At 41.2% G+C, this 72089-nt stretch overlaps 1 protein-coding gene across 2 annotated transcripts; it reads right to left on the bottom strand.

The window, feature by feature from the left end:
* Window positions 1-41851: 41851 nt before the first annotated feature.
* inhbaa (inhibin subunit beta Aa) lies at window positions 41852-69720 on the bottom strand. 2 transcript variants are annotated; one of them, XM_074693969.1, is made up of 3 exons: window positions 69594-69720; window positions 68413-69179; window positions 41852-46353 (listed from the first exon to the last, which is right to left on the bottom strand). In XM_074693969.1, the coding sequence occupies exons 2-3, from the start codon at window positions 68948-68950 to the stop codon at window positions 45533-45535; spliced, it is 1359 nt and encodes a 452-aa protein (XP_074550070.1). In that variant the 5' UTR covers window positions 68951-69179; window positions 69594-69720; the 3' UTR covers window positions 41852-45532. The 2 variants fall into 2 exon arrangements, with proteins under 2 accessions (XP_074550070.1, XP_074550069.1); XM_074693968.1 differs by lacking the exon at window positions 69594-69720 and having other exon boundaries at window positions 68413-69252.
* Between the last annotated feature and the right edge of the window lie 2369 nt (window positions 69721-72089).

Here is a 72089-nt window from a genome sequence, read left to right as displayed (position 1 = left end):
CCCCCGGGCCGTAGTTTGCCTATGCTTAGTCTAGACCTGTGAATGTTTTTGTAAAGTGTGTTGAGATAACGTTTGTTATGATTTGGCGCTATACAAATAAAGATTGATTGATTGATTGATTGATTGATTGATTGATTGATTGATTGATTGATTGATTGATTAGACCCCCTAAACAAGGAATCTTATGAGAGGCCAAAGCTATGCTAACAGATCTGAGGTCAACACTGTAAAGGTGCTTTTCCACTGCATGAACTTTCCCTGGAACCAAGGACTTATTGAGGAACTGTTTGTTTTCATTTTCATTGACCTAAGAAACCAGGGTGTAAAATTTGTCCCATAAAAGTTCCTGTGAAGGGTGGTTGTACTTATAAAAGGTTCAGGGACCTATAAGCTGAACTTTTCTGATTGGTAGAGTATCAGGTTGACCGCAGTGTTACACAACAATGTGGCCTGTGGGTGTCATCTTTCCTAAATGAATCTGTTGTTGTCTTGCTGCCCCTGGTGGTTTGGTAGTGTATTGCAACTACTTTTATGTTTTCCTCCATACGTCACTTTCCATAATCTTTACAGGACTCCAGGCCTTTGTGGAAGATACTTGGAAGAGTACTTCCAGGAACTTTTGTTTGAAAAGCACCTAAAAGCTCAGGATGAGGATGCTAACCCACATTGAAGGAGTCTTGGCGTTTTCGCCTGAGGGTTTCTATGGCGCCCAAAGATGATGTCACCATATTCGACTGTGGGTTTATAATGTTTCTGCAGCATCCTTGTTTTTCCCTCTTTGTTGCAAAATTCAATTTCCAATCTGCTCTTTTGGCTGAGTGTGTGAACAAAAACATCAGGTTTCTTCGCATATTTTTGTATCTGGTTGGTGGAGACACAAAACCACAGGGCGGAGGTTCAGCTTTCGAAATGAACCAACACTTAAAGATTTGTTTTGGCTAGCTTTTGTTATTTAAACAACCAGAAATCATAAAATAATCCCTCATTAGCCGAACAGGTGTCAGTGCAGCGAAGGGCCAGTGTCTGTCGTTTTGTTTTTCAGGGTGGAGTTGCACTGTGGAGAGTAATTACTTCAAATTTTTATGCCTTACAGACAGAAAGCCTCAGAAACAAACAGACTTCAGTGCAGTTTGGGCTGATTTCTCCCACAGAAAAACAAAACCCACCTCTGTGTTTAGTCTCCTGCCCTGTCTTTTCTTTTCCAGCCAGGACAAAGGGATTCAGGGATTTAACTAAACTGAGTCGATCTGGAAATTCCTGCACTGGATTGTTTTTAAGCTGCAACCAGAGATGAGTCACGGTGGGTAAGGACTGCACGCTCACACACTGACACACACTCACACAGTTCAGGCAGATGGGCAAAATATTGCATGCAAACATCTGTACACAACTCTAAATATGTACACACGATTTGGAGTCAGATGTATGGATAACAGACTCGTATTTAGAGACAGTAAACACATGTATGCATGCATCTGGATCGAGGATGCTTTTATTGTGGAGGAGAAACTGGTGGTTTGAAAACAGCAGCGTGAAAACAAGACATAGTACAAATCACAGAGCAGAAAGTTTTCAAACACTCATCAGATTCAGGCCAGGGGACCAGAACTTCGCCAGCATAGAAATCCTGACAAGGCATCAGTTTGGCTCAATGGGATAAGCTTGGTGATCAAAATTTGGGGGACTTGGGACTTACCTTGTACTTGAGATCTGGAGACAAGACGAAAGAGACCCAAAGACACATACTTGAACTTGGGACCAAATTACCTAAGACTTGAGTCAGATTTATGGCAAAAGACTTGGAGATGACTTGGACTTGATTTGGACTTCTGACCCAAGCACTTGAAAGTTGACTTGGATTTGTGTCCAAAAGACCTGGCTAGCTTGGTGCTAACTTTAGCAGCGGTTAGCTTGTTGTTTTAGCCTGTAATGTTACAGTAAACAAGCTTCGCTGTTTTCTAAACATTGTACACTCAGAGCTTGTGGCGCCGCTCTCAGTGACGTGGAAGAGCGGGGCGGTATCAGCGGCGGCTCATTTACATATGAAGGTCACGCCCACTAAATCAGAGCGTTCTGAACAGAGGGGCTATGAGAGCCTGGAAACAATGCTGCTGTGCTTGATTTATTGTCTTTTTGGACCAAAACATGTTACTACCATTTCATGAAGACAGCAATGATCCATATTAAACTGCAGAAAAGGAGCAGAATATGGGACCTTTAAGGTTGTTTTGGTCAGATTCTGTGTGTTGTTGCCGGACTAAACTGTCCCCTAGTGGTCAAAAGTCATTGCTCCAGCTTTGATATCTAAGTTAAAGTGTTGCTGTGTATAAGTGTTTTGATTCTAATAAAATAACAGAGGTGTGGCCTGATGTAGTATGACAACTACAATCACAGATATATACACACACACCCTGTCTGACTGCCACAGGTAACAGCACGCCTCAGATTCAGAGCATCTTTATTTTAGTAACCACCCACACATTACCTCTCCCACTGTGTGTGTGTGTGTGTGTGTGTGTGTGTGTGTGTGTGTGTGTGTGTGTGTGTGTGTGTGTGTGTGTGTGTGTGTGTTACATAGCTAAGATTCCCCCCAGGACCTAAATCCTGCAGCTTCACCAGCCTGGGCGTGATACAATAACACACACATGACGAGCAACAGAAGTCTGGAGGTGTGTCTAGACCATGATGCATCTGCTGCTTCATCAGACTGCGGTGACCCTCTGTGTCATCTCAGACGACCTGAACTCTGAGGTCAGAGGTAAGGTTATAGAATAAACTGAGAATGAGATCGAATAAATTTAAGAATGTGATTACAGAAACAGGATTAGGTCAATGCAGCAGAGAAGGGTTGAAGGAATACAACATTATTAGATAGATAGAATGAGGTCAAAGAAATAAAATAAGGTCAAAGTAATAGGATGGGAACAATGCAATAATAAAACAACCATGGCATGACAACGTGATCAAATTATATCAAAAGAATGTGATTTAAAAAGAAAATAAATTAGGTCAACGCAATACATTGTTATCACAGGTGATAGAATGAGATCAAAGAAATATAATGAGGTCAGAGACTATAAATAGAAATCAAAGAAAAATAATGCAACCATGGAAATAGAATATGACCAAAGCATTTGTTGTCATCAAGGTCCCAGAATGAGATAAAAGATGTAGAATAGACAGTGCAGTAGAATATCAAATAAACCAAATGAGGTCAAAGCTACAAAAGGAGGTCAAAGTGATTTTATTCAACCAGGGCAATAGAATGTGATTAAAGTAATGTAATGTGATCCAAGCAATTTAATGCTATCAGAGCAATAAAATGAGGTCAAAGGAGGAAAATGAGGTCAGAGTGATTTAAATGAGGTAGAATGAGGTCAAAGAAATAGAATTTGGTCACTGCAATTGGATGGGTTTAAAGAAACAGAATGAGGTCAAAGTAAAAGAAAGAGATCATTGCAATACATTATTATTGCAGATAAAAGAATGAGGTCAAAGAAATATAATGAGGTCAAAAAGTATAAAAGGAGATCAAAGAAATATAATGCAACCATGGAAATAGAATATAACAAAAGTATTAGATTGTTATGAAGGTCCCAAAATAAGATAAGAGAAATATAATTAGGGCAGTGCAGTAGAATATCAAATAAACAGAATGAGGTCAAAGCTACAAAAAAAGGTCAATGGGATTTAATTCAAGCATGGCAGTGCAATAAACTCAAAGCAATTGAAAGTTATCAGAGCAATAAAATGAGGTCAAAGGGGGAAAATGAGGTCAGAGTTATTCAAATGAGGTTGTAGAAGTAAAATGAGGTCAAAGAAATAGAGTATGGTAAGTGCAATTGGATGAGTTTTATGACCAATATGAGGTCACAGTTAAAAAAAAAGAGATCATAGCAATACATTGTTATCACAGGTGATAGAATGAGGTCAAAGAAATATAATGAGGTCAAAAAGTATAAAAGGAAATCAAAGAAAAATAATGCAACCATGGAAATAGAATATGAACAGAGTATTAGAATGTTATCAAAGTCCCAGAATGAGATAAAGAAATAGAATTAGGTCCGTGCTGTGGAATAACACATAAATTGAATGAGGTCAAAGCTATGAAAGGAGGTCAAAGTGTTGTAAATCAATCATGGCAATAGAATGAGATCAAAGTAATGTAATGTAATAAGATCAAAGCAATTGAATGTTATCAGAGCAATACAATGAGGTCAGAGTGATTCAAATGAGGTTGTAGAAGTAGAATGAGGTCAAAGGAATAGAATATGGTTAGTGCAATTGCATGGGTTTAAAGAAACAGAATGGGGTCAAAGTAAAAGAATGAGCAATAAAGTGCAATTTTTGCAATAAAATGAAAGTATAGAAATATAATGAGATTAAATAGAATAATAAGGTTGAAGCAATAAAGTGATGTCAAAGTAATAGAATGTGGTTGTTTGGGCTTCTACACAATCAGACTGATTACTATGCAAAATGGAGTTGCCCTCAAATAGACAGTAAAAATACATTTAAAGTCAACTACTGTTCCTTTTCACTTTTTCCAACTACTGTTCCTTTTCACTTTTCCCATGGTTGTTTTCCTTCTAAATACTTCTTTAAATTGCCAACTTGCAGAGTTGCAGAGAACATCTTAAGTTGTTGAGAGGTCTCACTCAGCACTGAATTGCTGGAATGTGAAATAGAGTAAAGAGGCTTTCACGAAACAGAAATCTGCTTTGCTGAGGCTCTGAACAATGATTTAACAAGTTTGGTCTGCTTCAACTTAGAACACTGAGTTAGAATCATCTCTCTCTAACACACACACACACACACACACACACACACAGATACAGAGAGAGCAGGCACACTTACTTTCTCTGACTTTCTCAGCGTGATTCAGACAATTACTCATGGCTCACACGTGTGAGTGTGTGTGTATGTGTGTGTGTGTGTGTATGTGTATGTGTGTGTTCCCAGGTCATACTGTTTGTCTGGCCGTCTGTGCGTTTGTGTGTGATGATGTAGTGAGTGGGCGGCCCGACATTGGTGTGTGTGTGTCAGTGTGGGCTGTACCCGAGGTAAAGGCGGGCATCTCTCAGAAGAGTCTGTCTGACAGTGTGTGTGTGTATGTGTGTGTGAGAGAAGGAGAGAGAGAGGTCACTCTGAGTTTTTTAGTAGACTCAGACAGAGAGGGAGCCAGAGCAGCACCTATAGATGATCCTTTACCCCGACAGAGAGTGACCAAGTCTGACTCTTAGATCATCAAACCCCGAACACACACGTCTAGACAGACCATCTGACCAATGCCCATGTATACTGTACACACACACACAGACACACACACAGATGGCCAGACAGAGAATGTGGCAAAAACACCTAAAAATATTGAAGCTTACATGAAAACTATCAGCAGAGAAAGTTTCAAACAAGGTGGTGGAAGAAGTCTGCTGAAGATTTCACATCAGCTGTTCACCGGTGCATTCTGGATGTTATGGCTCTACTTTATGCTGGGGCAGCTGTGGTTCAGAGGTAGAGTCTCTAAACCAGGAGGTAGGGGTCAAACCTCAGCTCCCATGCTGATGTGTCCTTTGGCAGATACTGGTCCCAAATGGCTCCCTCTGTTGGTCAGAGGCATGTGAGTGTGTATGAATGAGTTAGCTAAAAATGATGGTCTCTTCCTGTAGCAGCATCTGCCATCAGTGTGTGAATTGTTGAATGTGACTAGCAGAGTAGATGAGCTTTGAGTGGTTAGAAAGACTTTTAAAGCAGGGAAGCTAGCATTTGTAGTTCTGAAAACAAACAAACAAGAAGCAACAACATGACTACCTCCTTTTCTGAAAACAACGAGCTAATAAGTTGACTGATTGAGCCCATGCAGTCCAGTTTCACATACAAGCAATAGGAGCTTAATTAGCCAACAATGGCTGGTACGCAACTTGAATAATGTGGTTATACGCCTCTATAGCAAGTTCCAATGTCAGGTGAGTTTTAACAATCCTCTCATTGAGAGTTTAGCAGGTAAGCTAGCAATTGTGGTTTTGATAACGAACCAACTCTCTAAACCAGACTCGTCTGTTGGTTCTTTCAAATGGGCTTAATTTACGATGTTCATGAAACGCGGCGTAATGCTGCTTTTTGCTGTACGATGTGAGTGGAATTTTCAATAGCTTAGAGTTAACGAGCTGTGATGTATGGTGTCGTTTTTGAAGGCACTGGGAGCCCATGTAATCCAGATTCACATAAATACATAAGATTATTATGTAATTCTCAGGGTCTGTAGCCAGAAGAACTCAGTTAGCTAACATTAGCGTGCAGCTTGAGTAAAAAAGTTCCAGTGTCAAGTGGTTATTAACATTGTTCTTATCAAGAACTGAACAGGTAAACTAGTATTTGTAGTTCTTACAACAAACTAATTCTCTCAACCAGACTAGTCTGTTAGTGCCCACAAATGGTGTTGTGTTTACTAAGTTTAAAAGGAAAAGCTGTATGGATGCCCTCTTATACTGTAATCCTGTCATCCTAAGTCAAATTTCCAAAAGTCTTGAGTTAACAAGTTTTTAAGTGTTTGATGATGAAGTTTTATGGATTGGTGTAGCCCATTTCCAGCTTCCCATACATTTTTAACTCAGTAACTGGGAGTCTGGCTAGAAGCGCTAAGTTGGCTGACATTAGCGGGCACTTAGTTTGTGTGACAAGTTCCAGTGTCACATATGTATTGATAATTTTCTCTTTTTTCTAATGTAAGCTAGCATTAGCAGTCCCCCAAAAAACTAACTCTCTTAACCAGACTAGTCTTGTGGTGCCTTTTAATGGGGTCATGTTTGTGGGTGGTATTGTGAAATGACAAAATGAATGCCCCTGTACCTTTTTCTAATACCAAATTTATTTATTAAGTTTTGTGACATGGGCTGCAAGGTGGCGCAACAGTTAGCGCTGCAGCCTCACAGCAAGAAGGTCAACGGTTCGATTCCCAGCTTGGCTGGTGGGCCTTTCTGTGTGGAGTTTGCATGTTCTACCTATGTGAGGGTTCTCCCCGGGTCCTCCGGCGTCCTCCCACAGTCCAAAAACATGCTCACTAGGTTAATTAGTCACTTTAAATTGAGTGTGTGTGTGACTGGTTGTCTGTCTCTGTGTCAGCCCTGTGATTGACTGGCGACCAGTCCAGGCTGTACTCCGCCTCTCGCCCAATGACAGTTGGAATAGGCTCCAGCCACCCGCGACCCTGAACAGGATAAGCGGTTCAAAAAATAGATTAATAAATGAATGAGTTTTTAAATGTCTGAGGATGTTCTGAGAAAAGAGGTATCCCATGAAATCCACTTTCACATAAATACAATATGTTTTTACAAATCTAACAAGGTCTGTAGTCAGAGAAGCTAACATGACCTAACATTAGCCATTGCACACTCCAACTTCAGGTGGGTATCTACAATCTTCTCGTCAGGATCTGAGGGGGTAAGCTAGCATTGAAAGTCCTGAAAACAAGCTAACTCTCTAGACCAATCATTCCCAGAGTCTGGGTCCTGACCCAAAGGTGGGTTGCCAGAGATCTCTTATGGGTTTTCAAAATGTTTACACAAAATTCATGCTTTCTTTAACCAGAAGTAGTCTCTCCTTGCCAATTTGTTTGCTAATGATTGGCTCCTCACACTCTGGAAACATATAGTTGTTTTTCAAAAGTCTGAAGTCATGAGCTGGCACTACTCAAACAATCAAAGCCAAGCCACCGTATGTTTCCTACCGTTTTACAGCACTCAGAGGAAAATGCTGTCACTGTGTCACCATCACACGTATGAAAGAGCTGACTCACTAATTACTTTGATCGTTAGTTTCCAAAAGAACGATCTGAAGTCAGATTCGAAACCCCTTTGAGTTTGAAAGTCCAAAGTCACTGTCGGATCTTGGATGGGCACCAGCTGCAGAAACGGGGCTGTCAGACTGAAAAAGAGGCATGGACGGATGCTGTTACCTTCATTCTAGATGAACATCGCATCTTAATATCTTGTCCTGAATATCACATGACTGGGATAAAACTCTGAAAAGCAAGCGGGCTAACCTGTGTAGTAAAAATGTGTGTGAGCCTAACAAAGCTGAAATGCATTTGTCAAACATGTTAGGCCTGATAGCTGGTACAAAAGATGTAAAATGATTAAAAAACCTTTTTTATCCTATCTGTTGATTTACAGATGACGTATTTTAGATTGGGTCGCCGTGGCTTGTTCCCCCCAAAAAATTGGGTCACCTGAAAAAAAGTTTGGGAAACACTTTTCTTATCAGTGTGGTTTGATTAATGTTAGCCACATATAAGAGCAAGAGGAACTCTGGCAAGTCATGAGTCAGATCTTTAACTTCTTTTTCTACATACTTTTGTTCCTTAACATTTATATCCACCCCTAATGAAAAATAATAACTTTCACATTTCCACATAAATTTTTTTAGGCACGACTGAACTTTTGGCGTCCATGCTGCCTTTGCAACGCAACAGTTTTCCGATCCAGTAACCCCTCGAATACCAGGCCATTGACTTCACCGCACGACTTTATGAGCTCTATTTGAAGGCAGCATGTGACTTACCTTTGAACCTGAACCCCTACAAAATAAAAGCCCTAGACCTACTTTTTCCATCCCTCTGAGTAAAAACATGAGCTTCAACCTGCAGAGCATTAAACTCTTCTCCGTCACATTCCTGTCGGTCTGTACATTCCTCTGCAGGTTAACAGATCCCAGACCAGCCTGGACATGTGGGAGCTGCAGAGCTGATTTATTACATTTACTATCTGACATTTACAGCAGAGACACAGAGACAGGAAGAACAGTTTTCTGATGGCTCCAGTGTTTATTCTAACGTTGACTGTGAAGAGTAACTGAAAAATCCTTCCTCTTGTTTTTCATTCACAAGACTTTCTCCACCACAGCTTGCAAAAGTTTGACGTTAATGTGTTTTGTCTTGTCATTTTGAAACCCAAAATAATGTTTTGAAGACATAAATTGTTGTACAGCTGAAAAGTAACAGGACAGGATATGAACACATCATGCTGTAACAGCTGGGAGTCATAAAAAAGGAGTATATAAAAGGACGATTTTTGATGTTTCCTCCTTGTAAACGTCTCGTAGAATGATATTTTTAGCTGTTTACAACATGTCTGTGTTTTGATCAAGGCTGGGATTTCAGTATGAAAGCAGGAGATCTGCTAAATGTTGCATGAGAGGAGGACGAATGCAGAGGCAGAAAAACACCAAAACAAGCATGACTGATCGTTTTTAGACTCAAAAATGAGAAGAAATGATTTTTAAGTAAAGTTAGCTGACGCAGAGTTCATGTTTACATCAGATTTAACCAAAAGCTCCATGTTTGAGTCACCTCTTGATATTTTTCACAGTGACGCTGAAACTTATTATCTCAGTCTCTCTTCTTCACCTTCCTCTCTTCTTCTATCAGCGCTTCCTGTCTGTCTGGGTCCGCTGCGGGCCACACAGCCTCATGGGAAACCCAATGTTAGCTCTCGGCCAATCGGACTGATCATATCTGACATCTCCTGCCTGAGAACGCTGAGTTCCTCTGTGCGTGTGTGTGTGAGTGTGTGTGTGTGTGTGTGGACGTCTGACCACTGCTGAGTTCCTCAAAAGGGGGCGACAGTTTTACGCAATAAATGTTTAATCTGTGTGTCAGACCTCGAGGCAACGAGGAAACGTTTAAAATCCAAGACAGCTTTTTGTCTCTCGGTAGAGTTAACAAGACACTGAGTGAGCAGGATTCAATCACTGCTTAACGTGTGTGTGTGTGTGTGTGTGTGTGTGTGTGTGTGTGTGTGTCTGTGTGTGTGTGTGTCTGTTTAAGTCATCACAGCACTCAGAGGTGATGTGTTAACGGGCAGGAAGCAGGAAGTGTCATTAACTGTCAGAGACACACACACCTGTCTTAAACGAAAACACACACACGGACTGACCTGTCTTGTTTTTTTGTTGAAACTTTATTTAAATCAGTCTTCAGACGCTGAGGACGGATGCAGGTCTCTGATTTATGATGGGGTCAAAGGTCAAAGAGCTAAAGCCTTCTGACCTGCGTCATGTTTCTGCAGCTGTGAGGATACCCAGGTGAGTGCTTTGAGATCGCCATGGTAACCATGTGAGGTGAGTTCAAAACAAAGAAACATCTCCCTTCCTCTCTTTCTTTTCCTTTATCTCCTGATTTCTCACCCTCGTCATCTTGTCTTCTCTTCCATCTTTTTCTGTTTCTTCTTTCCATCTCTCCTTATTTCTCTTTCTGTCTCCTTTCTTTCCTATCACCTCCCCCCTCTGTTTTTCTCTCCATCCCTTTTCCTCCTTCTCTAATCCTTCCATCCCTTTTCCTCTTCTTCGTTGTTTTCAAGTCTTTTTGCCTCTCCCTCCTTCTCTCTTTCTTTCACCTCCTTGTTATTCTTTATCTTTTCTTCTTCTTTCTCTCTTTCTTCTTTTCCTTTCCTCTTCTTCCTCTTCTTCCTCTTCTTTATCTCTCTTCCTTTCTTCTTTGTTTGTCTTCTTTGTTGTCTTTTCCTCCCTTTCCCTCCTGCCACCTTCCTTCTCTCCTTCCCTCTTTCTTTTCCCTCCTTTCCTTCTTTCTCTCCTTCTCTTTTTTCTTCCTCCTTTCCTTCCTCTTCTCCTCCCCCTTTCGTCCTCCTTTCCTTCCTCTTCTCCTTCCCCTTTCTTTTTCCTCCATTCCTTCCTTCTCTTATTTCCTTTCCCTCCTCCTTTTTTCTCTCTTCTCATCATCCCCTTTCTTCTCATTCTTCCTCTCCCTTTCCCTTCCTGCCCCCTTCCTTCTCTCCCTCCCCCTTTCTCTTCCTCTTTTTCTTCCTTCTTGACTTCATTTTTTTCCTCCTTCCCTTCCTTCTCTCCTTCCCTTTTTTCTTCCTCCCTTCCTTTCCTTCTCTCCTTCCCCTTTCTTTTTCCTCCTTTCTTTCCTTCTCTCATTTCCTTTCCCTCCTCCTTTTCCTTCTCTCCTTCCCTTTTTTCTTCCTTCTTTCCTTCCTTCTCATCCTTCCTCTTCCTATTTTTACCTATCCTTCCTTTCCTTATTTACTGTCATCTTTCTTTTTTCTTTCCTCCTCATTTCCCTTCTTCTAATTCATCTTCCTCACCTTTTACGTCCTCTCCTTCCTCTTTTTCTCCTTCCTCATCCTTTCCCTATTTATCTTCCTCCTCCACCTCTTCTGATTTCACTTCATCTTTTTGTCTACCCCTCTGTTACGTCGTCAATAAAACGCTTTGCTTCCAGTGTGATCATGCAGACTGCCTCTGGTGGACACAGGTGGTACTGCTGCTCATTCTGACTTCACTCCTTCATTATTTTTCCGCTCAGGAGCTCTGTGCTCTCTGACAGCGAGGGTCCGCGGGCCTGCAGCTGTAACCTGTTAAGGAAGACTTTAACACATCGGCTCTCCAGTTTCTCCTCAGGTCCGTCTCCTCTCTGCGGTTTTGCTGAGGAGCGGCGTTTTTCGAGACGTCTGCGATTTTGATTTACGGTGGGAACGTTCCCCTCCTCTCCTCCTACTCCTCTTCCTCCCTTGTTCCTCATCCATCCGTCCTGTGGAGACATTTCTCAGTGTCTTTCTCCTTTTAAATGTCAGTGTGCAGAGCCATAAAACATCTGCCCAAACACACACACACACACACACTCACACACGCGGGCTGCAGCAGGGTAATCCTTATATAAGGCTCAGGAGCTTTGTGGGGTCAAGGTTTTTCTGTGTGTTTTTGAAGGAAATTCAGGTGAAATTTACAATCTCTCTGGCTCTCAGACTCAAACTGCTCTACTGCAGTGTGTGTGTGTGTGTGTGTGTGTGTGTGTGTGTGTGTGTGTGTGTGTGTGTGTGTGTGTGTGTTTACTTTTTAACAGAATGGAAAAGAAATGATCCGAAACAGAATCAGGAGAACAAACTGGCGTGGCTCTAACTTCAGGTTTCCTTAAAAATGTCTCCTCCTTCCAGACATTAGTCAGATTCAGTGACTGTGACCTTTGACCTCTGGATCAGGTTGTAATTGGAGTCGTCAACAGCTTTATAGTTTCAGGTTTGTGGATGGACTTATATCATGAAAATAAACTGACCACGACCCCTTGAAATCAGACTCATAGTGATGCAAAAATACAAGGTTTCAAATGAAACGAACAAAACTGTTGAAAACCATGCCAACGTTTTCACATCATTTTTAAACAGGTTTGTCAATAACATCATCCAATAGGGATGCATGCTTTCATAGTTCTTATTGGATCCTGGTAAGCTCCACCCCTTTTTTGAGGAACCTACTCAAGAACCTGAACAGCTGAAACATCGTTACCTGCTGAAGACGTCAGCTCTACCACGACATTTGGATCATTTTATGAAAGTCCAACTTAAACACTCAACTTAGCCTCCATATCAGCACAATTAGCCGATGTGCACCTCCTCTTCTATCCGTCCCACAACGGAAGAACTTGTCCTGTACACCTGCCGAGGAAGGTGAAATCCTTCCAATGTGGGGTTCTGGTGGTGGCTAGCTTGTCCTCTTACTGAAGATTGATGGAGGACAGGTTGCCATTGTCTTTTCTTTACTTGCACTACAGTAAAAGCATGTCGGCCTCAGCTCAAGGGGAACATCTGGCCTAGCACCTGTAGCATCAACATGCTATGGGCTGCTGATAGCTGATCTAGTGTGTAAATAATGCAACCTTGGTTACAGGTAGGATCTGGATGCGCACCGGGACTCATTCATTCATTTTCTGAACCTCTTATCCTGTTCAGGGTCGCGGGTGGCTGGAGCCTATCTCAGCTGTCATTGGGCGAGAGGCAGAGTACACCCAGGACTGGTCTCCAGCCAATCACAGGGCTGACACAGAGACAGACAACCATTCAATCACACCAACGGACAATTTAGAGTGAGCAATTAACCTGATGAGCATGTTTTTGGACTGTGGGAGGAAGCTGGGGGACCCGGAGAGAACCCACACATGGGGAGAACATGAAAACTCCACACAGAATGGAACCGGTGACCTTCTTGCTGTGAGGCTGCAGCGCTAACCGTTGTGCCACCATGCAGCCCCCCACGCTGGGAATAAAAGAGTAAAAACACTACTGTAAAAGTAACCAGTTCTGTGTCAATGGCCAACAAATAAGCCATAAAAAGTAGCCAAAGCCTCCAAAAACAAAGATAACTTCAAATATAAGTGGGAAAAAGGACAAGGATGTGGGAGCTACTGCAACAAACGGCCACTGGGGTTGCGCAATAGCAAAAAAAATGATCAGCTCTAATTTGGATTTATATACTCCAAATGGTTGTGAAACAGCAGGTAGAAACGACTGAAAAGTGGCAATCAGATGATCTTACAAGCAACACTGCCCTTGTGTGTTAAAAGGGGAGTACTGCAAAGCGGTGCGGACACATTGGCGCCAAAGTAAACACAACTGCTATGATTTAGGGTCAACAAAGGAATATAAACACACCTGGGACACAATCTCTGAGAAGATGTTGTTCACTTTGTCTTTATAACTCTGTTGTTTGCTCAGTGTGTGGTCATTGCTGCTTCGTTCAAGTCTGCAGCGTGTGTGGAAAAGCAGATCGAGGCTCACGGGCTGCTACATGGACGAACAATCAGTGATGAAATCAGCAAAGGAGCTCGAAGGAGGGTTAAAAGAGAACATTGAGAAATGACATAAAAGAAATGACCAAGTTGAGAGAAGAAGACATCATTAAAAAATGAATGAGCACAGAGTGAATGAAAGGACCGACCAATCAGTGATGATTGAACTCGTGTTTGACGTCAGTGTATGCACCCACACGTGAAACACACACTCACCTACACACTCCTGGTTCTCTCAGGATCTGTCAATCAAGCCAACACATCCTGACTTCCTGCCTCATCACGGCAGTAATAACACTTCTCTCAGTACAACGCAATGAAAAAATTATTCCCATTATCGTTTTTTTCTCCTTCAGTCAGTGATTGGTCCTCAGGTGAGACCTTCACTAAGGAAATAAAGGAATGAGGAGATGATCTGATGAAACTTAATGTCCTCCCTGAACTCAGAGCCCCGAGCCTTTAACTGGTATCATCTGGAAGGTGACTGAGTTCACACGGCTGCACAACCTGAAGTGGGAAGACACCTTGAGACTTCTCACGGTGGCATGGTTGGAATTTTTTGTTTCACAATTTTTTACCTTCCACAAATCCAAGGTACTTAAAAGACCAATTGACTGATTTTCATGACATCACAATAAAATGAACTCAGGGTAATTCCCTCACAAAAAGACTGAAAGTCTGAAATTACGACAAATCTACTTTCAGACTTCACAGACCTACTCCAAACATCCGTCAATAAGCTTTGAGTTTCAAGTGCCAAAACCAAAATCTGACTAGCCGATGAGGTGAGATGAACACAGAAACGTGATCCGCAAATGGACACAAAAGTTGAATTTCGTCATTGGATTCAAAACTATTCATTGGACTTTCTGTTAGGGATCCATAGTGTTGCAAATCGTGCCCTTGTGCTTGTTTGCTGTGACATAAAAGATGGGATAAATATATCAAGGTTCCTCCTCCAAATCGGACCATAATGACACCTGAATTAGATAATGTTTTACTATAAACATTAAGCTTGGTTTAAACTTCTGCAATTAATCAACATTGTTCTCTAAACTTTTTCAAGAACCATAGATCATAGGCCTGAAATTGACTAAATATGGGCTGGCTGTCGGTCAAACATAAGCTAATCATGGGTAGAACATAGGCAGAACATAGATTAATCCTGGGTTGAAGATAAGTTAATCATCAGTCACACATTGGACGATCATAGGTTAAACATGAGCTAATCATCAATCACATATATGACGATCGTTGGTCCAACATTGGCCGATCAGTGGCCCAACATAGGCTGAGTACAAACAGATCGTCAGCCAAACATGGCCCAATCATTGGTTGAACAGGCTGATCCTCAGTCAGACATAGGCCAGCATAAGCCAATCATCAGATGAACGTCATCAAACATAGGCTGAATATGGGCAGATCAATTGGTCAAACATAGTCCCAACCTTAGTTGACCATAGGCGGAACATTGGTCGATCATCAGTTGGACATAGGCCAATTGTTGGTCTAACATAGGCCAAACATGGGCCAATTATGGGTTGAACATGAGCCGATTGTCGGTCAAAGATAGTCCAATTGTCTGTTGAAAATGGGTTGATGGTCAGACAAACATAGGCCAAATGTAGGCTGATCGTCAGCAGAACATAGGTAGAACGGTAGGCTGATGGTGGGTTGAACACAAGATGATCATGGTTGAAACATTTAATCTCCTCTGACGTCTCCTCTCAATCTTCTTGCCATTGTTACTGTAAGATATATGACAGCATGCATCAGCTCAGGGTAACATCATACCAAGCGGCAACCTCCGATCTAAGAATATGAGACGATGCGGAAGTGCTAAAATCTGCTGTTTCTCGAGTGTCCCCTCGAGGCTGGCTCCGGAAGTACCAGAAGTCACATACACACCAAGCCAAAAAAAAGCCAGCACATATTGCGCAGGGGGTGAATTTTTTCTAACTTGGCAGTTCAGAGGATATTAAGATCACAAGCTCGCCCAATCAGAGGTACAGCTCAGGTCAAGTGACCGGCAGTCGCCCTATAGCAGTACGCCAAGCCCTTGCCAATACCAATATGCCCACGTTAGCCAATGCGCTTCATTTTCCGCTTTAGAAACAGACGGGTGACGTTGGGGAGACTGTTTAATACAGTCTATGTATAATATGCTTAAAATTGGAGTAAAAAGGCAGAAAGTGTGACTGGACCAGGAACTGGCGATCCAATGATAATTTAGATCACACTGCCCTCATGTGTTTCGGAGGAGTATTGCAAAGCAACGCTTTGGCCACGTCAACATAGGGTCAACAGAGAAGTATAATCATGGATTTAGGCTTTCAAGACATCAGTTCAAACCACTCAACTCCAATTTTAAGACCATCGAACAGACCAGTGTGCTGAAAACTTCGAGAATGAGGCTGTTGTACGGAGTGGAGGTGTACACAGGGTGGGGGATCAATCTGAGCTACTGTAGAGCTTCCAGGAGACAAATAGGATAATCACTTTGATGTTTGCATCCAGTTTGAACCAAAAAGTGTACAGTCCAAACAATCACCACATGATTCACATCATCAATCTTTGATGGGAACAAAAGGAGTATGATGGAGGATTCATCAGATTAATACGTTCAGAGGAAACGCTCACGCTGCAGTGCGTCAGAGTCCTGATGAATGCCTTTGATAACCTTCATTAGAAGTCAATCATGCCATTATTACAGCTTTCATGTCCTATTCCTGTGGTCCTACACACACACACACACTCACACACACACACTCACACTGTAAGGTTAAAAGTTCCCTCTGTTCAGTCGGAGTGTGTCAGGTAATGTCAGCAGGATGTTGACGTCAGAGAAGGAGCTTTTTTAGGAACCATTTTTGTTAAAGTTCAGTAATGACCCGTCATTGAGGAGCTCGTTTACCTGCAGCTCATTCTCTGCTGTTCCTGAACATCCGTCACTATTAGTCCAAATTATGCTAACATGCCTCCAAGTCAGCTTCCCTTCATTCTTCAGCACTTTATTCTGTCTTCCTTCTTTCCTTTCCTTCATCTCCTAACTTTAAGGTCTTCTTCTCTCCCCGCTCGCAGTCAAACTTTGAGATTCTGTTCGTGTTTAGTTTAATAAAAAGTGAAATAATAAAGACATTCAGAAACTGCAGTCACCCTGAAATCTTCAAACTTATGTTTTTTTTGTAAGTAAGAACAGTTGCGGCGCTCACACCCCTTGTTATCTCAGGATCTGTCAATCAAGCCGACACTTTCTGACTTCCTACCTCATTACAGAGGTAATAACTCCTCTCTCAGTACAACGTGATGAAAAAAAATCACTCCCATCATCTTCTTCTTCTCCTTCAGTCATCGTGATCGTAGGCACTCTGACTCATCATCACCTCCAGCAGCGTGTCACACTCAGGGAAGAGCTCTGATTGGTCCACAGGTGACACCTTCACTGAGGGAATAAGGGAACGAGGAGATCCTTGACTATTTTTAAAACACACAGATTAAGGTTCATTCAGCCGCAGAGCTGACACACTCACTTTACCTGACAATGAAACTCAGAGTCTTTCTCATTCTGGGTTTTATGCTGCTCTCCACAGTCAGGTCTGAATGACTAAATGTGTGAAATTTAAGTTGCACATTTCATTTTGCTCGAACCAAACTTTATCTGGTTTAAAATGTCTAACTGTTCTGTAGATGAAAAAGGCACATGTAAAGGAGAAAAAGAAAAAAGGATAGGATCTCAAAAGTAACATGAATTTCTAGGATCAGAGTTGTTTATTTGTTGAAAAAAGTTTGCAAGTCTTAAAGAAGAAATGCATCAACAATAATGACACTTTTATGAGAATAAAGCCACAAGAGAAAACGGTCTAAACTTTGGAACAAATGGCAAGTCAAACATATATCAAAATAAATGTACTTTTCAATACAAAACACATTAAGAAGAATTTCCAAGAATGTGTGCGATCACATGCTGGACATTTGAGAAAAACAAAAAATGATATCTCCATAAAAATTTGAAAACAATGCCATGAGAACAAAAATCACATTCGTAGGACCCAAACTTGTAAATTTTACATGCTTAAAGGTGTAAAGTTTACATTTTATTTTACAAAAGTGTGTTAACAAAATTAACCCGTCCATTCACAAAGCCGTAAAATTGTTATGACCAAAGAACTAAGTCATGCAACGAAATGGGTCAGTTTTAAAATGTTAGTCCTTTACACATATTTAGATGTAAAGATTTAGATTTATAACATCAAAGTAGTTTTGTAGTAAGAGTAAAGTTGTTATATTAGAATAAATCAAACATTTTCTTGCATATAGTTATAAAAAGTGATACACTTTTACATGAACAGTCACTATTTGACAAAATCAAAGTTATAAGTTCACAAGAGAATAGTCTTTCACTAAAACGTCCCACGTTTATAAAAATGAAGCATGTTTCGTAAAATCTATAACCATTCACTCCTCTTGGGCGAAAAAACATGACTTAGTAGCTTGTTTCAAGTGAGCAGATTTCTTTTGGTAAAGTTACACTACTTCTGCTAGCTTTTTGCATTAGTCACATGGTGTATTTGTATGTTTGTATTTGTATTTGGCTTCTATTGTCATGTAAAATGAAGTTTTAAGAGTAAAACATTTTAACGCTAATCTTGTAAATTAATAAAAGCTAGGTTGTACACATAGTTCTTAACTAATTATCAGACCAACACCCCAAATGCTCAGACAGAAATGGGGAAAAGGGCCTTTGGGTACTCTGCACCCTCATTTGGAAAACAGTTGCAGAACGACTTAAAGCTCAGGGAGTTGGTGTCTTAAATGCTTTTAAATCTGAAATGAGAGACATGGAGGCAGTTTTTAGATTAGTTGTTTGAACAGTTGTTTCCCAGAATGTCATTTTAATCCATTATCTTGTTTTTTATTGACTGTGTTTTGTATCGTTTGCGCTTCCTGTCTGTAACTTTGTGGCTTTGCTGCTGCCTGTCTTGGCCAGGTCTACCTTGAAACAGAGTTGCTGTTTTTTAATCTCAATGAGACCAACCTGGTTAAATATATATATATATATATATATATATATATATATATATATATATATATATATATATATATATATATATATATATATATATATAATATATAAATATAAAATCTAAAAATATGTTTCTCTAATGGTTAAATCACCAGAATGTGCAAGCTCTTCAATCAAAATCATCAATTCAAAACTACACTATATTCATTTTTGTTATCCATGAACTCTCAAATGTACTTTCTTACAACAACAGTAAAGCACATTGTTATTTTTTGATTGACAAATTACAGTTATTTACATGTGTTCCTGAAAATAAAATTGTGCTTTGGTGCTCGTTTTTTTATTTTTTGATACATTTTTTACTAATAAAATTCTAGTTTTGGCTTAAATTCGGGGAACAAAAACATAAAATGGTTAGCGCTGCAGCCTCACAGCAAGAAGGTCGCCAGTTTGATTCCCACCTCAACCAGTGGGCCTTTCTGTGTGGAGTTTGCATGTTCTTCCCCTGCATGGGTTCTCTCCGGGTCCTCTGGCTTCCTCCCACAGTCCAAAAACATGCTCACCAGGTTAATTAAACACTCTACATTGTCCGTAGGTGTGAGTGTGTGAGTGAGTGGTTGTCTGTCTCTGTGTCAGCCCTGTGATTGGCTGGCGACCAGTCCAGGGTGCACCCTGCCTCTCGCCCAATGACAGCTGGGATAGGCTCCAGCCAACCGTGACCCTGAACAGGATAAGCAGTTAGGAAAACAAATGAATGAATGAAAAACATAAAATTAGTTTGAAACTTCTTACTCCTGTTCAAAATGGTGAAACTGAGGACAATCTTTGAAAAACAAAGAGTCAGAGTTAAAGCTGTTTTTTTTTTTTTTCATCATGACAGGTGGTCTAATTTATTCACTAAGCACTGTGTTTATCAGAAATAAGTATTTATGTGAAAATTAAGTTGTTGGTTAAAAATCAAACATTTACATTTTATAAGAAAAATATACTGATATCGCAGAAGATGTTAAACCTCAACGTATCTATGGTCTAATGTTGGATAATATTACATATTAGATGTGTGTGTGTGTGTGTGTGTGTGTGTGTGTGTGTGTGTGTGTGTGTGTGTGTGTGTGTGTGTGTGTGTGTGTGTGTGTGTGTGTGTGTGAACTGGAAGAGGTGATACAGGTTATGTAATCTTTCAGGTGTTTATTAATCCTTTGGAAACTGAAAACCTGAACAGATGATCACACAGAGGACTCCTGAGGTGTTACACTGCTCTGTGTGTGTGTGTCACTCTGTGTGTATGTGTGTGAATGTGTGTGTGTGTGTGTGTGTTTTGCCCTGTGGAGTCATTTCCACATGGTGGGAATCATCCTTTATTAAACGCTCTAATCCTATTTTGACGACTCTGCAGAGTAAAACGATAGCAGGCCAGGAAATTAAACCGTGTGTGTGTGTGTGTGTGTGTGTGTGTGTGTGTGTGTGTGTGTGTGTGTGTGTGTGTGTGTGTGCAGGAATGTGTTGGCTGCTCTTTCAGCAGCAGGATGATGAATGAGATGAATGAACAGAGTCTGTTTCACAGGCGTCTCCGTCTCTGATGTTTTTCAGATTCCTGATTTTCTGACCTGATGTATCGATGTTTCAATCATCTCTGATATAAATCCTCCTTAAAGAACGACTTTAATAACCAGAGAGTCCACTCTTTGTGTGCTGAAACATACATCCTTCCCTTCCCACAGTGGGGGTCAGATGTAATTAAAGAAGGGGTATTTTTCTTCTTCTTCTTCTTCTTCTTCTTCTTCTTCTTCTTCTTCTTCTTTTTAATCTTTGTTCTGTCCTTCTGGTGCCCCTGTAGTAGCTTTACATGATTTACCGCAAAAAAACATCTTTTGTTTTATTTTGTTTTTCTCACACTGGTGTTTTAGTAAACTATTATTTTACACCTTTGTTTCAGCTGCCATCTCTTTGAGACCTTATACACACATACCTGGGCATTTTCAGAAACAAATATCCTCCTCATTTGTTTAAAAAAAAAAAATTTGTCCACACACAGCGGGCAAATCTGCTGGTAAGTGCGGCTCTAGGCATTCAAACCCATATTTGGCTGTGTTTTCCTGCCATGAAACCCATGTCAGCCAATCAGAATGAATCCTTGTCATTCAGCTGTTGTGTCTACCTGTTACAGCATCTCTCGTCCTTGTCCGTTTCTTGTAATCTCTTTCGTCTCTTTTTCATCATCTTTGTATTTGAGGTGGATCATTACTTTGTATGGTTCATTTCTTGGTCATGGACACCAAACTGGTTTTGTCTTCAGTGATATTTTTACTATTTTTACTCCTGTGTTTGTCTGGAGATCCTACACGTAACCATGGCTGCATTTTTTACATGTGAACTCAGCTGTTAACAGCCTGTAGCTTGTCAATGTTAACTGGTGCATGGCCGGATGTTTTCCCACAAAGTGAGGAGAAGGAGGTGAGGACGACGTGCTGGTTCTCAGGTGTGAGCAAAGAAGTGACGACATGGACCTGTCTTTCCATCCATCGTTATTGGGAACGTAAGATCTATCTCCAACAAGATAGACGAGCTAGCTGTGCTAACCCAGCAACAGAGGGAATACCAGAAGGCAGAGTAGCACAGACATGGCTAACGGAGCTAACATCAGACACCAACGCCATGTTTGAAGAGCTTCACCTGCTGTGAGCAGACAGGATCCAGGAGACAGAGACTGAACAGACTGCTGAAGAGGCTCAGCCCTGGACCCTGAGGAGATGGAGACTGGCTGAACTGTACCTTTGTGCACTTTCTTACTTTTGTTTTCTTGATTGTTGCTGTGACTCCTCCTGAATTCCCTTTAGGGACAAATAAAGTGATCTCTATTCTAAAATATATTTCCCAGATAACCAGCCACATGTGGACATGGACTAAGACTCCTCACTCCACAAAACCCCTCCGCTCTGATTGGCTCACTTTAAGCAGACCTTGGTGTTTGAGGCCCCCACCTCCAACATGTCAGGTGTAAGGAGATCCTTATGTGATGATGTCAGTCTTTCAGCAAGTTTTATGAAGTTTTACAAGATATCAATATGTAGTATTAAAAAAAAGCAGATTTAGTCTGAATGTCTAGCATTTTTACTTTAAATCTAAAGTAATGAAAGTCAAATACCCCCTCTTTAAAGAGAGGCTGGAAAAAAACACACACCATCATCGGCATAGGCACATTTGTCTGACTCCACAATGTATTACAAAGGCTCCACGTGAGATATCAAACTGGAAACCCTCATGCTTTACTTGATCGTGATCTATGTTAAAGTTTCTAAGTCTAAAACAAACAGAAGGGGGCCAATAATACGCGTTTATCTACAACTAATTCCTCCCCATTATCTTTATCTAAAGGCTTCAAATTACATGATAAACACGGAGTCAAAACAGCTGTGAGCGCTGATGTTTATAAAAGCCACAACACACAGAGGTTCATTAGAAACTAACAATAAATCTAACAGAATAACCAAGAGGCAGCCTTGAACACACACAGCCTGTATCAGCAACAGTGATATCCTCTGTTCTGTCCTCCACAGCGAGACTCAACAGGACTGATAACTCTCAGTCTGACCCTGGCCTCGGCATGTGTGTGTGTGTGTCTGTGTGTGTGTGTCCACTCAGCAGCTTTGCATCTCAGACCTTGGCTGCGGTAAATCTTATGCGTCACTTTCAAACCTTCCAACGTGTTTGATTTTGAGAATCAGATTTTCTCATTTTTTCTCATTGGAGGAGAAGGAGGAGGAGGAATGGCACATTATATTTTGCATTGCAGTGTGATTTACGTTTACTCCCTGATGCTTAAATCATGTAGGAATCACGCTGGAAACACTCAGCAGCTTTACGTCTCACTAAGAATAATCTCTCAGCTGCTGTCGTACGTACAGAAACATAAACGTGTTCCTCGTTTCTGATGTACGTCTGTGGGAGAACAGGCTCAGCTGCAGATGGAGAGGGAAAGTATTGGATAGGAGGATGATTTAGGGAGCACAGCGAGGCCGGGAGATGAGTTTTCAATTCGCAGCAGCAGTGGGGCAGTGTAAGCAGTAAATACAGAGACACGACAGCAGGAATCCCTCCAGACCGCGGAGAGGAAACATGGACGAGTGGACAGGAACCAGCAGATCACTCTCTAACCTTTACGTTATGTTATGAGACAAAGAACATGAGACAAAAACCACCAAGAGGCAGCAGACCGGTGGAGAAAGTTTTAAAGAATATCTGGATCAGATCTGGTGGAAGCATCAAGGTCAGCACAAAGACAGAAACTGACGGCACGGAAAAAACGCTGCTGCAAACTTAAATCATCACAGATGTTGGACGACAGAAACAAGGTCTTATTTCGAGAATCTCACTCACGCTGAAACTAAAATGTCAGGTTTTTCCTGACAGTGCTGCAGGAGGATCTTTGGGTTTCTTAATTTCATCGAGAACAATCTGACTGCATCTTGTTTATACTTTTTACATTTCACTGCGCATCTATGAGCATGTCTTAAATAAAATCTTGAGTCTTGTCCAAACTGTCAGGCTACAGCACAGACCTCAGTGAAGGCTGAATAAAAACTTGTGCTTCAACACATTTTTTGAATTTTGTGGCGTGCAACCCTCGAAAACATTTCAAAATATCACAACTTTATAGCTTTTTACCCAAGATAGCATTTTGCAACAGCAAGATGAAAATTCAGTGATACACCATTTTACATTAAACTCATTGGCTGCCAGCTGTTTCCAGAGCATTTTGACCGATTTGACCTGCAGAATATTGTGTTTGATGACCATTTAAACACCAAAACCACCAAAAAAATAAATAAATAAATAACGGTCGACTCTCTCCTATAGGTCTACATCAATTTTTTTTGGCTATTATATTAAATTCTTTTGCAGTGTCAGATCAATGGATATGAATAGATTCCTTTATATCGCTCCCATTTCAATGAATGGAGATTTGCCATCACCATGGAAACCACTGGAACAAAGACATATGTGTGATGTCACAAGGAAAACACAGGTTGTTTTCAAATTTGCCTATTGCATACTGTGTATGAAAGTTGTATGTACTTTGACTTTTCTGTTAGGCTTATTATGTAGCAAAGCGGAAATAGGATTTATTTTATTTTTATAATTTAATTTTAATTCTACATAACAAACAATGAGAAGCCAACATGTTGACATTGCCAGAAGCAGCATTTTATATCAAACAGTCAGTGGTGGGGAATACTTATTATTTCGGAGACAACTTACTTATCATTTTGTGACGGCGTACGACGGCCACTTTAAAGAAAAAAAAAAACACATCCAGGATAAACATCCCACACACAATGTTTTTGTGCCCTTCAATCAGGAAAAAAAGTTTCTCTCTACTTTTCTCTGTTCTTCAGCACTCGACCATCGAAAACTAGCTGGTTTCACCAAAAACACCTGTTTTCGACGAAAAGTCTGAGGAGAATCATTCTCTGATCTCATGATGAATGCAACACAGTGGCTGTTTTCGAATTCGCCTACTACATACTGCTTATTAAAGTAGTATGTAGTAGGCACTGCCTACTACATACTACTTTAATAAGCAGTATGTAGTATGACTGTTCAGTTGGGTTAATTTTTGTAGTATGCTACGCTGGTCTTCAGTTCGAAGAAAACGGAAGTTGGCTACGGCTGACTTTTTTTCCCCAAAAAACTTTATTGAAAAAGTAGAAAATAAACAAACCACGAGTAACTTATCTGCAAATATATAGCCAGAGAGAGCATTTTATATTAACTCTCAGTGGTGGAGATGATGAGGATTTAAAGATGAAAAAGAAATGGCTCCTACATTTATATTCCTCTGCTACTCCGGTTGTTGTTGCTCCGCTCTCTGGCATTTTCACTTCTAATATGGGACCAGGTGCGTTGCATTGTGGGTAACTGTAGGCGAAGCAGACTGGTCCAATGCATACTGTGGATTTGTGTTGATATAATATTTTACAAAACTTGTTTTTCTGAGTAATTAAGACAATATCATGTTTTTTTTTCTTTTATAACAGGATCATCTTTTGCTCAACGGAAATTTTGTTGGGATAAAAGTTTCAATTTGCAGAATTATTTGAGTGAACAGGATCATATTATGAAAGACTATATTTTCTAAGACAAAGATAATTTTCTTTGAACAAGATTGTTCTTCAAACAAGATCAAATTTACCTGTCAGATTGATGTTTGTAGACCAAGTTTTGATTTACATGATCATTATCCATTTATCTTGATATTTTTTTCTTCAAGTTAATGTCATGTGTGATCAAGATGATATCTTGTTTGAACAAGATTTTTTTTCTTTCACTTGGTATTTTGCTAGGTATGACACTTTTTGGTTTTTATTTAGGATAAAAGGTCCAAATTATGGGATGATTAGTCATGGGCGCAAGATAGCCTTAAAACAACTTTAAATCTGAGTGATCAAGATTAAATTTTGGTAGACAAGACCATCATGTGAAAGCAGGATACTATTAAAAGTATACTTTTTTGTACAATACAATAAAGTATATAAGCAAGACATGTTTTTTAGGTTAGCAGGAGATGATGCTCCAAACGAACAGGATCATTTCTGGGTGAGCAAGATAATCTCTCTTGACAAGATAACAATTTTTAAGACTAATTAATGTGGACATCGTTTGATTAGGGTTAACATTTTTGTGAACAGGATACCTGCTGAACAGATCGATCAAAAGCATGACACCTGTGCAAGATCTCAATTTGTGTAAACAAGATACTCCTTTTTGAGAGACTGAGTTACTGTGTTGATACAAAGCACCAAACACACACACAAACATTGTTCTGGTGAACAAGATAGTAATTGCTGTGTGCTAGATCATGGGATGTGTTTACAGGATAAAGGTTTTGGAAGCAGGATGATAAGGTGAGTAATCTGTGAAAGTATGAAACTTTTTGAATGTTTGAGTGACCAGGACAAAACCTGTGAACAAGATCAAAATGAAAAGTGGTGAAGCAAAACAAGACAGTGTTTTTTTTTTCACTTTTGACAACAGTTTATCTACATTCTTTCAAAATCATAAATATTTATCATTATATCAAGATCTACCTCAGATGACTCATCATTTAGCATTGGTCATGATACTTTAGCCCCGCCCACTGCTGCCTAAAAATGGCTTCCTGTGGTTTGAGTCTGATCTTGTTCTCTGGAGTTGTGCACCAAACATACGCCGTCCTGTGATGTGGATGAGCTGCAGTTGTTGTGAATCAGACTGAGCCCGGCTGATGACTAACACCATCCTTAACCCTCGGCCTGAGCGGGCGGGGATGCACGCTGCCTGTGCACATGCTGCTGTGGGTATATTTGTCTATATTTGTCTTTACTGTAATCACGGTGACTAATCTGATGTGCATTCAGCTGTGTCTGGTAATTAACCAATAAGAGCAAGATTGTCCTTCATGATGCCCTGACTGCACACGCAGAAGGACGGTTTGATAGCTGCTTTTTCTGTTCTGTTGTGAATGAAAACTTGAAAACTACTTCCTGTTGAGCTTCACTGTGCAGACTGATGGGCTGTAAATGGGAGAATAAGAAGAGGATCAAACTTTGGAAGGTGTGAAAGTCTCATATCATCAGTTAATAGCCTCCTCCTGTGAATATTGTTGCGCTCTCTCTGTTGCTTTGTCCACTATCAAACTTTTATCATAATTTCTAAGAACTTCCTGTGTCTTTGTTGGGGATTGACGTGAGCTGGCAAACGTTTCACAGGAATTCCTTGAAATCTGGAGGATGTGCTGCAGTCCTCTGTATCAGCTGAGTGAACAGACGTTAATACTTTGTTTCACTAAGGACACAACTGAAGGTCTGAACCGTGAGGGTCAGCAGGTGCAGACATGCAAAGACACATCCCTTCTATTATTCAACTTTCCCACACCAAATTAGATAGATTCTTTTTTTATCATCACTTTCCACCAGTCAGTAGTAGTCAGTATATTTTCCTCAAAGATGAAACAATGCAGGCCTGAGTACAATCAGACTGTACTTTAAAATACCTACACCATGTAGCTCCAAATACCTTTACATGTAAACCAGGTAAGTCCAGATAACGTAATACCTGCACCAGGTAGCTTAAGGCGCCTTGGCAAGTTAACAAAGTAGCTCTATAAACCTTTACACCTGAACCAGGAAGCTCTAGATATGTTGACAGTGAAAACTTGTTGCTACAGATTAAATTACACTTAAATCCATTGGTACTAGCAAACGAAAGGCGGGTGGGTCAAGATATATTCACACTGCAACCAGGTAGATCCAAATACCTCAACAAGTACCACCCAACAACCAGGTAGCTCTAATGCCTTTACCATCCACACCAGGTAGTTCTAGATAATTTTAGACTGAAACAATGTAACTTCAGATACCTTTGCATCTAGACAAGGTAGCTCCAGATACCTTTACACCTAACCTGGTAACTCTAGATAACCTTGCAGCTAAACCTGGTAGCTCTAGATAACCTTAAGGCTAAACTTGAAGGCACTAGATACTCACACACCTAATCCTGGTAACTCTAGATACCCTTACACCTAAACCTGGTAACTCTAGATAACCTTACACCTAAACCTGGTAACTCTAGATACCCTTACAGCTAAACCTGGTAACTCTAGATACCCTTTCAGCTCAATCTGGTCACTCTAGATACCTATACACCTAAACCTGATAACTCCAGATACCCATACACCTAAATCTGTTTTTCTAGATAACCCTTCAGCTAAACCGGGTAGCTCTAGATACCCATAAACCTAAACCTGGCAGCTCTAGTTACATTTACACTGAGACCCTGTTGTTTCAGAAGAATCATAGCTTAATTAATTGGTTCTGAATAGCGATAGACCTTAACCAAGTACCTCCAGATATATTGACACTGAAACCAGGTAGCTCCAGAGTACCCCTACACGTAAACCAGATGTCTAGATACTTTTAAATCCAAACAAGGTAGCTCCAAGTACCTCTACACCAGCAAGCTCTAGATATTAAGTAGCTTCAGATCCCTTTGGATCTAAACCATGTAGTTCTAGATACCTATACATCTAAACCAGGTGCTCTGGACTAATCAGCTCCCAAACCAGGAATGTCAGATACTTTTTAGCCTGCACCAGGTAGCTTTTGATAAGTATACACTTTCACCAGGTTGCTCTAGATTCTGTTGTGTATGCACGTAATTGTTCTGGATACCTCAAATTGAAGTTTTGGATACCCAAACTGCTATTTCTTGCATGAGCCAGGCTTTTCAAGATACTTCCTCATATGCTTAAGATAGTTTTATCAAGAGCATAAGATAGTGGCAAATGTATTTTAACAGCAACAAGACATTCAAGATTACTCTTGAGATGTATTTGTCTGCAGTCCTCGGTGAACAGAGTTATTTCAAATTCTTGCAAGCAGGTAGATCTAGAGGTTATTTGTTGACATCATGTGGTTTTAATACTCCATGCACAGAACACACAAATATTTCGGATGCTTCACTAAATGCATCTGGCTTTTCTAGATATGTTCTGGTGTGCTTCAGAGAGTTTATAGCTGAATAAGGACAACATTTGGATTGGTGAGTTAGCTCTAGATACCTACATTTGCCCAAAGTAGCTCTTGGTTGATTCTTAAAGCCTCAGACTGATCCTCGCTGTGACTCTGCTGCTTCCTTGTTGGATCTGTTTCTCAGTGGAAAAACCAATCTGTAAACTATGAACTGCACCCTGCAGGAGATAAGAGCTCACAGCGGAGGCCTCATTAACGTCCCGACCGAGCATCTAAACACAGAGAGTGTTTTCCATGAGAGGTCATAAATCAGTTTGAGGTTCTGAGGCCTGAGAGTCTTCAGGGCCAAACCGCCGACCTCACACACAATCCTGCTGACCTGGGACGCGTTCCTGCTGCCCTCTGTGGCTTTCTGGAGTTTAAGAGAAACTCTGGTTAACCCCACAGTTTAAGTATCTGCAGGAGGATATCGACATTGTGTTTCAGATGAGGGCTGAACATGTTGAGGATGTTGGAAGTGTAAGAACAGAGAGTTCAAGTTTCACCAAAGTTTGAGAGTGATGAGAACTTTGTCTGGGCGGTGAGTCATCATGGTAGACGTTCTTGTGATAACATCAGTGTTTTATTCGGTTTTATTTTGTATATCATGCTTGAAAATACTTTGATAGAGATAATATAGCACACTCTGACTTTATGTGCAGTATCAGATTTTCTGCTCTGCAGCCATTATGTTATTAAGCTTTTACCGTCTAAAGATAACGCTGTTGTTCCTGTGGACCGCAGGCTGATGTGTCGGCGCTGAGTCATCGCGGTCACAAGGTGCAGATCAACTTTTCACCGTACTTATTTCGGACTTTTAGGCAGCCGTGTTCGGGAAACAAAATCTGGACTTATCTTCTCGTGTTTCTGCTCTCATCTGGAGTTTCATGATGGATGAAATTCTTTAGTTAAGGCAGCTTTGCCGAGTTTGTTTTCTTTCGATTCTCCTCCCTTCTCCTCATTTCTCATCCTTTCTCCAGTACGGCTCGTTTTTAATCTGTGTCCAACAAAGGCTTACCAATGCTCAGAAATGATGCACATTCATAAACACATGCAAAATCCAAAACAAATGCAGCAAAAGGAATGCGTTGCAAATGGAAAATGTGTTTGAAAAGTCCAAAATAACTACAACAGTTAATGGGCCGTAGATGAATAAACCATATCTGAGCCCCGTGCAGTGACCTGTGGGTTCAGCTTTCTCACACTCAGGTCTTCAGCCCTGTGGATTCTCATTTTCTGGACGTGGAGAGGGGAAATGACTGTGCTGTCACACCCTGCATGCGTACTGTAAGCCAGCTCTCTCTGGGCTGCTTTTCTCAGAGCTGCTATCTCACAGGGAAATGCGGTAATTTGTGATAATTGCCCCGAGTTATTTTATTCCCGAGCAAATCGTCCATGTCTGTTATTTGTCAAGAATAACTTCCGTGTTAAACTACCCAGAGTGCTTTTCTTGGGCAGAACAGAATCAGAGCCATCTCTCCCCTCCTGCAGACTCTTCAATGTATTATCCAAAGACTTCTTTCAAGGTGGAGTCTGTGGGAAATAACACTTGTTAGTTAGTACTAGCCCAGCAACCACCTTCAGCATCGCGTTTCTATGTGGGAGAGACTTGAGAGCTGTGCACCTGACTTGCTAATCACAGGTATTGAACACATACCTGGTTAGCAGAAAGCTAACTCGAGTCACTCTTTTTCCCGTGCTGCTCTCAAAATTCCTAGAAGCGAGTGAAAGTCAAACCAAGCTTCACCCTCGTTTAAGAAATAGCTTTATCTGTTTGACGTTTCAATTCACTTTGGTTGTGTCTTTCTTCTTCTGAGCTACGCCCGCCATCGTAACAGTTCAGGGTCGCCACTCCTCTCGCTAATTAAGGCAAGGCAAGTTTGTTTATATAACATATTTCAGCAAGGCAATTCAAAGTGCTTCACAGACAGAAGAAATAACAAGAAAACAATTAAAATTCAGTTAAAAAGCAGGTTAAAATTCATAAGATACAATAAAACAAAATAAGAGTAAAAGAAAAAAATTAAAAAAGATTTTAAAACAGATTTTAAGATGAGAGTCGCAGTGCAGAGTTGCAAAATTTTGCGGGGTTTTTTTTGTTTTTTTTAACAAGTTATTAAAATGAATTTTGAAATGCTCTAATAAAAGGCAGCTGTAGAAAGGTGAGTCTTCAACCTGGATTTAAAGGAGCTCAGAGTTTCAACAGACCTGATATTTTCTGGCTGTTAATGAATATATACACACGTGTACAGAAGCCCATGGGAGACAATTAAGCAGGATCTTCCTGTGAAAGTTGGCATTTAAATTATTTTTTAGGAAAATCCTGGAGACTCAACCTTTGAGCACTTCTGGGATTTCTTTTCATATGGTTTGTCGATGGTCTGGTTGATTGTTAGCTTCTTTTCCATCGCACAACTCACATTAACAATAACTTAATTTCGCCTTTTGATTAAAAAAAGAAAAAAGAAAACTAAGTGTTTTGCTTTGTAGGACGAGTTAGGGATAGTGTGCGGTTGATGAATGCTGATGTAAATTAGAATCCTGACAAGGTGAGCAAGACTTTCCCCACAAGCCTGGAGTGGATTTTAATGAATGTAATCACAAAGGTAAGATTAGACAGAGTGAACGGGACTCCTGCTGGATTATTTCTGTCCACATTTAGCTGACACACCTCTAAAGCTCTCAGCAGCTCTGTAGTCGGTGCCTGGATTGCAGAACAGGATGTTGCTCACCTTCCCTTCCATACCACAGTGTCAACAGGCAGAGGGGGGAGGCTGCAGACTACTTCCTATGGAATGATTTGATATGACATGTGATCAAATTGCTGTCAGTCTTCTGCTGTTCTAGAATGTTTTTTTAAAACCGCTTTGATGTATCGGACACAGTCCATTCTATTCATTAGTTTTCTGTTCTTTTGTATTTATATCAGTCACAGTTGTGCAGGTTTGACCAATCAGAATCAGGTATTAAACACAACTGGATGTCATGTCTCATCCTTTATGCTGAAGTCTTTCCTTTTGTATCAGAAAACTTCACTTCCTGTCTTGACGTGTTTCCAGCCTTTGGGTGCATCCGAATAGTCTTTTTTTGATAAGGAACCTTCCTAACTGAAGAAATGACCCGGAAGCATTTAAGCGTCGGCCATGATAAGTGCTGTTCGAATTCTCCAAAAGTTAAGGAAAGGAGGGTCGTTGCTTCCTTTAATAACTCCTTTAGCTTAGGAAACACCGGACCATCCTTTTCAAAAGGAAAGGAGAAGAAAACGCCCCATAATGCCTTGCTGCACGTGACGTGTATAAACACGGCTACTGCCGAAAGTTTACGAAAACTTACGATGGAGAAGGGACAGAAATAATGTGAGAGACTGTTGCTTTTCTAACATTTACCATCATGTGCCTGCCTGAATGTGTTTATTGTTTTCACGATGTATGAATGTCAAAAAGATTTATAACCCGAAACGTTTGGTTGCAACTCCGCACTGAAACAATGAATCACTAGTGATAGAAGTAATAAAGTTTATTAAAATCAATAAAAGAAGGACAAATGAGGACTTTTACAATACTCCAAATATAATAAATTCAAACAATGTTCGTAATGATATATGTGAATGAAACAGGGGGTGTAGTGTTTCTGACAGTCTGCTGTATTATCCAAGACAGTCCTTTGTGTTATCAAGCTTCAGACTGTCAACATTTACTACAGATTACAGATGCTCTCAAACCAAACAGCTGTGAGCAGGAAACACACACTGCATGACCAAAGACAAAACACAGTCACAGGTAAATCCTCTGATCATGGATTGTTGATGTTAACCGGTGAAGACACGAAAAGAACCTGTGAGATAAGGCAGAGGACAAATGCGCTTCTTGTAGTTCATTTTCGAAACATTGTAGTTCGTCGTGGCTTATCTACGTCACAAATAATTGTCGTCACATAAATATGACATCAAAGTGAAAGTGTAGTCGAATTCCTCTTTGGCTGCAGTTCTCCTTTCCTCTCATCTTTTCCCCTCCTTCCCTTTACCCCGTGACGTTTTTTATCGGGGTTAAGGTAAAGTGGATTGGAAAGGACTTAGGAAGGACTATTCGGATCCACCCTTTGTGATTGTGGTCCCCGCCCCCATTGTGTCCACCTGTGCCCCATTAGCTTGTGTATAAGTAAAATGTAACTCATCTCATATGGTGTTTTCCCAAAGCTATGTTCATAATCCATCAAAATTATCAAGAGTTAAAGTTAAAAGCCAGATTTTAAGATTGTTTTTTTGTTTCTTTTCTGCTTTCTTTGTCTTTTTTTCCCCACACTTTATTTACTGGTTTAAAAGACACTTTCATTCACAATTTCAACACATCAGCCCCTGGAACAGTCGAACATCAAACATTTGGAGAACCACACTGGATGGGAAACACCCTCCTGTGGTCTGTAATCTACACACACGCTCAAAAGGACTCATGTTTACATAATGCATGTCTTGGTCCTCACTAAAATAGAAGAGCACGGGGTCAGAGATCTCTTGATGTGGAAGGACGACGTCATCTGCAAATCGTTTGAATTTCCTCTTAACATTAAAGTGAAACTCCGCCCAAACGGCTGAGCTGAACTCCACCCAGTACTACACGTTTAAAGAGGACAGAGACACTGCAAAAAGTGAAATCTAAGCAAGTGTTTGTCTTTTTTTTTTTCTTTTTTGATAAAGAAAAAGTCTCATTAGATTCTTGAATTGCCTGAAAGAATAAGAGACTCTGCTGTAAGGGCATGAAAAATATACTCATTTAGTTTCTTGCATCAAGACATCATTTTTATACCAAGAAACTTGGTCAATTGATGCATCAACTCAGGCCTCAGTTTTGTCTTTTAATATCTTTGAGACAAGACATTTTCTGGATTGTCAGGTGAATATTGCTCTCATTAAGTCTAATAAGACTACTTCTTTCCTGAAACTGAAAACAAGAGCTAGAAACATTGAAAGATTTCAGTTTTGCTGTGCAGTCTGATTCAGAGTTCACATTTTTTAATTGAATGGAAATGTAGAATCAACACTTAAGTATTAACCAGGCTTTATATTTAGGAAAGGGGCTTTTAGAGGCACTGAGGAAAACTGAAGACAATGAGTGTTAGAAGGTGGGCAAAATCCAAGAGGAAGAGTCAATACTACAGAAGCTTAAAAAACTCTTGAGAGAGTTGACCATAATACCACTTCAGAAGCTGGAATACTCTGGCACTGGAACAGTCTGTGAGCAGAGCTTAAGTGCAGGTGCTGATTGCCTTCATGAGAAACAGGTGAGCAGGTGCAGGAAGAGCCAGGGCAGCAGTGAAGTTCCCAATCTCTGTGGAAAGAAAAAAGGGAAACTCTGCACACGAAAAATGAACCAACAAGCAGCGATCACCACAAAGGCAGCTCTACACTCACCAGGCACTCTAGTTCCAAGTTGGACCCCCTTAATCAGAGAGTTTGGTCCATATTGACATGATAGCATCACACAGTTGCTGCAGATTTGTCGTCTGAACATCCATGATGAGAATCTCCCATTCCACCACATCCCAAAGGTGCTCTATTGGATTGAGATCTGGGGACTGTGGAGGACATTTGAGTACAGGGAACTCATTGTCATGTTGAAGAAAGCAGTCTGAGATGATTCCAGCTTTATGACATGGAGCGTTATCCTGCTGGAAGTAGCCATCAGAAGATGGGTACACTGTGCTCATAAAGGGATGGACATGGTCAGCAACAATACTCAGGTAGGCTGTGGACTTTAAACCATGCTCAGTTGGTACTAAGGGGCCCAAAGTGAGTCAAGAAAATATCCCCCACACCATTACACCAGCAGCAGCAGCCTGAACCGTTGATACAAGGCAGGATGGATCCATGCTTTCATGTTGTTGAGGCCAAATTCTGACCCTACCATCTGAATGTGGAGCAGAAATCCAGACTCATCAGACCAGGCAACGTTTTTCCAATCTTCTATTGTCCAGTTTTGGTGTTGCTGTGTGAATTGTAGCCTCAGTTTCCTGTTCTTAGCTGACAGGAGGGTCACCCGGTGTGGTCTTCTGCTGCTGTAGCCCATCTGCCTCAAGGTTGGACGTGTTGTGTGTTCAGAGATGCTCTTCTGCAGACCTCGGTTGTAACCAGTGGTTATTTGAGTTACTGTTGCCTTTCTATCAGCTCCAACCAGTCTGTCCATTCTCCTCTGACCTCTGGCATCAACAAGGCATTTTGTCCCACAAAACTGCCGCTCACTGGATATTTTCTCTTTTTGGGACCATTCTCTGTAAACCCTAGAGATGGTTGTGGGTTAAAATCCCAGTAGATCAGCAGTTTCTGAAATACTCAGAGCAACAACCATGCCACGTTCAAAGTCCCTTAAATCACCTTTCTTCCCCATTCTGGTCTTCACCATGTCTACATGCCCAAATGCATTGAGTTGCTGCCATGTGATTGGCTGATTAGAAATTTGCATTAACGAGCAGTTGGACAGGTGTGCTTCAGAAACATTTTAGCTCTTGCAGTCCAGTCTCTAAGGCTTTGGAGCGACTGCCGTGAGTGGATCCAGCACCAGAGAAAGTGGAGACCCTGATCCCCAGCCGCGCAGACTTGTGTAAACCTCCCTCAGTTGTTTGTTTTTGCAGCATGTTTTTCAATTTGCAGCTCCTTTTCATCACTTTTATTTTGACCTTTGCATGTGTTTTTATATTTCCACTGTTTCTAATCCGCCTCCTGTTTTTCATTTTGGAAATGGTTTGGCAGATTCAGCGTGAATGTTGGCCTCTGTGTAAAAATGTTTCAAAAACAATAGAGTTTGGTTAGCCCTGAATATTCGGCTGCCAAAAAGAGCTGAATGTGTGGTGTGTCAGTGTGTGAAAGTATTTTCTTTTCTGTTACTTTGAATCAAACTTATGAAACACTCGCTGAGCCGCTCTTTGTTGGAGAGTTTCTGCTCGAAAACCAAAAGCTGCAGTAAAAATCTGTAGCGTGAGCGTTAACGTCACATGTGTCACATCGTTCAGTGACATCAGGACATGAGGCGTGTTCATGACAGGACTCCTCAAACCACACACACACACACACACACACACACTCCTCCCTTTTAATTGGGAATAAATGCAGATTGTTGGAGTCTCCTGACAACAGCACACACGCAAACCTCAACCCATGACCTCATCAATGCAAATCATCCGCTGCTCACGACCCACTAAAACACACAAACACGCACTGTTTGCCGCTGTTTGTTGGTGTTTCCTGGCTCAACCCTGTTGTTACGTAACCCTAACCCTTAACAAACGTTTTGGTGGGCTGTGTCTCTGTGTGTGTTCAATAAACACACACATTCACACTGGCGAGGATGGTGGATTGATGGAGTCGATTTTGAAGTCTTTGTCGGCCTTTGTTCTGTTTGCCATCGATTTTAGAGCCAGAAGTCACCACATGTGGACGAGAGAAGAGGGTAACACGGGATTGACAACGTTTTTGATGATGTGTTGGTGCTGAAATATTTGGATCCTATCAATAAGTGTCAAAAATTCATGTAAAATATGAACTGAACGCAGTGTGCAGAGTCTTGCTTACACAAGCTTTAGCCCCTCCCCTCAGTTCCTCCCCTGCTGAAGAGGACTCAAAACTAGAGATTTACAGAGGAAATAAATCATCTGAGAAGAAGAACATTTTCTCATAGCCTAATAAACAATCAGAATGGTTTTACAACCAGTGGACCGCCAGAGATCATAATTTTCACATGACATCACACACTTCTGGGCCCGCCCCTCTGGTGAGGAAGAAAGGCTTCCTGCTGCGGCACATTTTGAGGAGATTACCGGGCTCTGCTGCTAAACTATCTCTTGAAAAACTTTTCTAAAACATCTGACAGATGTTGTTCAGTGGATTTGTTGTCAAGGAGGAATGATGTGACCGAGGAGAAGTTTGAGCTTTGAAAATATCATCCCTGACCATACGATGACTGGAAAGAAAGAAACAATGGATAGAAACAGTCGACAACCTTCAGGGACTAACAACTGGTGTTTGCATTTCAGGATGTTGACTAGTTCATCCCCTCTACCTTCTTAGTTTTGTTCAGTTTAGTTTATTTCAGTCAGTTCAAACATGAAATCTCACTTACAAAAACTAAAAGTGATAAATTGCAAGCAAACAAGTGATATGTTAGTGCCCACATTAACCCTAAACAATCAACAAAATAAAAACAAACTAACAAAACAAGACCGAAAAAGGTGAAGGCTGAAGCCTTTGCTTGTTTTGCCTACTAGGGATGGGAATTGATAATATTTTGTCAATACCGATGTCTTTATCAATTCTGCCTATCGATTTGATTCTTTATCGATTCCCTTATCAATTCCTGTTGTGAATTTTCTTGGAACAAAAAGTAGCTTTACAGGTTTTCTGTGTCAACAACATTTAATTGAGTTTATACTGTAAGTGAAAAAAATGTAATTGGTCCCTGAGTCTGGATATTTCTGGGCTGTAATATTGTTGTAATAGTGTTGTAATATTAATAATTCAAGTAGGCCATCTAGTGTCTCAAAGTGGTTATAGCAATAGTTTAAGTTGTTTGGAACCTTTCCGTAGTTATGAAGTCAGCCATGAGCCTTTCATTAGCCTGTTAGCTTTTGACATTTGAAATTCTCAGTATTTTTTTTTTACAAAGAGTTGATGTGATATGTTTCTGTGATGAAAGTTGAAATTATATTATGAAGCTGAAGTTATACTGATGTATGCTAACTGCTAGCATATCCATGCAGTTTCCCATATACTTTAGCATCAAGCTTGTGCTATTGTGTTATTTTGGTAAATAATGTGATTTATACCATTTTGAATGTACTGAATATGAATCTCCTGAGAGAGTAATGTACATTTTTTTATGAAGTCAGTTCTTCAGTAAAACTTCAAGCTGAAAATCCTGAATCTGAGTTTTCTTGGGAAACGTTATCTAACCGCTAAGCTAAGATAGCTGCAGCAGACTAGTCGACGTAAGGCCCGGCGGCTCCGGCACAATGTAAAGAATTGATAAGGGAATCGTTAAGCATAAAGGCTAACAATATTGATGGATTGAAACATTTCTTATCGATTCTCAACAGGAACCGGTTTTAGATCTCCATCCCGATTGCCTACCCTTTTCAAATTCATAACTTAACTCAGCTTCCTTTTGGTTGATATGAAACAATAATAAATTCACATGTATCCAAAATCTGAACACATTTTGTGCTCACACCATAGTTCTGTACTTTACAATAATTTTTTTGTTCAGGCAACTTTTTCAGGCAACTACCATGTGTTTGACATTCTTTCATTTCTCTGTCTGATCCATTCCACAGACTAACTCCATACACTGATACACATCTTAGTTTAACATTTTTCTTGCTCTTTGTTTTTGTTAACATACAACTCCCCCTCAGTGCATATTCACACATTTTAATCTGAAACAATCTATGGATACAGTCTGGCAACATCTTATGGTATGCCTTGCACATCAGTGAAGCTATCCTCAGATCCACAAGTTCACTAAATCTTATGCCGCGGCCACACCAAACACGAACACGCGAATTTACTCGCTCCAATCGCCTGTCATGCGCCGCGTGACCGGCCGAGTCTCGCCGCTGGACTTTTTTGACAAGCTGAGGGGCGAACGCGCGTTAGCGCGGTACTGCGCATGTGGAGTAGAGAGCCCGTTCACTTAAAGACCGAAAGTCCAAAAGAGCAGCTGAAAAACAATGAGCTGTGGTTTCAAAAGCATGACAGGAGAGAGTGTGAAAGCTTTGGAGATCACAATCAATGCCTGCTGCCTCTCCCTGGTAATCCACCAGCCCTGCTTGGCTGTTCCCTGCGATCTCATCCTCGATCCCCCGAACCTCCGACCCCCCGTACCCCCGACATCCCGAACCCCCGACCCATATTCCGGGAGGTCTCCCTGGGGATAATGAAGGGGTGGAGGAAAGAGAGGACCGCAGAGAACTTCCATCTTTTCCCTGGCTCTGCCCCTGCCCCGCTCCTTCCTCCTCTCTATCAGGCTCAAAACTCCGCTGAGGAAAACACAGTCGGACTCAGTGATAGCCCGTGCAGGCAAATCCAGCTGGAAACAAATATTTACAGAACTTACCTTCAAAACCTGTCTCCTCAGAGACTTTCACGGCAAGCCAAGCCTGCTCCTGTTTTCCCGGTCTCTGTAGAGTACACACGTCGTATCGTATAACTCTGGATGATGACACACCGCACAGATTATTTTCTGATTATTTTCCGGCGGAGTTGGAGCCGGAGCAGGCGGCAGTTGCCCCCCCAACGTCGTCAAAACAATGACGTCGTGGGGGAATATTTTGAACTCGAGCGAATTCGCGTCTACCGCCCAAACGCATGAACGCTCCAAACTTGCCGCGCCAAACGCGCCGCCCGAGGCGAATCGGCGGCTTAATGCGTCTTTGCATTGACTTTGTATGTAATCGCCCCGCAAATTCGCGTTTGGTGTGGCCGCACCATTAGAATTTGTAGCTTTATTACTAATTTGTGTGTTGGTTCTTGGTAATCTGCTGGATTTATGAGCCCGATCACTTTCTTTTGAAGCAAAAAAAAATTGGATTTGTGATCATTTTAAGTGTCCCCAAACTTCCACACAGTGATTAATGTATAGAAGTTTAAGAGAACAATACAACATATGCAATAAATTTGAATAAAGAAAATCTTATTATTGTTTATTTGCTCATTCTAATATCTGTTCTTCAGGTAACTGCTGAGCCATTTATGTGCTGTTTCTCTGATACCATATCTATGTAGTTTAGACAATAATAATGAATGGTCTATTGTGTCAAATGCTTTTTTTAAGTCTATAAAAATACCAACTGTGTATTCTCTATTGTCTGTTGCTGTGGATATTTGTTCTATAAAATCTATGACCGCCATTGATGTGGATCGTTATGATCTGAAGCCATATTGATGTTGATTCAGTAAGTTATGTTTCTCTATGAAGTGATCACGTCTATTGACAGGGTTTTTTAAAGATTTTTGAGAACTGTGGAAGTAAAGAAATGCGTCTGTAGTTGGGGAAGGAATGAATGTCTCCTCTATTTTTGTTTTTTTCTGACCGAACCACGTCAATGATTGGCTGGTACTTCTGTGTAACCTCAAATAACAGTGACATTATTGTGTCCACTCACTTTAAACCCTCAGTTTCTTAGATCAAACTCTTCCAGCACAGAGAAATAAGAATCTTAAGCTTCTTCCGACCTTTGACCTCTCCTCCCATGTTTCTCAGTTTAACTAGAGTCTGTTTTTTCTCCTTGTTGGCCGGAGACACTGCAGTGTCCTTGTCCTTGAGCCTGAAAGCTCATCCTCTGAGGCCACAGTGAGTTTTTGATGTCAGAGTTTTCATATGTGGGTTTGACAGCATAGGGCTTTTTTTTTTATTAGTGTTAATTTACTCTATTCTTAAACTTCTGAGACTTTTTTAAACCAAAGGACAGCCAAATTCTCAGTCTGCTTCAGAATAAACACCAGCTGTAGCAAAAAGCCTTTTATATTTGTGTCTGATGTCCAGTTTTGTGAAGCTCAGGGCTGTTTTGCAGAATAAGAAAGTGATGTTGTTACATCTAACTTACTGCAGTTAACATGTAGTAAACAAAAACAATGTCACTAACACCCACTTACATATAAATCTGGGATTGCAACATTGCACCTTGAACAGCGGTTGCAGCTGGATTCATCAGCTGATGAGGACCAAACGTCAAAGGGTGAGCAACATAGTTCATTTAAACTGCAGTGTTTTGTTGGTGTTAGTGTGGAGGGATGTAGCTGTGAGCTGCTGATAATAGCTAATAAGCAAAGAGCTAATTGGGAGCATACTGAAGATACTGTTTGTTTAATGTGTGAAATGCAACAAAACGCTAACAAGAAGCAGCTAGCTATTATTTTTATTCAGTCACTTTCAAGTTCTGGTCATGTGTAATCTGTGTTCAAAGACAGACTGTAATAACAGGATTGTCATCTTGTGCAGAGGTTGGGTTCAGTTTTAATTGTTTTAGACTCAGGTGCAGTTTTGCACTGAAATATGTGGCTCCAGCCTTGCTCTTGTGAGACATGATACAGGATTTGCGTTTGGTGTTTTGTTGCAGTTGAATGCTTGTTTTATCTTTCATTGAAAAAAATTGCCAGAGAGGTCTGATAAGTTGCTTAATATAATGATTGAGTTGCTTAAGTCAGTAACACTGCCTGTATCTCATTAACCTTTTTACGTCATTGTCATGGAATGCACTGGGCAGGCACAAAAAGGTGATTTTCATATGTCTAAAAGGTAGTGAAGATACAAGCTTTTTGAAGTAACTAATACATTTCACATATCACTGCCAGTGAGTTTTAGTAGAATAGGGAAATAGCAACTTATTAAGGCCAACAAGTGCTAACGTTTAATGGATCAGCTGTCAGTGATGTCGGTAACACCACTTTTTTCAGTAACAAGTAATCTAACGCGTTGCTATTTCCAAACCAGTAATCAAATTAAAGGCTAGCTCACATTACAGGATTCTTCAAATCTTCAAAGATTTAGAGACCACACACTTGACGAAAACAAAAGACACATTGCGCAAGATCTCTCTTCTAATCTTATAGTGTGTGGTGTGCATAGTAAAACGTGATTTAGATGTAAACAAACATGGCGCACAAACAGGAAGGTTGTTTTTGGCCGCTTACTTTATGAAAAAACGCAGAAAAAAGATTTTGAAAAATGTTATGGAGACCTTGGGAATTTAGGTTGAATGCATTGTCATAAGTATCAGAAATCGCTTGGAAAGCAGGGCTTCCCTCTTGTCTTACTTCCCCTTCTGTCAGTCGATCGAGTCAGCTCTGTTTTGATACACATGACATCAGACACCGTGCTTGCTCGCCTCATCAATTTTGCAGAGGTAGACATCATTATGTTTTTTTCCCACAAAGATAGGCAATGTTAAACCAAAATCCAAAACTCCAACTTTTACTTACACTATAAGATGAGCAGTCCATCCTCTTTGCTGCACCACACCGAAGGACTGGCACCACAGTAATCCAAAATAAACTGTGCCTAGGAGACTGAGCTCAGGGCAAACTAACCCTCCTCTTTCAGATTGTTTTTTTCTCTACACATTTGCAGATCACTCACATGGCTCGACAAAAACCATGTGTACTCAGACAACCAATTGGGAGGCCCATCTCAGTCGGAACTGATGATTTGTGTGTATTTTCAGGTCTTGTAGAAACAATACTTGGACTTTTCAGCCATTTAAGATTATGCATTTTACACATTTGTGTTTTTGGCTGCCCTTCTAGAGAGTGTTTACGTAGTCACGGTTGGAGGCAGTGGGTGTGCGCTGCTGCTGGCACTGAGCCCCGGCGAAGGAGCCCAGTTTGAATGTTGTTTTAGTAACAAGTAACAAAAATTCCTACAGACCCTGTTTTTAAGGTTCATTTGTACACTCTGTGCTGGCAGTTTGCTTAAGATCTTTTACTTAAACATTTACGAAGCCAGGAACCTTATTAATAGTGTGACTGACACCATATGCAAAAAACATGCTGCTCTTCTAAACTAGTAATAAGTAATCAGATTACCTTTTCAAGGTAAGTGTTGCAACACTGGCTGTTTTATACATTAGTTTGTTTATTCTGGGATTCAAAGCACCATAAAGACGCACTTCCTTTGTGTACATCCTTTAATCTTTAATGGTGAAGCAGAAACAAAAAAACAATACTGTAAAATAAATTAGATTAGAAAAATGCCACAAGCACATTGGATTTGTACAACAAAGCAATGCAACATACTGGAATCTTGTTTTCCATATATACAGAATAAAAAATAGACTTTTTATTCTTTGTCCACTTAGTTCAGTGTCGGTATTTTTTGTCTGATAAAAAGAACAGAATCCGAACAAATACGACCACTTCTTTTCTCCTTTTTTTTCAGCTTTTGGAGGCTTTTTTTTTCTGCCGTGACAGTTTGTATGCGTCCATGTACACTCTGGATGGACTGTGAGTTTGTCCCAAAGAGTCCAGAAGAAGAGAGTCCACTCTCCTTTCAATGATAGCAACAAAAGAGGAAATAAACAAACAAAAAAAAACACAACATGTGTGACTTCATTAAAAAAAGGGACAAACACTCCAAAAAATTTTGGTGAACAAGTCGTCAATACTGATAAAAACACAGAACACTCAAAAATCTGATCTCCCAATAATAGAGCAAGATGACTGTGGATTATCAGATAAAATAAAAAAAAGAAATGCATTGTGGGTAATGGAGTTCTTCATGTGCAGGAACGTCGGAAATGTTAAAACAACAACTTCAAAAAGAAATGTAGAAAATTGATGTAGAATGGACCAAAGCTACATGAATCTGCAACAAAAACTAAAAAGTATGATTTAAATAAGCTGTCCATGTTCATAAAAACAATCTGACTTCAAAGATGCTGGTGGAGGAAAACATATCTTTACACACCTTAGAGATACTGAAATGAAGTTTCTGTATTTTCCCACAAAACGGACACACATCAGGGTTTTTTTTTTCAGCATCACCGAACATAACTTAAGTTTCTCACTCACACAAAGTGCACAAACTCAACTCTTTGGTGTCCTAAAGCAAGCTAAATCTGGACACAAACACATAAAAATATTCTATCATTGTCTCAAAGAGATGCTCTAATCATTTAAATCCATGAACTCACCGATAGCGTCTTTGTCTCTGGTAAAAACCAAACTGTTAGCCGCTACAAACTACAAACAGAACATCTGACTCATGATTTTATTTTGAAATTCTCCTCAGGGCAGGATAAAATAATAAAAATTCAAAAGGGGTTGATTCAATTTATCTCTGATTTTTTCTTTTTAATATGACTTTTCAGTTTTTAAAAGTTAATGTGGAAATAAAAGAAAATACTTTTAGTCATTTGTGCAAACTGGTTTGAACATTTTATTTAACAAAAATCAACAGTTAAAAAAAGTTACTTAAAAAATAATTTACCAGTCAATGTATAAAATTCTGTGACCAAGCAGCAGACCCCACAAGCTGCAATTCCACAAAACTCCACAAGAGGCTGTGTCCTAAGAGTGAGCCAACCCCCATAGAGCCCCATGTTAAAATGTCAAACTTAATAGCAGAAACAAACATGTTTCCAGCCTGGTACAAAAACAGTTTGGCTCTCTGTGGCTTCTTATTTAATTGGTTAAAAATATTTTTATGTGCATTAATTTCAAAAGCATTAGTTTTAACTCATTTGTGCTTAAATACTTTATGCAAAAATAGGGCTGTGGCTACTGTGCCAGCAGAATTAAAGCCAACTTCAGCTCTGTGTCTTTTGCCCGAATTTAGATTAGCTGGAGTTAGCTGGAGTTAGCATTTTCAATTTGGCTACAAACATGTTTTAGGATCTTATTCGAACCCAAAACAACAAAATAACCCAAAAAACTAACAGAAAATAAAAATAAATGGATGGAGTCACACGGTTTTGTTTGTGGTTCACAAAACAAAGAACTTGAATATTCTTGGCTAACGCTAACCCCCCATGGCTAGCTACTTGGCATATTGTAAACATTCACCAGAGACAAAGATACAAAAGTGTTTCAATGTTTTTCATCTTGTGCTTTTAGTCTTTGTTTTTTTGTCTTTTTGTTTTTTGGAGATTAGACAGAGGAGCAGTGTGCTAGCTGTTACAGACTAGTTAGAACATGACGGCTAATGCTAAACAACCACTCATGGGAGTCGAAACATCGCTTGTTTTATGTTTTAGCTTAATAAGTTCATCCCACTGAAGTCCATTCAGAGTTAATCTTTTATTTTTTAAACTAAGTGCTTTATTAACCCACTTCTAGAAAAGAATCCTCGTATGCTGTGAGTGGACAGATGGGGAGTTCCTGTCTGAGTCAAAGGTTAGCCTTCTGGGTCTCAATCTGCAAATTTCGCTGGCGTCAATCTGTAAGACTTTTTAATTTGTACTATACATTTCTACAAAACTGTGTTTTATAGAAATTAGCTTTTGGTGCTAACTGACCTGCTAGCACAGCTACATTTATAGGCTAGCATTGCTACATAAATTAACTTGCAAGGTGTTGGATCATCCAATCAGAGGCCTCCAAAGCTGGAAGCTAAAAAAAGCGTGACTATTTTATGTTTGATGAAAAAAAAGCTTCATAGTCGAAGATTCTTGAATGGTTGCAAGAACTTCAGATTAAAAGCACGACTGTAAATCCTCATTTTGATGTTTTCTGGAGCGTTTTGTCTAAAACTAAATTCTTGATGTCAACAAATATAGCCCAAATCTGGCTCCAGAGTGATTCATGATGTTAATACAACTGTTTTTGGAAGTGTTTGAGACTAAATGTAGACTTTTATTTTGAAAATTAGTTGAACATTTTCACCTCACTTTACAGAAAAAAATCAGACGAAGAGGGAAAAATCCAAACACTGCATTAAGTTTGATTTTTATTGGAACTCAGTCATGAACTTTAGAGCGACTAATGTTGCCGTCTTTCAGCTGTGCGACCCCAAACAGGAAGTCCCGGTCTGTCTGCTTTCTGATCGTCTAATCTGAGCACGAGTGTCGCTATAGTGCAAAACATTAAAAACGTTTGTAACGTTTCTTTAAAAAATAAAAAAAAAAAGCAGACAAAATAACACAAATGCAGCCAAAGGAAATATTATTAACAACAATAACAATAATATTATTAATATACTTACTGACAATAATAATTATAACAACATCAACAACATCAACAACAACATGGTAACCATGGTAACATAAAGAAGTGTTTGGTTCCAGCAGCGGGGCCAACTTGTTTCTTTCAAGTATCTCTCAACACACACACACACACGCACGCACACACACACACATCACAAATTTTGTACTTCCAAAAATAATACAAAAGTCTTCTTCTTTCTTCCTCGAACATTTTGAAAAAGTAAACAGTTGGGAACAGAAACACTGAAAATATTATCAGAGTGTAATACGTGAAACAAGTTGCATAGGTTTGAGATTTTTTTGTTAGTAGTTTTTCAGGCACCTCGTCTCTCCGAGATCTGAAGGGTCGAGTGGTGAGTGGACGTCTCAGCCACATAAATAAACATCGCTCCCTCCTTTTGTAACAAAAATATATTAGATATTCTTTTTTCTATCTTTTTTTCTTCTCTTTTTCTTTATGTTTTTTTTGAAAGTGCCGTCGAGACTCTTTCTGAGTTCTGCTGGACGAGGACGGAGAAAAGGTTTTATCCCAGAGAGCGACCCGAGTGTTGGAGGGAGGCGAAGAATCAAACACTGAGGATTAAAGTGAGGATGATGATGACTCCACTCCTTCTTCTTCTCTTTCTCCTCCCTCCACCCCTCTCTCTGGGTTCAGGAGTCCTCCGGTCCAGTTAGTTTTGGACCAATCCAAGAAGAAGTTTACGAGCAGCCGCACTCCTCTACGATCATGTCCTGGATGTCCTTTTTGATGATCTTTTGCTCTTCGTTGTAGTACAGCATGGACATGGCTCGTAGCCGGGTGGGGACGCAGCAGGACCGCAGGTTCTGGAAGGGGCTGTAGCCCCTCATGCGGTAGTGACTGATGACGGTGGAGTGGAAGGACAACGTGGACCCGGTGATGCTCGCCACGTGGGACGGGCACTCCCCCTCGCAGTAGTTGGCGTGGTATCCAGACGGTGCGATTATCCAGTCGTTCCAGCCGATGTCTTTAAAGTTGACGTAGAACTGCCGCTTGCAGCAGACACGCACTTTCCCGTCACACTCCAGCCCTCGCTTCCTGCGCCGCCTTGAATCGCTGCCGTCCTCCTGTCGGACTACGGCCATAAGGAAAGGGCGATGGGATTGTTCTCGCTGATTTGTCCGCTGCGATGTCTCCGATCCGCCAGAGACCAGCACGATAGTGGCGCCTGCGTCAGCACAGAGCGGGCAGGAAACCCGGAGGTGCAGCGTCATGCTATCTGAGCTCTGGAGCAGCGCCTGCACCGCCGCCGAGACGGGGAAGGTGTGCCAGCCGCTTCGGCGGGTGTCCACGGTTTTCTCAGAGAGCAGAATGTCATCCTGTGGCGGCGACAAGCGTCCGCTGGGGAGCCGGCGCTGCTGGAAGAGCCTGATGGTGACTTTGGCTCGGCTGCGGTTGGTTTTCGCCAAACGGAGGAAGAGCCAGACGTTGGCCTGCTCCACCAGAGAGAGGTCGCCGCCATCTTTAGAGAGGACGAAGTTCACCATGCCCTGAGACTCACCTGAAGGAAGAAAGAGACAGAGGTTAGAACAAAGAAGCTCTGCTCCCTGATTGGCTGACAGCTTAACCTCTCTGTATACTACAACAAACTGCAGGTAACCACGGCAACGGAGCGGCATCAGCAGAAACACCGCGGTTAAACCACATCTGAGCTATAAAGCCATCCACACACACACACAGCACGCTTCACACAATCATTATGTTACCGTCTCAAACATGACCTCACACACACACACACACACACACACATACACACACACACACACACACACACTTGCTGCTGATTGGCCTCTTCCTGCTGACTCAGCAGCAGCGGTTGGAGGTTTTGGAGTCTAATGGTTCCCACCAGGAGCTCGGTGTCCTCACAGCAGCTCGTCTGGAGAACAGTTAAGGGTTTACAAAAGTGAAACCTCTCTGCTCGTCGCTTTACAGGGAATTATGGGAAAGTGTTAAAGCTTTGTGTCAGCAGGAGAGGAGCTGAGGGAGTAAGGTTCAAGTTTCCTCCTTTTATTCCTGAAGGGTTTGGAGGTAGAAAGTGTTCGTCATTAGTTTTAACCTCAAACAATCAGAGAGTACATGTCCCAGAGCTCAAAGTTTTCGTGTTTCCACTTAAAGTTCTTGTTTTTGGCTCAGATTGTGAACCACCACCGCTCCTGTCAACACCACAAAACTCCATTGTCAAATCAGTAATTTTACCCTCTAATCACAGAGACGGCCAGTGCTGATAGTTTTAAAGTTACACTGCAAAAGTCATTTATTCTAGAGCCAACCGCCTTGATTTCTAAAAAGGAGTACCTTTTTTTTTTGACGGCAAAGGATTTTATTTGGGGTCAAAAAGACCCCTGAACAACACAAGAGTTAAGATATCACAAGTAGAAAATGAGGCCTGAGTTTCTTGTAATAAGTAAAGAATCTACTTGTTGGCTAACAAAAAAATATATGTTTAAGAAACTAAAATATAATTTTATTTCTTACCCAAACTGCTGATTCTTTCACCTTTAACAATAAAGTCAGGTCTCAATTTTGACTTGTTAATTCCTAAATTTTTTTTTTTTTTTACTGAATTTGTGAGAAAAACATTGCTAATAGTATGTTAACATGACATTTTTATAGAGATGGGCCGATACCAGCCTTTTTCAAGATATCGATACTTGAGAAGGCTGCAGATATTAGCAGCAAATACTCCGAAAAAATCTTAGGGTTAGGGTTAGTAAGTTAAGTTGGTCTGATTTTAAACATCTGTTTTGTATGGAAATGGCCACAGACTTTCTCAATTTTGGGCGATCGGCCCATCAGTACATATGATCCTGATCTTTATACCTCGGGGAAGGTTTAACAACCAGCCATTGTTGCTTTTTGCTCTGAGACCTAAAACTCAGGACACTTTATTGGTTGTTTAAGTTAAAGATTGGAACACTGAAGCTATATGCTGTCAGTTATAAACAATAAAAATCAGTACCAGCAGATCAGGCTTCTTAAAGATCGGTGATCAGCCAGAAAATTGTGATTGGTGCACCCCTAGAAACGACACATTTTTCATATAACATCTCAAAGAAACTGACAAATCCAGGTAGAGTTAGAACAAAAACGCCTGGTACATCGGTGTTGTTCGTTGTTTTTAAAAACTAGTCTTACCACCAAGTTTTTGGATTAAGTCTAAACCATAGACTGTATAAATCCAGATGCTGCCCCTTGGTCCAGTTGTACAAAAGTGAAGCCAAAAGCATCCTGAGACTTTAAGAAAATAATTTTGAGCCAATCAGCTAACCAAAATTCACATTAAGCTTCCATCTTGTTCGGACAATAACGGCCCATTTAAAAACCAAAAATTCTTTCTGATACATAAACAAAAATCTGTTTGCACACAGATTCTTAAACTACATGAAAATTCATCCCTGGTTTTACTGCTTCAGTTTTGTTGTTCTCAGTTTTTCTATTTTCAAAGTTTGTTACTCAGAAAAAGTCTTGTGCTCTGCAGGATCAGCTGTTACAACTCTTACACACACTTAAACACACACACACTGCCCTGTACTTTGCATTTCCTGGAAACCTCCAAGCCAGACAGCGAGCTAACCACCAGGTTAGAGACCCAATTATCTCCCACCGTCATTACATAACACCTTTAAAGCACCTTTTCCTCTCTCCATCTCCTCGCTCTGCTGTCTCTCACACGTGGGCGTCCATACAGAAAACCAAAGTCACGATTTAGGAGTTTATGAATGTCAGCAGCAGTGATGCTCTGTTAAACGGAGTGAATGGGCGGCCCCGTCTGTGTGTGTGGAGCGTGTGTGCGTGTGTGTGCGGAGGCGTTCAGCACTTTAGCGAGTCCATTAACGCCGTTTAACCGACAATTCGGAGGCGATTATCTCACTTACATCATCGTCACTTCAGTCAGGTTAAAAAATAAAAGCCCTGTTCATTCATTGTTTCTCAGAATAGTGTTTGTGATGTTGATTCAAGCTGCTGGAGAATAAAACTCTTTGTTTTAACGCTGAAGCTTCTGGGACAAAGACAGTACACCAATCTGTTCGCGTGACGCTAATAATGCCGCGGACAAAGACGGTCAGTCTGGAAGGTCTTTGATTTCCTTCCTGTCTGTGAACTGATCTAAAAACAAACATCCTGTACGAGTCCTGTACGGATCTCAGAACTTCACTGTCCTTAAAACTCTGCTTCAAACACAACATGAACTAAAAGTTTCAGTTGACTCAGTCACACAGACACACACTCTGTCCTGCTGCAAGTAAAAGTCACTTCACCAACTTTGAATTCAGAATTCAGAGACCAAATTTAGTCTGTGTTTGATTGGTAAAAGATTACAGATTACAGGAATAAGATGAGATCAAAGCAAAGGAAAAAGATCAAAACAATAGAATGAAATGAAAACCATAGAATAAGATTGAATATATTCAGTGATACCAAAAAATGAGCTTCAAGCAACAGAATGAGAACAAACAAACTAAGAGGCAGGAAGATACAGGGCGCCGATTGCAAAGTTGCACACTCTACAACTAACTACAACATTTCTCCACATCCAGCTCTAAAACATCACTTCTATTGCAGATTTAGAGAAAGATCAGTCAAATATATTTGTAAAATTCAAATAAAAGTTGAAAGTTTTTTCTAAATCATAAATGTTAGAAATGTTGAAAATATATTTCCTGATTCTAAATATTTGACTATGTTTTTAAAAATTTTGTTCTCATTCTTAATATTTAACTTAGATTTCTTAAAAAATATTTAGCTAAGAATAATTATTTATCAAAGATTTCTAAATATTTGGTCAAGATTCCTAAATCTTAAAGATGCAATGAAGAGAATCTGTTTTAATTGCACTCCCTCGCCACCTTGTGGCCCGGAGTCTCTGCACACTGTCTTAAATTACTTTTAGCGAGGCGTGTGTTTGTTTTGAAATTAAATGGAGATCAGATCGAAACAAATTTTCTTGGTTAAAGACAACGTTTTACTGAATATGATGCGCCGAGGTAAGGGACTTATCAGTACAGTTACGTAGCTCTACAGTTTGAAATGTGACATCAAGCAAACGTAGTAGCAGCTGGCTATATGTTAGCCCGGTGCTCCTTGTATCTGTAAGCGAACGTGAAAACAAGTAAATACTCACTGTCAGTTTGTAAGTAGTTTAGTAGCTGTTTATATTTAGCACAGCTGACAGCCCAGTGCTTTAAGACATGTCTGTAATATGTAACATCAGTAAATCCTGGTTAGCTATGTCCTGCCAGTCATCTACCAATCAGAGCTAACGTAACCTCACTCTTCATTTTATTGATAGACTCTTAAGTCTGAACAGACCACGGCAGAATAACTGCTGACTGTGGGTTGGAATCAACATTATCACAAACAATTTAGCCCCTGAAGGCTAATTAGCCTTTAGCACGGGCTGTATCAATCTCCTGTTTATCTTTCTTCTTCTCCTCTGTCCTGTTTCTGTCTGACAGTTAGGCTCCAGTGTCCACCATCACTACAAAATTAATCACAGAAATCAATTTAAGCAAAAAAAAACACAGATCTCTGTGTTTTATCTCTTCTCTCTACTAAACTTCGTCAGCTGGCGTGGTGTTGTCATAGAGACCTAGAAATCAATACTGGACGACCCAAACTGGAAACTAAGAAGTAGCAATTAAAATTAACCTGTAACCAGCAATATTGGCGCTGATAATCTCCTTTTAAAGTGTGGATTACGACTAAGGAATATATCTAGAAGATTCTAAATATTTTGTCCAGATTTTTGAATCTTGATCAAAGATTTCTAATTTGAAGTCAAGATTGCTAAATATTTGGCTGATTTGCAAATTCACACTCCTGCCCGTCGGAAGCACCAAATAAAAGTTTGAGCGATCCAGCCAAGTTTGAGAATGTCAAACAGTCAGCTAAGATAGATAGATAGATAGATAGATAGATAGATAGATAGATAGATAGATAGATAGATAGATAGATAGATAGATAGATAGATAGATGCACAGGACTACAAAAACAATAGGCAGTGTGATTCCTCTTACACTCACACCAGTAGTTTCTGTGTCATAAACTGAGCTCAGAGCCCCAGGAAGGCATAAAGCCAGCCTTAGAGGAACAAATCACTTAAAAGTTCCCCTCAGTCCCCGTCAGAGGAAACGCTAATAGCACGTTAGCAGGTCAGCAGCAGCTGTAACAGTGAGCAGAGTCAGACAGAAGGCAGCGCTGCATGTTCATGCAGAGCTGCTTATTATGGCCGTAATGACAGACGAGCTGCGGACGGACGAGCTGCTACGTCTGTGGGAGTTAAACTCACGTGTCCCGAGCTCTGTCACACATCTGGAGTGACGGAGCAGGAGCGCTGCTGCTGGAGCAGAGTCACTGACTGCTTCACTTGAATTTCTCACTGTGGTTTTGTTTCTGAAACATGATTGCAACTAAATGTAGAGACAGATTCACGGGATGAAACCAACTGTTACATTTGAGATTAGGTGATTATTTTGCAAGCAGCTGCTGACTGAGTGTTTATGAGGTTACAATTCTTTGAATGCAGCTGAAATCTTAGGGAACAGATTCATTTCTGCTGCTGTAACAAACTGAATCCTGCCCAGAATATTTGGTAGGATTGTTGTAAAGTTGAAGAAAAGTTAAGGAGGACTCCCTGGAGGAAGTAAGACTTAATGCTGCCTGAGAAAGAGCAGAGTATAAATCTTTACGCTGATGATGATGATGTGTTTCTCTGTAACTTCTGTGTATGTTAAAACCTCTACAAGGCACGTATGAGAAAACCATCAGTTCTTTACATTCAAAGGACAGAAGTTCATCCTCTCTTTTCTCTGTCTTTCCGTACTTTTACAGTCTGATGTCTCAACAACTCATAAAAGCTGATTTCTGGCCCTCGTCTGCTCAGCTTCTCCTGCAGTTTTTGTGTTTGGACAGCTCAGCGATGAGCTAGGAGAGTGTGTGTTAAAAAACTGAAACACACACCAACACACACACTGAGTTCTTCAGAAAGCTACCGCTCAGGTTTTCCCTTTATATAAAAATTCTTGTCTGGTTGAAGAAGTAAACCAGACCTGGGTTTCCTCAGGATCGGGATTCTTGTAAACTGAAGGAAATGAATTTTGATTGGACGTTGTCTGGAGAATTCAAAGAGACGTCTGTGAACCTGAAATGTTCCTTTCAACTTTTCAACTTGATAAAAAAATGCTGTTTTTTTCCCAATCCCCAATAAAGATGAAAAACAGCAGGTTGAGTCCATAAACCGGGCCCACAAAAACAAGGCCTCAGCCATCCAAAACCAAAGTTAAGTTCTAACAAATTAAGGTTTAATCAATGAAAAACAAAATATGACCTTTATAACTGAATTAAGACCAACTTTTTACGCCATGAACAACAAAAGCAAGGCCACCAAAAACCAGGTTTTGGAACCAAAATGCTTTATTTTAACTAATATTCACTGTAAACTTTGGTGAACATAAAACAGATGTGTGGCCCCAAAAACGAGACGAAAGCACCGAAATCTTGTTTTGATCCCTGAGAAAGCAGCTAAGATGATCCTGACCCGTTTATGACACCAAAAACTCCTGATTTTCCCGTTCTAACACAACAAAGACTTTCAATAACAAATGATGGTGATAAAGACCATGATCCGACCAACATCAACCAAGACTTGGCGCAAAAACTTAGAACTGACATGGTCAAGAGTCAGGTTTCAGGCATTAGCTACCAAGTTTAGGAAACAATTGACTAATGCTAACCCATAAATACTTATTTTGAAAGCTAAAATATCTATTTTTGAGCTCAAAAACTTGTTCATACTCCGTTTGGATTATCAAAACTTACATTTAACCAAAGTTAAGTTCTAACAAAATAAGGTTTAATCAATGAAAACCAAAATATGACCTTTGTAACTGAATTAAGATGCACTTTTTAGGCCATGAACAACAAAAGCAAGGCCACCAAAAACCAGGTTTTGGGACCAAAATGCTTTATTTTAACTAATATTCTTTGTAAACTCGGGTGAACATAAAATCGAAAACAAGCTGAAAGCACTGAAATCTTCTTTTGATCCCTAAAAAAATAGCTAAGATGATCCTGACCCGTTTATGACACCAAAAACTCCTGATTTTCCTTTTCTAACACAACAAAGACTTTCAATAACAGATGATGGTGATAAAGACCATGATCCGACCAACATCAACCAAGACTTGGTTGATCTCCAAATCTTAGAATTGACATGGTCAAAAGTCAGGTTTCAGGCATTAGCTACCAGCTTTGGGAAACAAATGATTAATACTACTCCTTAAATACTCATTTTGATTTCTAAAATATCTAGTTTCAAGCTTAAAACCTTGTTCATAATCAGTTTGGATCATCAAAACTTACATTTTCCCATTTTAGTCGATCGTCAATCGATTGTAGACTTTCCAAACCATTAAAAACAAAGTGAAGGGGGTCAAGAATCAAGTGTAGACTATTAACCAAACATAGACCATTTAAATTCCAAGGTCATCATCACAAACCAAATTTTGTTTAAACCATCTACAACCAGTATCTACCATCAGACGCCTTGGTTTGGTCAACCAAACGAACACAAAGACCATAAAAACTACCCCGGACCGATCTCTGATCCCGGCGCACAGAGGTCTCAGTCAGACTTTCTCCCCTCTGGAGCAGACATACCGTGACATTTAAACCAAAGAGCATCTCCTCCATCACTGGCAGCAGCCTCTAAACATTCCCCAAACCTCCCATCAGCCCTCAGGCTTTATTATGACTCTGATCCATCAGACGAAGCCTCTTTGAGCCGCTAACAAAGCTAAACAAGCCTCCCTGCCAAGATGTGACACAAACACTCATCGGCATGTTGCTAAAAGAAGTTTTGGTTCATGTTGAGTCTCTTTAAACCTTGTGTAATCCCCTTTACAAACACACAAACACACAAGCGCGGCACACACTCATGTGCTCAGCAGACATCTGAGTGGTTTAGTTTTTGACATCAGACACCTGGAGGTTTGAAGAAACTCGGCTGCGTTAAAAGGTCGCCGAATTCTGCCAAATGTTTAAACACAAGTGAAAACAAGAGGAGTTAGAATGTTGATGTATGTCACCGGCTACTTTATTGGGTACACCTGTCCAACTGCTAGCTAACGCAAATTTCTAATCAAACAATCACATGGCAGCAACGCAATGCATTTAGGCATGTAGACATGGTCACGACCAGAATGAGGAAGAAAGGTGATTTAACTTTAAACGTGGCATGGTTGTTGGTCTGAGTATTTCAGAAACTGCTGATCTACTGGGATTTTAACCCACAACCATCTCTAGGGTTTACAGAGAGTGGTCCCAAAAAGAGAAAATATCCAGTGAGCAGCAGTTCTGTGGGACAAAATGCCTTGTTGATGCCAGAGGTCAGAGGAGAACGGACAGACTAGTTGGAGCTGATAGAAAGGCAACAGTAACTCAAATAACCACTGGTTACAACCAAGGTCTGCAGAAGAGCATCTCTGAACACACAACACGTCCAACCTTGAGGCAGATGGGCTACAGCAGCAGAAGACCACACCGGGTGACCCTCCTGTCAGCTAAGAACAGGAAACTGAGGCTACAATTCACACAGCAACACCAAAACTGGACAATAGAAGATTGGAAAAACGTTGCCTGGTCTGATGAGTCTGGATTTCTGCTCCACATTCGGATGGTAAGGTCAGAATTTGGCCTCAACAACATGAAAGCATGGATCCATCCTGCCTTGTATCAACAGTTCAGGCTGCTGCTGCTGGTGTAATGGTGTGGGGGATATTTTCTTGGCTCACTTTGGGCCCCTTAGTACCAACTGAGCATGGTTTAAAGTCCACAGCCTACCTGAGTATTGTTGCTGACCATGTCCATTCCTTTATGAGCACAGTGTACCCATCTTCTGATGGCTACTTCCAGCAAGATAACGCTCCATGTCATAAAGCTGGAATCATCTCAGACTGCTTTCTTCAACATGACAATGAGTTCCCTGGACTCAAATGTCCTCCACAGTCCCCAGATCTCAATCCAATAGAGCACCTTTGGGGTGTGGTGGAACGGGAGATTCTCATCATGGATGTTCAGACGACAAATCTGCAGCAACTGTGTGATGCTGTCATGTCAATAAGAACCAAACTCTCTCAGGAAGGTTAACTAAAAAACAAAAGTGTCCGGTGAGTGTATTTGATAACTTTGATCTCATAAAATTGCTTTGATTTCATTTTATTGTGTTGATCTCGTTCTGTTTCTTGATCTGTTTCTCATTTAATATATTGCACAGCAGGGGGTGACTCTACCAGTCAACTAAGAAAAATGTCTGAAGTGATTTTTGTTTCAAAGAAACTGGTGATGGCAACATGCCGAACTTCATCTGCACCTGAACGCATCGTCTCACTTTAAGGAGAAGCATCTTCTCTTTCTAATTTGAGAGTTGATGTTGACATCAGCGAACACGCCCTCCAATCCTCTGTTCTCTGTGTTTACTGAGACCACAACCAACAGCACACACTCATACACACACATGCACGCAAAACCCATCTGTCCAAACATACACTTTTAGTCCATGTGTGTGTTTGTCTTTCGTAATCCCTCCACCAATGGATGAGTGTGTGTGTGTGCATGTGTGTGTAGGTTTGTGTGGCCTTAAGCTGTTTATGTAAATGTGCATCTTTGTTTGTGTACTTAGCAACTGTGTTTGTGTGTTTTCGTGTCAGCGAGCGATAAAAAGGAGTTCAACTTTTCTTCTTCTGCAGTTCTGATGATTTTAGTTAACTACGCGCTGAAAAGAAGGAAAGACGGAGAGAAATTCACAGTTTGCACAGCTGCTTCCTTCTGTCCTCTCCTTACACTCTCAAACTGCTCGCTGCTCTTTATCAAGACAGGATGGGAGGATGAAGCGAGGAAGAAGAGGAGCTGTAGGTATCTGACAGATGTGAAGGATCAGCGTACCAGGACTTCACGTCTAAAAGCTGCTTCCTGCGCTCGTAGCAGGAATGCTAACAGGCTGCTCTGTGTGCTCTGAGTCTGTCAGGTTTACATTAAAGGGATCAGAGACTCTCTCCATCTTTAGCTCCTTTAAATACACTGTGGAAAGTGATGTGAGTAACTTATAAGAAACACAATACTGGGCTGTAAACATGTCGATTTGTGCCACAAATTTAGTTTAAAGAGGGGGTATCCTGCTTTCCCATATGGTAAACATGGATATTAAGTAACAATACTGGATGTTCATAGGAAACAGGTGCTATTTTTTTTTTCTAAAACCATTGCATACTACTGTAGTCTGCTGAAAATGGGCTATTTTAAATAAAGTACAAGATCTTAACGAGAACTAACAAGATCTTAATGACACTTACTGACGTCATCACACAAGGATTGATGGATGGGCCTCAAACACCAAGGCTACTACAGGGGCACCAGAGGGACAATATGAAGCCTTAAAATGACAAAAAAAAAACAAAAAAAAAACACATACCCCCTCTTTAATCTTTATAACAAAGTTCTTTTTTCTAGCCAGCCTCTAGTTGACACTGAAGGAAGAATCTGCCCATTTGGGGACATTATTGAAAGTCTACTTTAATAAAAACTGACTCCACATGTGGGGCATTTTTTACAGTGTACCACAGGAGCCCTAATGGGATCTTTCTGGAGGGATCACAGTCCGCCCTTTCTTCTGTCTTTGAGTTTACTTTAGGAGGATCAGAGGGCTGGGTCGCTTGTCTCCCCCTCCTGCCCCCTTCCCCCAAATTACACACACACGCTAATACACACAACTTCTCTCTTTGGCGTTTTAAAGCACTTAACGTTCAGTCTGCAGACGGCGTGTTTTGGGTCTGACTGTCTGACTGTGTTTCTAGCGCTTGCTTCACTCATTGTTAGTTTTGCACGTCATAAATCTCAGGGACTGCACACGCACGTCTTTTCTCATCACTTTTAAAGTCTCTTTAGGAGACGTTTCGCTGTTAAGTCTGAAGGGCATTCTTATAAAAACAAACTATGTGTGTAAACATACAATACAACACGCAGTTTACAAAGTCATAAACAAAACAAGAGCCACATGTTTGTGAGGATGGGATCACATTGTCAGAGGTCTTGGAGTTTTCTAAGATGTTCTTGAGCTTCTTCTGCAAAGGATCTGTTTAGAAAGTCTCTCCAAATCTATAAAAAAAAGGATGCTGATGCTGAGCTTAACTGTGTGCAGAAGCTCTGCTGCTCTGAGGCCTTATGTGGATTTAAAGACCGACGTGCAGCTGTTTTACAGGATAAACTAATATGTTTGGCTTCACAGTCGCACCACTTCTCCTTAGAGTTGATCCTCAGCTTTAGAATCAGCCCGATTGTTTAAATGATGATGTTAACAATGACAGGGCTGAAGGGAGATAAAGTGCTTGGGTGTGTGAATCCCTCTGTAAGGACCAGGCTCGGCCTCGCCTGCGTGGGACAGAAATCTGCTCCAGATCCCCGCGAGTCGACGCCCTGCTCGGCCTTATTGGCACCACATGTGAGTCAGCGGGCTGTGTTAGTAAATACACACACACACACACACACACACACAGACAGACAGAGTGAGCAGCCCGTGACGTGAAATTGAATCTGCGTAACGCTGTCCAACAACCTGTAAACAAAAGTGGTGAGGGGGCATTGAAGCAGCCTCGCCTTCTGACGCGAGGAATGTCCCGAATGACAAACTCGCTCATCGTCAGCCAGAGGAAAGAGGAAGTATCGTCTGGACTGACTGAACACACACGCTCAGCGAAGTCCTGGCTGTTGAAGCTCACATGACAGGATGCTAAAATCACAACACGTTATACGGTCAATAAAGTAGCGTTAGCTTCTTGTGGCTAGTGGATTTTGACTGTCTTGCAAAATGGGGAACATCCCTTAGCTTTTTAGCTGTTTGGTAGTTTTTATGATGTATTAAATGTCCGTTTCATGAAATAAGGTAGAATTTCTCAAAGTGAGTCTGAGGCTTGAGTCTTTAGGGTTCCACTCGATGAATGGAGAAAACTTACTCAGATGTCTTAAGATGCAGCTTTTATTTAAGATTTTAAGATCAGTAAATCCCTCACACAAAGCCTGGCACTCTTTTCACTTGTGTATAAAATTCTGGAAAACTTCCTGTAATTTTCAGGGTGAGCTGCGTGTGAACGTAAATAGAGAAAACTTTTACCCCAACTTCGCCCGCACTTTTTCAGATCACTCTTTGTTAGCCCATAGCCAAAAAAGTGGCGTTAGCTTCTTACAGCATGTCTTGTAAGTATCCAAGCACGGATAACATCTCTGACTTCATCTGGACTTTTTTCCTGCTAGCTGCTGAGTGAAACTTTTTGCAAGAAGTTGGAGGAAGTGAGAACAGGGCATGAAATATTTATATATTTGAATTAGGGCCGTCATTTTAACGTGTTAATTAGATTAATTAATTACACCATAAATTAACGCGTTATAAAAATCAACACAGATTAATCTGGATCCCAAACCCGCGGGGCGTTCAATGAAGCAATTATTTTCTCATGTCTGGCATTTACAAACCGTTTGTCTGACTTGGAAAAAGTGGAGTTCTCATCAGATTTTCAAATTTCCGACAGTCCCTGAATGTATCACACGTGACGTCAGCAACATGCTTTAAACCGGGGGGAAGCGAGAGGGATTTTTGGGGGACTGCCGTCCACATCTCGCTTATTCACACGTCTTTTTTGAAAAGCTGCAGAAAATCAACCGTTTGCTCTAGCTCAATTCTGTAAAAAACATATAATTCTACACTCTTTACTGCATTAAACAAGCTCTGAATGATCGATATTTGCCCTGTATTTAAATCTAAAGAATTCTTTGAAAATTTCCCTCCATCTTCCAGGTGTCATGTTAGCTTGGGGCTGCTCTGCACCAATGAGCAACAGTTTGTGTGTTCAGAGCATGTACAACTGAAAATACTTCACTTTTCTTTGATGCAAGACTTGAATTAAGTGTTTTGTACATAGTTCCTCAGTTTTTAGCCTTTAGCCCTGGTTCTCCTGACCTTATAGAAGAATAGAAGCTCATATTGCAGTGAAAATTGAGTCCACATCGAGTAAAAATGTGACAGAAGCAAAAACCGTCCTCAAAATCAAATCAGCTTATTTCAGGTGCAGGACTGTGTCGATTTTGTAAAGATAGAACCATAAAACTTTTTTCATGCGTTCCTTATGCCTACCTTATACCTAAAAATGTGTTGTATATATTCCCACCTTATTTTTAAATGTCTTAATGTAATTTTAATGTCCTGGAATTCAAATTCTTTATTTTGGGACCTTAAGCAGATATGAGATTAAAATGCGATTAATTAGATTAATTAATTACAAATCCTGTAATTAATTATATTAATTTTTTTATCCCCTGACAGCACTAATTCGAATACACATGTGTGTTTCATGGTGGAAACACAAGTTGTGGCTTTAAGAGACTGAGTTAGATGTTGAGTCTTGAGTCTAGACTCGCCCCCTTCCACTACCCAACAAAACCCCATTTGATAGACATGTGTGAACAACCTATGTAAAACAGGCTGAGCTCTTGACATTTCTATAAATTTACAGGAGTTAATCTGAAACAGAGGCTACAGACGGCGGGAAACAGGCGGGAGCACCTGTCAGGTAGAGTAACCAATCACAGCTGAGATCTAAGATTGTGCAGATCCCTTTGATCTGCAGCCTGGAGGTGTTCAGACTGCATGCGAAGACACAATTAGTGGCACAAAAACACAAATGGATGTGACCGAAAATAAATCTGCTCCAGATGTTGAAACTGAAAAACATTGAGGTTCATCCTGAAGCTCAAAGCAGCCGTCTCATGTCTGTTGCTCTCTGCTTTAATGTTTTCATTTTTACCTGTTTGAACAGTTTCAAGGTCAAAGTCTTAGACAAAACACAGGGAATCACTTTGAAGCTCCTGTGAGGTGGATTTTAGGTTATAAAACATATTTTCACGGACAAATTTCCACAAGGCTCCAACATCACAAACACAGCCTGAGAGGTCAAAGAAGGGCTGTTCTGTTCTGTTCTGTTCTGTTCGTAGATTTATATAGATATATATAGAAATATATATTACACATGAACATGCAATTAAAATGTTGAAAGGCAAATCTTAACGTGGGCACAGATTCAAACAATGCCAAAAAAGAAATCCAAAAATAAGTCTTCATCATCCTACAAGAATTATGCCACAGGGTCACCAAATTGGCTCAACTTGTGACATCACTAATTGGTGAGTGTCTATATATGAGAATCGGAATCTTACACTGACCAATCAGAAAGATTCTGTTCTGTTTATTGATCTTTGAAGACCATTCCGGAATGTTACGCAACAGCTCTTAACTGTCACTCAAAGAGGCCACGCCCCCAATTCTTCCACCCTTTAACCCTTAATCTGCTGTAAACAGGTGGGTTGTCTATAAATTCATAAATGAGCTATAAAGACAAACTGTTCATTTCTGCTGCATATTAACATAAAGACAGCCTCTAGTGGACACTGGAGGAACTGCAGCTTTAATGACTACTGTCACTTTGTTGTGTATTCCTGCGTACATTCGAGCTCTTGCAAAGCAACCCAGAAAAACCGCAGGACGTGACAACAAGACAAACAACTGGGGCTTCAGGGCAATCAAACATGTCTTCTGTTTCCATCATAAACTTACTAAAACTGTGCTGTCACATGCTTTGGCTGTTTGTACCAAATAAAATGGGTCTGTCAAATTACCCCAGCTGTGAAATTCAACAAATTCAGTGTCAAACATAAAAACAGTCACAAAGCAGAGAGACTGTGGGAACCAGAGACGGGACAGCCTCTTCACCATCAAACTGACTTCAGCTGTCACATGTCGTGTTTCCAGACGTTTTTAATGTGTTTTCATTGTTTTAACACGGGGATTTCATGGCATGTTTTTCATTTCCAGACCCTGTCTACAAACCAGATCTCCCTCTTGGGACAATAAAGTTTGATCTAAATTGAAGTTGAAGTTGCCAGCTTGTAACTCCCACTGTGTGTCTGCGTTCCCAGGCCACTTTATTTATAATGAGAGAGCAGATAAGCAGTCCAATCTGACAGTCGACCGTTCCCATCTCAAAATACCGAAATGCCAAAGAGACTCTGCTGCTGTCGACTCGGGTTTCTCAGGCGAAATACTCCGACGAGGAGAAGGAAATTGTGTCTTCTATAAACAATCAACGTCCCGAGAGTTTGATGAGCAAAGATGAGACTAAGCCTTCACGGGACAGACACGAGGAGTATTCAACTTGATACAAATAAACCTGTCAGAGACCCGGTGAACTTTCACTTCTGCTGGCTTTCTTTGAGTTTACACATCCCTGAAGAGAGCAGACAAATCCAAACTTTAGTTTGGTAGTTGCATTTCAGTTCTCATAAAGTTTGATATCTACAAATCAAGAACTGACTATAAACAGAAGTTTTCCAGGCACATTTGAAGCAGCAAAACAAATCATTTTAGATATAAGACGTGAAAAAAAAATGCCAGATAAGCCAGAGGTGACAGGTTACTGTGGCTGCAACATAACCCTTGATGCATTAAAGTGTGTCCACCCAAAGTGTCTGAACACACTGCAGAAACGATCCCTACAGTTAGAACTTTTGTTCAAGAGGCAAATGTTTTTTAAAACAAGAAACAGCTGCTACGCCACGCTCTGCAAACCCACCAATCTCCATTAATAAAATCAGGAATTTTACCCTGCAGAACGTAAGTGTTTATAGTCTCCTTCTTGAATCAATCATTGGTTTTATTTTGTATTTTCATGTTGTTTTCTATGTTAGCTAATCACTTCATGTGGCAACATCACACAGGAATGCAAACAAGCCAAATAACTGGGGTTGAAAGAGAGCAAGACAGGGCAGTTTTCTATGAGTTTAAAATCATGCTTTTCTCAATGGGGTTTGGTGTAAAAAGCACACTCTCTCAGCAGGGGTCATTTCTGTTACATGTCAGATACTTAGAATAACAACCTCTTTTACAAATATTCCTCCAGCCTTTATTTAGCTAGTCCATCAATCTCTACCTTCCAGTCCTCCTGGATTCTCCCTCTGAGGAAGAAAACTGTAGGCGTCTGGCAGAAAGATGGAAAAATACAGATGTGTCACTGTGTTCAGTTTCAAAAGGTGCCTTGCTTTGTTTTAATGGACTATCCATGTGCCCTATTTGGACAGAGATAGAAAAACACAGAGTTTGACGTTAATCTGATATTACGTTAAATAATTAGCACTGTTAAAAACAAATGGTACCTCTTATATTCAACAAATTTTGGCTCTCTTAAAAGACACCCAACTCCATTAAAAAAAACAACACTTTTTTAAACCGAATCTACTTCTGCCCCAGTTAGTCATAACTTTTAAGCTACTACTTTAAAGCTGAAAGCCCTACAAGAACATGAACAAGATATTTAAATGTGAAGAGGTAGCGTCCGCCAGCTAACACCAGACAAACTAGTTGGTCAAACCGATTTATTACATTTTATAACTTGAAGACCAGAAATGTTAGTCCTTTGTTGTGTCTAAGTGTGCAGTGCAGCCTCCCTCCACTAGCTGGGGCTGTGGCTCCAGTTAATGGTTATAAGGCTCTACTACCTGGATGTAAATAGTCACAGGTGACAGATATCATCCAGTAGCATGGCATGGTCTGCGGTTAAGTTGTTTGTAGGCTGTGTCTGCTTAAACTGACTGATAATTTGGAGGACTGAAGGCTGGTGGTGCTAGCTCTGCTAATTTTAGCCACACTCTGTTTAATAAGTGTTTGTTTTACCTTTAGACTAGCTGGAATGTCAGTTTACACTTCAATTAAAATAAACTTAGTCACCCTAGAACGTACTTGATTGTCGTGGGGTTCGGTAGTTTTTCAGAAAGGGATGCCAGGACTGATCATTGCTTAAATAATAGCATGTAAGTAAATTTATCCGTTTACAATGTTGTTGGAAACTTTTTACGGCAGAGGAAAATGAATTGCAGAAAAATTGTACAAAATTTTTGTCCAATCCTCCCACAAGTTTGACTCCATTGCAGTTAACAGAAAACCACAAAACAAAGAGTTTTGTTGAAGTCACTCATTGTGTACACGTTTGTTTCCAAAGTGAAACCTCTTGACGTTAAAGAACAATCAGAGTCCTTTCCATGGATCTTGGTTTCTGTTGGCTCAAAAGCACCAAAATGTAATTTTCTTTTTCCAACAGCTGCTCATTGTAGTTTTTTATCAACAATCAAGAGGACTGGGACTACTTTCAGCAGCGGAAGGATCCACATATGCGCTCAAGTGGGTTTTGAAGGCAACTGGCCAGTGTGGGTGTGTGGGAAAGAGTGAAAATTGGCATTCACTGTTTGTTTGAATCTGGACATTGAGGAAAATTTAAAACACCACCTCTTGTTGAGTTGCAAAATCTGGTGAGAATCTACAGTATCTGCAGAATATTTCCTGTCGGTTTGTGTGTCGGTGCACGGCAGGTCTGGACACAATCTGTAGCTGTTTACTATACAGTGATTCATCTTCCCAAACATAGAGCATCTTTGGCGGCTGGTCACACATCAAAGCGGAGCCAAACGATGTGGTGGGACGACGATGAAGACTAAAACGAGCCGCCGGGGGATTCAAACAGCGGTAAGACTGCACAGGCGCGACCGTAAACATGGTATAAACACGCCGAAGCCACATCTCGAAAGAAGTGACGGATAGGAGAGGAGGGAGTGAAGAAGGGAGAAGAAATGCAGCAGAGAAAGAATAAACAGAGGGGAAATTATAAAAAAAATGGAGTTGGGCCAAGAAAAAGATGAGAGAGGAAGAAAAAAGATCAAAAGACGGAAAAATGAAAAGACGAATGTGAGGAAGAGGAAGGAAGCCAGGCAGAGGAAACATGCTAATTATAGTTTATTTTCAAATCAGACCAACTTTTTTTGTCTTTCTTTGTCTTTCTCTCAGCTGCTGAGATCCTCTGTTTCCTCTCTGTTGTCAGGAGTCACTGAACCGCGCCCAAGCTCATCGCAGGGTTGCTAGTTTGAGTCCCCAGACAGACGTGGCCACCAGAATAGAACCAACAATGACCGGTTTATTCTGTCTGCCAGAGGAGGGAAGGGTAGACCGAGGTTACAGCGAGCAGCAGAGAGGGAGAGGGAGATGAAAGTGGATTGTGGAATGTCGCTAATGATGTGTTCAATTAAGTTCAATTAGCCTAATTGTCCTCTGTGTGTGGGGAGAGACGGAGAGAGGAGCAGAAGATAAACAGGGACGGAGGAGAGGAATTTAAACAGAACAGGCGGATGGAAAGAGAACGGCGGACAGATAGATATTGTGTCCGAGCTGCTGAACGGAGGTTGACACTTAGTCTCCGCCAAGATTCCAGTCGTCCGTCCGCTCCCCTACTCACCATCTCCGTCGCCCAAAATAATTACTGAGGTCCCTGAATGCATCAGTTATTTCTAACAAAGCACAGGACTGGCTGGGTGCAAAGTATTCTCACGGCGGGCTGTGTCACATCTTAGAAAAACAACAAGGTTTTATGAGCTCCGATCAGAAGAAGAGTTTTACCAAAGTGAACAAATGGTTTTAGACCTTTAAGCTCAAAGCTGGAGCATGTTAAAGAGTTCAGCAAACCTGGGATGAACTTGTTTGCATGACAGGCCAAAGCTGTCCTCGTGGGTAAACGACAACGCCAGTCACACGACTGCAGATTCCTGTTCTCGTACACGCCATCATTGATTACGTTCAACTACTCCTGTCATCAGCTGAGAGGAGGAACGTTAGGAAACTGAAGAGATTCAACAAGGTGTTGGACTTAGAGTTCAGCTGTTTCTCAAGTCCAGTTCTAAGTAATGATAACTCTACATCTCCAACCCTGACCCTGATCCCTAGACTAAACCTCAAACAGAAATCCAACCCCTGTACAAAAAGAAAAAATCCAACCCTAAAGCCAAACCATAATCCCCAAACCTAGTCCCTTAACCTAACCCCTAAACCAAACCTAAACCACTGTCCTAGTCCCCAGAACTAACCTAACACTAACACCCAAACCTGGCCATGACACTGATGGCAAAAAACACGAACCCCTAAATCTAACCCTAACTTCCAAGTTTAACCCTTAAGCCTAACTTTCAAACCTAACCCAAACCATACCCTGAAAACTTACCTGTACGACTTACCCCTAATACCAAAACACAACCATTAATTCCAAACCTAACCATGATGCTTAACTGAAGCCCTAAACCCAACCCCTTCACTTAGCCTGACCTCAAGACAGAAGCTTAACCCAAAACAGAACTATAATCCCTAAACCTAGCCCCAAAAACCAGACCCTAACCCACACACCTTGACCTAACCTCTACATGTACCCTTAAACTTAAAGTCAATCCCAAATCCCTAAACAAAACCCCTACTCCTTAACCTAACCCTGAAACCCAACTCAAATCACATCTTAACATAACTTTGACCAAACACAGATCCTGACGCCTAACCCTTGCCCACACTGGTAACCCAAAATGTAACCGTTACACCCAAAACAAACCCTAAATTCCGAACCCAACCAAAGACCTAACCCACAAACCAGACCCCGAAGAACTTACCTGTACGCCTCACCTCGAATACCAAAACATAACCATTTATTCCAAACCTAACCATGATGATTAACTGTAGCCCCAAACCCAACCCCTACACTTAACCTGGCCTCAAGACAGAGACCTAACCCCCAAACAGAACCATAATCCCCAAAACTAACCCCAAAAACCTGACCCCAACCCTTACATGTACCCCTAAACTTAATGTCAATACCTAGACAAAACCCCTACTACTAAACCTAACCCCAAAACCCAATTCATACCACACCATAACATAACTTTAACCAAACACAAATCACAAATCCTGATGCTCAACCCTTACCCTCATTGAAAGCCCCAAAATCTACTTGTTAGCCCCAAACAAACACTATCTTCCAAACCCAACGCAAGACGTAACCCCAAAACCAGACCTCAAGAACTTACCTATATTCCTTACCCCTAATACCAAAACATAACCATTAATTCCAAACCTAACCATGAAGGTTAACTGAAGCCCTAAACCCAAACCCTTCACTTAACCTGGCCTTAAGACAGAAACCTAGCCCTCAAGTAGAACCATAATCCCCAAACCTAACCCTTACACCTTGACTTAACTCCTACATATACCCTTAAACGTCATGTCAATCTCAAATACCTAGACAAAACCCTTACTCCTAAACCTAACCCGAAACCCAACACAAATCAAAAATCCTGGTGCCCAACCCTTACCCTCATTGATAGCCCCAAAATCTACTTGTTAGCCCCAAACAAACCCTAACTTTCAAACCCAGCCCAAGACCTAACCCACAAACCAGACCATGAACCTGTACACTTTAACCTAATGCCTTACCCCTAGTGCCTTAACATAACCATAAATCCAAAACCCAGTCCAAATTTTAACCTTAAGCCTAAAATCCAACTCCTAACCTTAACCACTAAATCTAACCCCCAAAATGAGCCCTTGCCCCCAAATCTGGAGACCAGAGATTTGGATCGCACTACAGGAGAATTCAGGTGATTTATTTCAGACATCTTTCTCATCACTCAGAAGGTTTGGCCCTTTGGTTGGTCCCAGATCTGTTATCTTCAGGGACTCATCTTTAGCATCTCGCAGGTGCATTCGAGTCTCGCCAACATCTTTGAACGTTTTTCATGTGATGCATTAAAATCTGGATGCTTACACGTTAATTTCCGAACTGGACATGCTGGTACAATCCTATCCCTAGATCTTGCCGATTCTTTGGGACTCATGATTTTTGAGCTGGTGCTGAAAACACACTTTGATGTCAGGTCAAAAAAAGAGGAGGTTTGACTGTAACTTTCACAGAGGAGGGAGATTCTTTAACTGCCATTAGATTCTGTGTTTTCCTTTAAAGTGGAGCTGCTCTCTCCGCCTGTCTACACGGATCCAGTTCATAAAAATCTTTTCCATCTGCCGCTCCAGCCTCTCGCCTACAGAAACTCAAATGGCATCAACATAAAGGCCAGGAGAGGAGGAGGAGGAGGAGGAGGAGGAGGAAGAGGAGTCCCGCCCACACTGAGTAACTGACAGGTGAGCTGTTGGAAAATGTGTGCTCCATTAAAAGGGAGGCAGATTGGAGTGATGGATGGAGAGGTTGGCTTTTTGCGCAACAGACTGGAGATCTACAGATGATTTGTTTACACACTTTTACATTACTCACAAGTTTTTCATGAAGGAAGAATTTCATGTTGCCAAAAATTCAGCTCATGCTTTTCAACAAGATGACTTGACTGATTTTGCAACTCCTCTCAGCTGAATCATCCAATGCAATAAAAAATAAAAAAGACATAAAACTGGAGATACAAGGTTCTCACATGACAACCGCAATGCTTTACAGCCTGTTTCCCCCACAGGAAACCTCGTAAGTGTGAGCCCCGTGACCCTGCCCTGACCTGGATTTAAAGGTGTCGGGAAAAGAGAGTCCGAGACCTAAGGGAGACGTTTGTGGGAGTCAAAGGTGAGACAGGCGTGAGCACCTGACGCCCACCTGCCGAAGTGCCTCTGAGCAGAGCACAGCACCGGTTTCCTCTGATGGAGTGTGTGAGTTTAATCATTCAGCAGCTCTGTTTCTCTTATACACGCTCTTTGTCGCTACCGTCTGACAGAACGGCGCTGCAGCAGCCTGAGTGCACACACACATACAAACACACACACACACACACACACACACACACACACACACACACACACACACACACACACACACACACAAATCTCCTCAGATTCTAAGTAGATAATGAGGTATTCTTTTAAAACAGCCGGAGGAGATTAGTCGAGGTGTGTGTGTGTGTGCAAATGTGTGTGTGTGAGGTTTGGCTGAATGAGTACGCAGGTGGAATTAAGCAGGTGGACACACACACACACACACACACACACACTCTGACACACAGGAGCAGACCGATCGTTTTCAACAGACTGATTGCTAATACAGCTCCTTTTTGTCATTCACTCTCTCACACACACACACACACACACACACACACACACACACACACACACACACATGCAATAACGTGCCTACATACACGAGTCATCTCTACACACACACACACATACTCGTGCGCATACAGATGTAGATGTCACACACACATAAAGATGCAAAAGCACATATGGACAGCTAAACTGATTCCAGTTACACACACACACACACACACACACACACACACACACACACACACACACACACACACACACAGGTAGCTGTTAGACATTCTTTGACAACACACACCCTCAAAAATGCAGATTCACACATGTACTGCTGATCTGCTGCCAGTGATACACACACTGACTCAAACACACACACACACACACACACACACTATTTTTCCATCTGTAACACACTGATGCAGATGGAAAAATAATGCTCACACACACACACACACACACACTCAGAGGGTTTTTCTCTCCTTCCACTCAAGCTGAGGTGGAGGGTGGAGTGATGCTCTCACACACACACACACACACACGTGGCACACACACACAGATCTTGGTGGTACTCACCAGCCTCAGCGAAGGTGATGATCTCCGTCGTCTCCTGAGCGTCTCTGTCTCCTGCCCGAGCGGCCACCGCTGCTCCTCCCCCTCCTCCTCCTCCACGGCCACCCCTCCCTCGCACCTCCTCCTCCCCCTCGATCTGCACGCTGCCGTCCTCCGCCACTCGCCCCACGTGGAGCTTGCGCAGGGCGTTGAGCAGCGCGGCGCGGGGAACGGGCCGGGTGATGTTGGGCCGGGCCTGGAGGTGCAGCATGTTGAGGATGTGCCTCTTCACCGCCTCGACCACGTCCTGCTGAGCCGCCTCCACCTCCTCTTGCTCGTGTCCTAACATGTCGTCTGTTGTCGCCGCCGCCACGCCGCCTTCGTTCCTCCTCATCCTGGCTAAGGCGCAGGAGGGGCAGTGGGATGTTGAAGCGGCGTCCGGCAGCGGCTGGTGGTGAGGATGCACGGTCAGAGACTGGAGCCTGGACGTGGAGTCCGAGGAGGAGCCGCAGCTCTGGACCAGGAGAAGGACGGTCCAGCTGAGTAGAGGTAAGACTGACATGACGGCAGGAGGCGCCTGATTGGCTGCTGGGCTGGATTTGGTGATGCTGCCGGATGTAGATGCACGGAAAGTCGAGTTTTCGTCCGAAAGTGTTTGAGCACAAAAATCAGTCCTGAAGTCTTCTCCTCTCTTTGAGATTCACCTTCCCTCCCTCCTCTGCTGTGTCTCTTTCTTTCTCTCTGGTTCTCTCCTCAGAAGTTTGCAAAGTTCAGCCGAGCTCACAGTCCACCTGCGAAAAACCGGAGGGAAAAAAAGCTGTAAAGAAACGAGAGAGAGAGAAAGAGGAGGACAAAAAAGAAGAAGAAGAAGGAAAAAAAAAACACAACGCCGAGAGAGAAAATGAGTAATCCTTATCTTTTTTGTCAGGGACAGATGGCTGGAAAATGTGGAGGCGTCACAAGAAAGAAAGAAAAAGAAAAAACAACAAAACCAGGAGAAGAAGAAGAAGAAGAAGAGGAAAAAACTCTCAGATGTGATGAATGGATGATGAAAAAGCAGAGATGGAAAAACTCTGGAGTGCGGGAGGATCCTTGTTCCCGGGGTGAAGTCGCTGCAGAGTGTGTTCAGAGTGTGTGTGTGTTCGAGAGGCAGTTTGACTAAGTTATCCCAGACGAAGGGAGTTCCTCTCCCCCTCTCTTTTTACCTCTTTTCCTCCCTCTCTGTTGAATGCGTTCCCTCGCTCACCAGTTGAATGGTTTTACCGGAGTGGGCTGGACTCCCTCTCTTCCTCTCTCCTCGCTCTCGTCTTTCTTTCCCTCCCTCTGCTTCTCTCTCCTCTCGCTCTCGCCCTGGCAGCCTCCTACCATAATTATACCTCCATCCCTCCTCCCTCCATCCCTCTCTACTCCAGTCTCCTCCCATCTCACTCTGTGACTCATAGCACTCCCAACTTTTACCTTCTCCCTCCCTCCCTCCTTCTCTTTCTCTCCTTTCCTCCCTCTGTTTGGCTGTTAATGGAGCAAAGCTGGGATTCCTTTATCCCTCCTCCCTCCTCCTCCCACGGTCGGCTGTGAATGAGTTACGTACGTGTTGAGGGGAAAACTCTTGGATGACTTGGACTTGGCCTGTGACTCTCCTGTCCATCTGTCTGACTGTCTATCAGTCAGTCAGTGTGTCTGTCTGACAGTCTGGATTTGTTTAGTCTGGATACTGTTCAGCTCCAGTCAACATGACATCATGCTTCATGACTGTGCGCTCTCGCCTCGTCGCGTTGTGGCAGGCGCAGCACTTGGCGCCGAGCGGAGGTTAAGTCCAGGGTCCCCGTGTACATCGCTTACTCCCTTCTCTGATTGAATAAGCTGCACTTAACATTCAAACATTTCATTTCCCCTGTCGACGAGCCATCCATCTCGCCAACTCCAGGAGTAAGACAACCAAAAGCAAAAACATCCATCCTGAAAGAGCCTCCTCTCTGTAGTCTTCAGAAAAGGTTTGAATCAGTCAATCAGTTATTCTTTATTTATAACGCGCTGAGTCATGTGAGTCATGATGCAGAGAAAGAGTGGGTCTAGACACCAACATGAATCCACAACGAGCTGCAAAAACTTCCTTCAACAGGAAGAAACCTCGAGCAGAACCAGAGCTGAGAGAAATGGTGATCTGTTGATTTCAGCCTCTAAAAACTGAGAAAACTAGTCCGCATTGGTGTCAGCGATTGGTTTTAAGATTGGACATAGTGTTCATTCAAGCTTGGCTGACAGAGCATCAGCCGCTCTCAACACCAGCCCTTTTCAGCTGATTAGATGTAATCAGCAATCAGATGAATGCGCGTTCTATTTAAACTGCTGTACTGTCGGAAGTCTTTGCTGATGCTCTCCCTGCCTTGGCTTATCATGTATATACATGGAAGACAAGGGAGGTGTGCTCTCCTCAGCTTAGGCATTGCCCTTCCACCAGCCCATATGGCATGTGGAAGGGCAGGCAACACATAGGGGAATCTAAGCTAACGTTGAACATATTTCATGATGCTGACAGAGACCAGGTGGAAAGGGTAACTTCCAGACAACAGGAAACAGATGAGTCCAAAGAAAGTTTAAAATCTAGAGTTCGGTGAGAGTTTTGAAGGTTCGGCTCTTTAGTTTTAGAAGTTCTGATGAAGTTTTGTTTAGGTTTGTGGGTTTTCTAATGGGAACCTTAAAGGTCCTTCGTACAGACAAATCTCGTATATTGTGGTTGATGATACAGTTCAGAGGGTTTTCGGTCATTCACAGGTGGTTTTAGGGGTTCTAGACTAGACTGAAGTAGGAATTTATGAGTCAGCTTAGTTTTTGAGGGGCTCCATATATTTTCAAGGGTTCAACAGAAATACAATCTTCGTACATTAAACCTGAAGACGTTCCAAGGGTTTCTGATTCTGATCTACAGGTTTCTGTTTGGAGGCCGTTCATATTCAAAAGGTTCAACAGTTTCCCACTTGTGACTTCAAGACATTCAGGTTTTCTTTCTTTACAGAGCTTATTAAGGTGTAATTTAAAGGCTAAAGAAGGTTCCACGTGTTTTTGTGAGTTATGTTTTCATTATTCTTCATTTTTTCTAAATGGGTTCTGATAACGTTCTTGAGGTATACTGCTCTTTGGATGTCCTAGAGATCACCTGGGGAAATGTAATGATCTACGCAGTTTTTGATTAGTTCCATGAGTTTTATCATCAAGGGGTTCAACAGAAATAAGTTCTGGACTCATTAAGGTTTTCTTCTGTTTGGAGGCAGTTTTGAGGGTTTGGGAACCAAGAGATTCTACATTGAATATTCTGGTTTAGTAAGATTCAGAGTTTCCTGAGTGACGTCCAAATGTTTGTTTGCAAATTGAGTATCAGCAAAAGTTTCAAACATATAATTGAAGGAAATTCAAGGGTTCACAGTTTTTCTGGCTTTTTAGGGTCAGTTTTCAACATGTCACTTAAGATGAATGAAGGGTTTAGCGTTTCTCTGGTGTTTTAGAGTCACTCCTCGTGTCTTTAAGGTCATATATTTGGTTCTGGAAGGTCCACATGAGAACCAAAGAGTGCCACAGAGAACTTTAATGTGAGTGAAGAGGATTACAGAGCACATTTTTGGAAGATTTATGGCAATAGTTCAGCAGTTGTTGGTTTTGTTTTCATGGCACACTCTCCCTCTGTCTCTTTCTATTACATCACACTG

The sequence above is a fragment of the Halichoeres trimaculatus genome, unplaced genomic scaffold (assembly GCF_033239565.1).
Source record: "Halichoeres trimaculatus isolate MK-OKI-2021-1 unplaced genomic scaffold, fHalTri1.1 fHalTri1_scaffold_18, whole genome shotgun sequence".
NCBI classification, from domain to species: Eukaryota; Metazoa; Chordata; class Actinopteri; order Labriformes; family Labridae; genus Halichoeres; species Halichoeres trimaculatus.
The sequence above is the reverse complement of the archived record's forward strand: the minus strand, read 5'-3'. Positions and strand labels throughout refer to the sequence as shown.

What these genes read in the sequence shown, in the direction of transcription:
- inhbaa (XM_074693969.1), bottom strand. Translation starts at nt 68,950, where the DNA reads ATGTCAGTCTTACCTCTACTCAGCTGGACCGTCCTTCTCCTGGTCCAG. An exon ending in CATCACCTTCGCTGAGGCTG is followed by an intron (nt 46,354 to 68,412) that starts GTGAGTACCACC and finishes TTCTTCCTTCAG; the next exon opens with GTGAGTCTCAGGGCATGGTG.